The sequence below is a fragment of the Botryllus schlosseri genome, chromosome 16, assembly GCF_051294905.1.
Source record: "Botryllus schlosseri isolate E-star chromosome 16, Bs_hap1, whole genome shotgun sequence".
Lineage (NCBI taxonomy): Eukaryota > Metazoa > Chordata > Ascidiacea > Stolidobranchia > Styelidae > Botryllus > Botryllus schlosseri.
In genome coordinates this window covers 7,052,786-7,115,139 of record NC_137251.1, presented here as the reverse complement: position 1 = coordinate 7,115,139, position 62,354 = coordinate 7,052,786, and the positions used below count along the sequence as shown (strand labels likewise).

General features: G+C 41.3%; 3 protein-coding genes across 16 annotated transcripts; all 3 read left to right on the top strand.

Annotated features, from left to right (window-relative positions):
• Nucleotides 1-4,992: 4,992 nt before the first annotated feature.
• On the top strand, nucleotides 4,993-6,241 carry LOC145459108 (ubiquitin-conjugating enzyme E2 U-like). Its single transcript, XM_080337725.1, has one exon. It carries the CDS (start codon nucleotides 5,142-5,144, stop codon nucleotides 6,144-6,146), a length of 1,005 nt encoding a protein of 334 aa, XP_080193851.1. The 5' UTR covers nucleotides 4,993-5,141; the 3' UTR covers nucleotides 6,147-6,241.
• Nucleotides 6,242-17,091: 10,850 nt separating this feature from the next.
• Nucleotides 17,092-29,579, top strand: LOC145459107 (uncharacterized). 7 transcript variants are annotated; one of them, XM_080337721.1, is made up of 13 exons: nucleotides 17,092-19,461; nucleotides 19,971-20,192; nucleotides 20,337-20,407; nucleotides 22,571-22,742; nucleotides 22,811-22,929; nucleotides 23,992-24,085; nucleotides 24,380-24,456; nucleotides 25,895-26,000; nucleotides 26,068-26,321; nucleotides 26,385-26,495; nucleotides 26,556-26,643; nucleotides 26,713-26,799; nucleotides 27,555-29,579. In XM_080337721.1, the coding sequence occupies exons 1-13, from the start codon at nucleotides 19,334-19,336 to the stop codon at nucleotides 28,312-28,314; spliced, it is 2,289 nt and encodes a 762-aa protein (XP_080193847.1). In that variant the 5' UTR covers nucleotides 17,092-19,333; the 3' UTR covers nucleotides 28,315-29,579. The 7 variants fall into 7 exon arrangements, with proteins under 7 accessions (XP_080193847.1, XP_080193843.1, XP_080193849.1 ...); XM_080337717.1 differs by having other exon boundaries at nucleotides 22,811-22,995; XM_080337719.1 differs by lacking the exon at nucleotides 24,380-24,456 and adding an exon at nucleotides 25,271-25,341 and having other exon boundaries at nucleotides 17,093-19,461; nucleotides 22,811-22,995.
• A 1,122-nt stretch (nucleotides 29,580-30,701) lies between these two features.
• LOC145459106 (vinexin-like) lies at nucleotides 30,702-60,633 on the top strand. Of its 8 annotated transcripts, none has more exons than XM_080337716.1 (22): nucleotides 30,702-30,901; nucleotides 31,006-31,108; nucleotides 31,171-31,220; nucleotides 37,899-37,999; nucleotides 38,310-38,373; nucleotides 38,681-38,802; nucleotides 39,197-39,451; nucleotides 41,309-41,393; nucleotides 41,746-41,963; nucleotides 45,854-45,920; nucleotides 46,064-46,112; nucleotides 46,536-46,632; nucleotides 47,310-47,417; nucleotides 48,623-48,697; nucleotides 48,887-48,919; nucleotides 48,990-49,021; nucleotides 49,890-49,966; nucleotides 50,965-51,050; nucleotides 51,804-51,995; nucleotides 53,897-54,036; nucleotides 55,210-55,406; nucleotides 59,583-60,633. In XM_080337716.1, the coding sequence occupies exons 1-22, from the start codon at nucleotides 30,895-30,897 to the stop codon at nucleotides 60,095-60,097; spliced, it is 2,673 nt and encodes an 890-aa protein (XP_080193842.1). In that variant the 5' UTR covers nucleotides 30,702-30,894; the 3' UTR covers nucleotides 60,098-60,633. The 8 variants fall into 8 exon arrangements, with proteins under 8 accessions (XP_080193842.1, XP_080193839.1, XP_080193835.1 ...); XM_080337713.1 differs by lacking the exons at nucleotides 30,702-30,901; nucleotides 31,006-31,108; nucleotides 31,171-31,220 and adding exons at nucleotides 31,257-34,690; nucleotides 36,260-36,490; nucleotides 56,383-56,422 and having other exon boundaries at nucleotides 59,583-59,682; XM_080337715.1 differs by lacking the exons at nucleotides 30,702-30,901; nucleotides 31,006-31,108; nucleotides 31,171-31,220 and adding exons at nucleotides 36,520-37,029; nucleotides 37,155-37,221; nucleotides 37,293-37,754.
• Nucleotides 60,634-62,354: the final 1,721 nt, after the last annotated feature.

Genomic DNA, 62,354 nt, shown 5'->3' with positions numbered 1-62,354 from the left:
TTGAATGAATTGAACTTGACGCTTCAAGGTAAAACCAAATTATTACACAGATGTATGATCATGTGAAATCGTTCAAAGTCAAACTACGTTTATGGATGAAGCAGTTGGGTGAGGGGAATTTGGTTCATTTCTCAGCTCTGAAGTCATTGGGAAAAGTTCAAGCCGAATGCATGAAAGAATATACAGATTTGTTGTCTGATTTACTTCAGCAATTTGAAGTGCGCTTTGCTGAATTTGAAAGCGTTGGCCCCGCAATTTAGATTTTTTTTCAACACCATTTGCTGTGGAAATTGATAGCGTGACTGAAGAATTGCAGATGAGTTAGTGGAACTGCAATGTGATACTATCCTGAAGCAATAGTATGCTGAGGTAGGGATTCCAGAATTCTACATGTTTATTTCACGAGAAAGATTTCCGAAGTTAGTATCTGCTTCAGCAAAAATTATTGCAATGTTTGGAAGCACATATGTATGTGAGCAATTTTTTTCATCCATGAATATCAACAAGACTCTGCGACGGTCGCGCATCACAGATGAACATCTACAAGCAGTCCTGAGATTGATTTCTGCTGACAAGTTCAAGCCCAATATCGCGGCCCTGGTCAAGCAAAAGCGCTGCCAATTGAGTAGCCAAAAATGACTGCAGCTATAGATATCACTATATCATTAGCCTACTTCTGTTTATCGTGTATTTAGTTCTTATTTGTGTTTTTGTACGTTTGCATTTCATTCTGAATCGCCGCCTCTGGGCAGTACAGGTCCTCTTTTTCCCGTATTGCTCCAAACATGTACAACAACAATTTCATTCAAACACTTCTAAATTTGATTTTTTTTTCAGACCTGAATTGCTAAAATAGTAAATCACATTTTGTGACGGTGTGTGTGGAATTTTCGTCTGCAAGGTTGGCTCAACTTCAATCGGACATCACATATGTTTTACCTGAAAATACATTGAATACCCCTATCGGGGCTGCGGCCCGCGGCATCATCAAAAACTAGAATTTGGCCCGCGAACACATTTGAGTTTGAGACCTCTGCAATAGACTAATACGATGTAGGCTACTATTATATCGTAGCAATGCCGCATTTTTTTCATGCAGTGCTGCACTGCAGATTGAAACTCATTATGAAACGGCGGGCCGTATTCTTTGTGATAACCAAGTATTATGTCGCGGGCCGGACGATTTCGCTTGGCGGGCCGGATCCGGCCCGCGGGCCGTAGTTTGCCGACCCTTGACGTAGAATAATACAAAGACGATGAATTCACCGCGATAAAATATTCCTGGTAGCTCCATTCTCCATCAGCTGACGTGATGCAAGAGGCATATGTAGTTTTATAGTATATATTGGCATTGGTGTCGTTTCCTGACATATATTGTTTACGCGTGTTTGACTAAGCATTGGAGCGTGATATTTGCTAACCCGCCGAACTATATAATAGCTTATGACGCAGTTAATAAATATATTCGCAGCACAACAATCACAATCACAGCCATGACTGAAGTTCAAAGTTGGTACACGCGAAGAGCTTTTGTTTGTTTTTGGGGTATTCATGGTGTTTGTCGACTACTATGGTCATTTACACCAGGCCGATATTCTTCTTAATATCCGTAACTGCCGACTTATAGCACGGCCCACCTCTAGGCTTTTGTAAGACACCGCTGACGCGGATGAGGTGGCGAGGAGGAGCCTAGGTAAACCTCCAACACTTAGGTATCGGAATTCGGAAGTCGACCTCGGTCGGACTCGAACCCGCACCCATTGGTGTTGCAGCCGCGGATTATACCACTGCGCTATCTCGCCACCACGCGAAGAGCTGTATAGGCTAGGCTATTCCATACTGTAGTGTTATGGGAAGGAGTCTGCCATCAAGTCACCAGACATATCGAGACCTTGCACAATGCACATTGTTACTCAGGTGAAGTTTTAAGACACTCAAAATTTGAAGGTCCAGTCAAGTGAAGTCAACCCTACATTTAGAGGTGACTCTATTCAAGCTAGGGTTGCCATACGTCCGGAATTTTCCGGACATGTCCTGAATTTCACTGTAAAAACTGCGTCCGGGAGGAATTTCTAAATTATGCCTAAATGTCCGGAATTTTGAAGGCTTGAAGTAGGCACAAAAGTTTTTCGTAAATCAACATAAACAATATTATTTTCATGCAGATTTATGCAATTCAAAATTTTTGTTCGCGCTACGCGCGAGTTAATGTAACGTATGATAATGTTATTATGGGGACCAGGCACCGCCCTCGCGAAAAATGCAATCAAAAATAAATATATATACACATCATTTACTGAAATAAGTCTAATTGTAATCGCAATTATAAGTTAACGGCATATTCCGAGAGTTAGTTAAGACCGATTGGATGCCTCAGTCACAGACAGTGGTTCTAAATCTTGGGGTCGTTTGCCTTTATTTGGGTATCGCGAAGATGTTGGATATAATCAGCTTTTAAAATAAGCCCTAAGTATATGGGCAAGCTGAATTTTTTTAGTAATCAGCTTATCAAATTGTGAGCTGGGACACGGAAGATTTTCAAATTGGAAATGAGGTGGCGACCATAAAAGGTTGGAAATCAACGGATGTGCAATCTGCTGGTGCATTTTATAATAGCCTAATATATGGAAGAATCAATATTATTTACAGAATTCATTCTTTAAATTTGACAACCAGATGCATAGGAAGTGCCCAAGAAACTACACCGATTACCCTATGTTGGGCCCAAGATCAGTGCTTTTTTGGGCGGAAGGGGGCTGCAAAAAGTTGTTTCTGACACAAAACCAGATAGCCGCGCCGACCTAACAGTAGGCCTATAGCAGGCCTGTCAAACACAATCCCGACAGGCCAGACACGGCCCGACAGACGATTTCATCCAGCCGTGAAGAAATCTATTGCAGACCCTACCAAGTAGCAGCGACCAGAGATCGCATTCTAGATGGCCCAATTTATGACCTATGTTCCACTCCATTCCTGTACGTACACAGTCGATGCACAATGCTTTGTTAGTGTGACATCATATTGACAGACAATGTGTTCATACCTCGATCATTATAAAGCCCGCTAGTAGGCGCTAAAGAGTGTGCGGAAATTGGACCACAAAAATACGGTAGCCCAAGACTATGGTCGATAGGCAAAGCTTTCTCAGTGTGACGTCATAATGACGGTCAATTTCTAATAACTCATTTTAAAATCCGCTAGTGGGCGCTAAAGAGTGTCCGGAATTTGCTTCACGAAATTATGGTAACCCTAATTCAAGCCAAGTCGAATCATTGAAGTACCGGGCATAATATAATCGCCGATTACTTGCTACTACTATTACTTCTACTACTAGCTCTATTTAAGCTCAAGCATTTGTGGTCAATCTATTTTTGACAACAGTGGTGGCTCAGTATAGCCAGGCTTCGCGATCGCTGAATGTCTAATCCAGGGGAGTCACACATACGGCCCGCCAGACCATTTCATCCAGCCCGCGAGGCCACTCTGAGCAAATGGCAAATTTATTGCATAATCCAGCACATTCTAATGGAAGTTGAGATGTTAGTAATAAATGCTTTGACGTAAATATTAAATAATCTCTCAAGACAGCAAATGTCGAACATTTTCATGTCCATGTCTATAAAGGTCACACTATTACCATGCGTTGGCAGAGCTCCAACTCATGTAAACATCGGGGAAAAGTCGGTCACATAGACAGTTATTCACTGAGGCGGAAACAACAATCCGAAACCGTTGCAAACCGCTGTAATATTCATGGAGCTACATATATACACGCCCGCATTTACAATCTCTCAATAAATTCCTAACCACTAATATTCTATGTAGTGTAGGGCCAACGAAGTATCATGATTAAAACAAGGGAGGTATAGAAACATTCCAACTTATATCGTCGTTACTCGTTATATCCATTGTTTTAGTGGTTTATGAGTGTGTTCAATAGACCAATTATTACCGTATGTTGTCCAATTCCGTTGCTTGGGAATAACGGTGTTGCTCGAATAGAGCCCACATAATCCTTGACATAACACTATTTTCTATAGCGTTGATAATAAAGAATTCCAATGAAAAACACAGGTATGGATTTGTAGGTGACATATTGGAATCATTAGACTGGTCGGTCCGACCCGCTAGCGATCAAATCTTTTGAATCCGACCCGCGACCCAAGTTGAATTTGACACCCCTGGTCTAATCATTAATACTGCTCTCATAGGTCACGCCAGCGTGTTGATTGAGAACATGTGTACAATCGTACAAGTACATGCACGCTTTGTACAACACCAATCGATGTCGACAAAATTGCTGTATAATTTGTATATGTACTGTACAGCGATTTAGTCGACGAAATTTTTAGTCGAAGATTTCACTTCGAGTCACGAGTCAATCCACAATCCACATTGCTTATACGCCGAGTCAAGTGCAGACATGTCGTTTTTGCAAAGTGACACGAGTCAAGTCAGGTCACGTGAACAAGTTGACGCGAGTCTGATTCTGATCAAGTCAATACTCGAGTCATAGCCAACACTGAACCGAAGACGAATCTGTTGTTGGTGCCGTTGCTTTCACGGATAAGTGCATTTTTCATAAATCACCACGAGGCTTTGACCGAATCAGGGACAATTCCTTACCTATATGTACTTTGCACTTGCAGTCGTTTATGCTTACTGTGGTTTTACACATCGATTTCGCCTATGGACACATGCCTCTTCGTTTTCATTGCTTCTGCTAATTTTCACTCAGAATCCAAGCGTACCATACCTATTTTCTTTTAATGTTATCTGCAGGTAAACGTGCTGTTTGATTGAAAGAATTTATGAAGCCCTTACTACTCATTCCTATATTTACTACGTATCGCAATGTTATGGTGATGATGGTGTTTTGAATCGATGGAATTTGTAATAAACTAAACTGAACTGAATCTTTTCGATAACGAACGGTGAGCCATTATACGCTTCACTTACTTTCAAGGTTCGCGTTGCGTAGTAGCAAGATGCCCTCTCTTTGTTGACATTCGTTGGCCGGTGCTAGTGTTCATGTGATTACTGGAGTTCGGTTTTCTGTGGCTAAGAAATGCCTTTGCACAGACTATACTGGTACTAAAAGTAGGTCCATTGGTGAAAGTCAGCATTCAATCAGACCAAGCATGCACTGCCGAGCTTTTTCGTTGCTGGAACGTGAGTATAGCAAGATATTGAAGAGTTCAGAATGGGGGATTAAAGTAACGCCCTCAGAAAGCAATATATTCTGTTGGTATGCGACTATATGTGGCCTCAATGGAAGCATATGGGAAAACGGACAATTTCATCTGACATTGCGCTTTAATGAAAATTACGATGACGAGAATCCAGAAGTTAAGTTCAATACCATTCCTTTTCATCCGAATATAAATCCGTTGACCGGAGAGCCATGCATTGATCTCTTTCAACAAACGAATGATACGTTTCCGAGAAATATATCCATTGTCGAACTCTTGGTAAATTTACAAGTTCTCCTATCAAATCCTGTACTCGAAAATGCAGTAAACAGCGAGGCCGCAAGATTGTTATATTCAGCGCCTCACATCTATACGCAATTAGTGAAAAATTGCGTTTTGGAAAGCCGGAAGTTAATCGAGATTTTGAAAGGTCAAGATTTGGAGAAGGCAAGTAAAGAGCGACTTCAATACTTTTTACCGAAAAAGGTCACGTCAAGTACCGATAACTACAGCAGAAAAGCAAAGCAAGTGTCTTTTGACGAGTATCACAAAAGTTGGGTGCGAATCGCCTCAAGCCAGCCGTTGGCCAGCATTCAACAATTTTACTCTTCAAAAGCGGGAACGGACAACTTACAATATTTGCCTGACAATTCCAGTCAACCATACGGCAGCACTGAACAATCGGACAAGCGTGCGATAAGTCCGGTGCATTCTTCAGTCAGCAAAAGTCTCACGTCGGACAACGAAAACAAGCTGAATAAAATGCGAGAGAAAAAACTAAAGCGAATCACAGCAATGAAGCAGCTTTACCTGAACAAGACAAATGAAGAAAGTCCAGGCAGCACGGCGCCTGTGAGCTCGCGTATAGATCTGGAAAAGGGTAATGAGTCTTGGGATAAGGAGGCTGATGAACTGGTGGCCTGGACAACGACATTGCAAGAGGATTTTGTATAATCGATGAGTCACGACAACTTCGCAATATCTATCACAGCCTTTCCCCGACTTGAGGAAGGCATTTTCAGATAATAAATATAAATCATGTTAGACCATCAATGTGTTAAGGCCACTTTTTATTACCCTTCAAGATCTACAGTTGTCTTTGAAATTGAGGTTTATAAAATAATGCCAATATCTGCAGGATATCAAGGAAACATACTATAGGTAATGCAGGCGAGCAGAGAATGTCTTCAAACTGTAAATACGATGGTCCTTGAGTGGATGCTTCTTGATGATTCTACTGTAGAACTTGCTATATGTATGGTACACCTATGGCATTCATCTAAAGCTTGAGGGATGCTAGTGCGAACCCCTGAAAGATTTGGATTCGTTTGAGCAGCAACTTCTATATATGGTGCGCCTTGAAAACGAATGTCACATTGCTAGTTCTAAGCACCATATTTCTGCCAAGTAGAAATGTATATAATCTTGAGGGACAGAGTAGTTTTCTAATGCGCAAAAAGATCACCCATCCATTGTGACGTTCAACTATGGAGGAGGACTCTTGAGCTTTTTTTTAACTCTCTATGCCTGCCTCTATTATTGGTAAAATTTTACGAACACCTTAATATGTTCATATACCGAGCCAGTTTCCGGGTCAAGCACAGTATAGCTACGGAAACGAGTCGTTCTATTATTCAGAACCCGACGTATGCATGGAGCTCAACGTACCGCTCACATTGACTAATTGAATTACTCTTCAGCAATTACTTATTCGAGTCGTCGAGTTAATCATTTTGTGTGACAAGCAGGCTTAAAAGTCGATTTAATTTCTTATCAGCACTGCACTATAGTATAGAAAGCAAATACCAGAGAAAAAAACATTGTTGACGGTGCCGCACCAGACCGGAGACCACTCAAAACCCCACAATAAATATTAATAGTAATAATATTCTCCAGAACCGGAATATAGTGAGCTTTTTCCATCAAATTTCTCGAGGATCAGTGTCATTTTTGAGTATGCAAGGCTTATCTAAGTTTTGTGTTCCCTTTACTCTCTTTCTACCGCCGCGCCGCAGTGATGGGAACTTGCAGCTCCAGGAATTCCTGTCAAAGACTTTAAGATTACTGTAAAATTATACAATTTCAAACTCAAAATGTTCACGATGGGGAACGTTCCCCGATTCTCTTGGGAACATGAACTATTGAAGTTCGCATACCGAACGCGAAACGGTTCTCACAATCCTTAACACAAATGCTTTTGAGCATAACGACAGCGGTAGTTTGAATAAAGAAATAAGGTAATTTTATATTGGTCATTTTCACATGGCCAAGATATAGCATAGTGCTATGGTAGGGTTCCGTATTATTGGCCAGAAAGTTGTCGTATTGAGACCCAACCGGGTCCCGCCGAACACTTATACTTGCTTGTAAAATTGATACTCTGCTACCCAGCCGGGCACTCCGGGATAGCGTGAAGAATGAAATTGTTGGTGATGTGACGATAAACTTGCAGGTACTCCGCATCACCATGCCGCCAATGCACCTCCACTGTACAGAGGAAACAAACAACATTGCTTCCACAATCCACATCCTTCCGTTGTCCGTTACCAATAATAATAGTTTCGTGTCACCCCTTATCGGAAATCCGAAGGAGAGCTAAGTGGTTGTAACCAGTCGCCTGAAACATAAAAACCGGCATGATAGGAAATTATTGAATGGATTGTCTTTACAATAAAACCCAGAGAAAGAACCGATGAAGGATTTATACATGGTATCGATCGAATAGAGCCAGGAATAGCGATTACCATTTGAAATGCATGGATCGCTACTAATACGTTGACCGTTATAGTAGCAACACTGCGATTCGCATAAAAATGTCATCTTAATTTCTAATCACGTAAAGAGCTACATTTAGCAGCATGCGTGCGGTCTAAAGCAGGGGTGGCTAACCTTTTTGCCATTCGCGGCCGCATTTCAACCACTCGTGCAGCCCACAGCCGCATTTCAGGGCATAGTCGTAATGAACGAGCTCGACGCCAAATACCCAAGTTAAGTGTCTATGTCCATTTTCGCTGAACTCCGGACTAATATATTCAAAGATATAGGCTTATACTGTACGCTCCGAAATCGCAAGTGGTAGTGGCAGTGGTGGCTTCTGTGGTGGGCGAGGTGGGCGGTCACCCGGGCCCCCCTGGTCGAAGCCTCCCCCCTAATCCGTGTACCAAGCAAGAATATGATTCCGTACAGATGTGTAAACCATCATCAAATCTCTGCATTTGTTAGAAAAGTCCCGTATCCCTATAATCATCACGTCTCTGCATGCGGTAAAATTAATTAGTTTTGATGTAGTCTATCCTTGCACACATGCAATAATAGATATGATCGAACCCAGCATCTGGCCAAACCATGACGCGGTGAAAGATAGATAATAATAACAGATACGAAAAGGGGGTCTGGGGTTACGATTAGATACTTATAGGGCCCCCCGGTAAGTCTTGCCCGGGGCCCCCCTCGTTCATAGGGCTACCACTGGTCAGTGGTAATGTTAAGGGACTGCTTATAGTCGCGCTAAGCGCGAAAAATTTTTCAGATTTACAAATGAATTTCGTCATTGATATTATTAGTAGTTTTACATATTGCTATCAAACATTTATCCTTTCTATGCCCATGTGATCAGATTCAACTGTACAGAATTGATGCAGGGGGGTTTTCGAAAATTTAGGGCAAGTTATATATTATGATGCGTCTGCGGGTGTACAGTACAATTGTTATTAGTCACTTTGTTGTATACTTTTATTTCTTGACCTCCCATCAGGATTGACGGTATAGTGAGGAGCACACGATTCCGACAGGGATATATAGAAGTTCTGTATATCCCTGGATCCCGAGTTGGTATTTCCATATGAGGCGCATCAGTTTCCTCTGCTGTTCGAATCTGCATTGTGGGGCTCTGATTGCAAAGGGCGCTACTAAATTAAAGTCAAAAAATGAAGTCACATTGAATGAATCGCGCGCAGCGCGAAGAAAATTCCAACATTAATTAAATTCTTTCAAGAAATCGGGAGTAAATTCGTAAATTGCATGTCGACGGCCGCCAACACATACTACTTGAATTACGTATCCACGGCCGCAGGTTGGCCACCCCTGGTCTAAAGAGTCACGTGGGGATATATTACAAACGCAAAATCCCAAATCTAAATGACATTGTTGCGCAATATCGTGGGAAATCTCAGGGACTGCAACATTATGTAACTCGCATCAGATAAAATTAGGACGGCCAACAGTGCAAGTCTGTGAATTGTGGTTGAGAATATGAAAACTGAATGGGTTGCGAAATTACGTGTTTTTAAATAACGCATCGGACGACGCGGGAAGTATTTGAGAAAAGTTGAATTGGACAATATTAGCCTACATTCGCTGTAAGTTCAGTCATGGTTGTTCCTGTAGACAATCGGAAACTGAAAGGCACAGGGGGCAATGTAATTCTCAATGGCAATACGTTTTTGTGTATGTCACTGACAAATTCTGACTTGTGCGGGCAGCGAGTACCTTCACGTGCGTACAGGAAACAAAATTTCGTGCTTCATTTGGTCATTGGGGAGAAAAAACACATTGTCTCAAAATGAGATAATGCAAATGTTTTATGCTTTCGAACGCCTTTTGCATTCTCCATACTAGAAATCAGCTTATGTACAATGCACATTCGAAAACAAAAATAATAATCAAACACTAGAATCTAGTTTGATCGAATATTCCGAAGTAGCCTGGTGATATGTTTACGTTAACATTGATGCATAGACACACTTCAAAAGAAATAGGGTTTCGTTTTCGTCTTGGACTTCGAGCATTATCGTACTCATTCAATATTATTATTAATATTAGTAAAAAGAAGAGCAATTCAAAATATTTAGTTTGTTGTTTATACCAAAATTGCGTCAGAGACTTCTATTGGCAACAAATCATCCGTAAAAGCTAGGATAATATAGATTTCATCAATAGTCAGGGGATTTTTGATGTTGCAGTATACTGATTTATGTCATTTTACGTCAATTTTATATAAATACTTATCACACCTGTAAATGACTCATTGAAGTGTATTATTGGTAGGTCTGGTCAAAATCGAGTACCTAAGTGATTCGATTCTGAATCACGTATTACCGTACGCTTCGTCATTACGACGTCACAACAGACTGTACTATGTCAAAGTTCAAATATGTACCTTTTATGTTACTGTTGTCCTCTATAATGCCTCCTCAAAGAATATAATGCCTGTTATCTGTCACATTAAAGATACTTTGGTATTTTTTCTACAATTCCGATTTCATTGCACTTCTCGACAATGTTGTGAGATGATCATGACTTCAGAAATGTGTTATTTCCAGTAACGTTCGTAGTTTTCTACTACGTCTCGTATGCTGCGACACGGCCAATCAAGGTTCAAGGCTTCCTCTGATGAAAATAGTATCAAAACTATATTAGTCGTTAGTAAATTAATTAACTTTCAGTAGCGAGGAGCGTATAATTTCAATACTCGAAAAATTCGTCTTTCGCTACTCGACTCGAATCATTAAAATTAATACTTGATTCATATTCGAGTACTCGAATCATTGTGCCCAGCCCTAATTATTGGTTTATAAATATGGATACCAGCAGTGTTCAAAAATATTGATACGCGAGAGCAACTATTTCGCAATGGTAGCTTGCATCTACCGATACAAAATATACTCAAAAATGTTTAAATATTGAACGAGATCCAAAGATTAACAGTTGAGATGATTTGAGAGCCGGAACAGATCCGTCCATCGTGATCATGATAATTGTCATAAATCAAATGTCAGTATGCAGTTTCGGGTGTGTCTATCCTATATACATCGCACCAGACGATTTTCGAGCCGAAAAATATACATCACGTAAAAATACCATAGTGTACCTGTTCAAAGCGCAATAATTGCGATTCCATATTACAAAACCATGTTGTAAAAAAAATTTGTAAGGATATTATTCCCAGCTTTCAACACTGATTGCAATTCTGACTGATTCCAAATTGCACCTTATTGATTGGATACATGCGAGGCGAGCCATTACATTTCCCGTTAAAGTCACATATTTCTACAGTTCCTTTTACGGACTTCCACTTTTTCCCAGTCCATTTATTCGTCCAAATATTTCAAACCAGCTCAAATTGATAAAGTGGTGATGGAGAGTGCACCCAACGAGATTCCAAAACCATGCCTCATTGATGACGAAATAATTTCGTAACGCCAATTGGGAGATGAAAATATCACATTGATCGTTTGGAGTGACTAAGAAGCAGTGTCGAAATTGCGGCAAAGAATGTAGGTCTATATAACGACACGCAACATGACTGAGTGATGAGTTACCTTCCATTCACGACGCAATATGAGTCAATTAGGTATATACGATTTAGACAATACTCGTCCCATTTTATTCTAATTTGACGTCACTAATATATTTACCGAAGAAATTCGGGTCGTTAAAAATAATCTTGTCTCGTCTAGGCAATATGCTGATTTGTATTGGGCGTCTACTGTTTTGCGTTAGTGTATTTTGACTCATAACCGTCATAGAACATTGAATTGGTTATATTTTATAACGGACACGCCCCCAGTAGCATGATATAGTATTATCACTCAACGAATATTCTTTTCTTGTGTCAATGGCCAACGACCATAATAATATCTCATGACTGAAGTGCCACTGCCCACTAATAACAAAAGCGTCACATGAGTCCGTCAGCAATCAGCATATTCTAAATTTTGAAACGATGACATTTGATGAGGAAAATTGACCCGGTATACCACTATTTTAAAGAAACATTCAACCGTACGTACATTTGGATACCGTGAATCCACTATACAATTAGGGGTATGAGGCTTAATATCACATGGAGCCTTCTAAAAAACCTCATCATGTCTATATTCCGGATGTACAAGAATTATATAGAAGCCAATATAGAGCGGCTATTTAGAAAGAGTTAAATCTGAGGTCGAGATTTCGAATGGCAAATAGCCAGCGTATCCTAACTTGACATAACTTTTAAATATGAAAATATACCTTTTACGAACTATGAAAATTCGGTGCTTGTTTGTTTTTTTGACATTGTATTCATACCACATGATCCAGTAATTTGCCATATCATATCTTCGAAATCCAAACGTCGAGTTATAGCATGCCCTCCCACCAGTAACCTCATAAAGAAATCAATCGAATATGCCGGTCCTGATATTTGGAACACTATACCTACATCGATAAGAGACCTTCCTTATCAATTATTCAAAAAAGAATTATTCAGACACATTATCTCCTATTACTAGCACCACTTGTCTCGCCCATTTTTCCATGTCATTGTTATTGTTATTATTTATGTTATGCTGTGCTGAATTAGATAATTCCAACCAACTGCAACCAAATTTATAAAGAATATCTGTAATTGTTAATGCAGGGTGTGATCAGAATAGTTGACCCTACCCAGAGTCATATCGATTACACCCTGCCCTAGACCGTTAAGTATCTTGTTATAATTTCATGCGTCAATGTTATTTTCGTTTCGGTTGGACGAATCAATAGATATTTTTTTCTCTCTCTCTCTCCTCTCCCGGAAACATTAGATGAAAATCACGCGATGACGAAATATATAAATTAAACCAGTGAATCTTCCAAGTGAAGCGTAGTAAAAAGTGACGAATGACAGTAGCTTATGGTTAATGGTTATTCATACCGACTTCATACTTGCCTCTTCAACTTTCTGCATCAAAGGTCAAATTACAAGGAAGTTGGTTAATTCATCGAAATATATCCTCGGATGTAATTCACCGACATAACGGGTCGCATAGGCTCGAACCAGGTACAACCTCTGTATCGCGGCTGCGAAAGCGAAGGACATGGTTCAGTTGAAAGTTTATCTATTTTAGGCCCTTTTCAGTCAAAACATCAGTTAGGTCACAACCTCGCAACTCTCAGAATTCCTTGAACTACATTCACGGCTCGATACGTCGATTGTTTTTATGTATTTTATTCATCACGTCAATATAGTCCTTACAAAACGTTTTCGGGACCGTAGTCCTAAAATATCGGTGAATAGGATTTTCGGTGCGCGGTTTCGTGCTTCAGGGGCGCCTGGTCAGGGCTTATGGGAGGCCCAGTCCACTCAACAACTATCAATATAAAAATGTTAAATTATTCATGATTCAACATAAATTTGATTTTAGGATTTTTCAGGCCTGCAAAATATGTTCTCAAATCTTTCAGATAATCTATAAAACGACTGCTACACTGATGTTCTGCACTGCATTCCAGGAAGAAAAATGGAAATACCCAACATAAATTTTGAACAGCATTTCTGAATTGCAGCCCAGAAGCCTAATCCAAGATGGCTATTAAAAAGTAAGGATTATTTAATGCATTTGAGTACACATATCTGATAAGTCAAACGGGTAGTTCTGTAACAATAAATTGAGCTGTACTTGATCGTATAACCAATTGCATATTATTACTACTATACAGTCATGCTCCAAAGGTGTACTCGACCGTCAGTGTTCGAAGGCGTTGTTAGAATGTGTCTATATGGAGATATGTAACCGAAGTTGGCTTTCCAAGCATCACAATAAAACCGCAGGAGTGCCACTTTTCGGAAATACACATCACGTCGGTTGTGAAATGATTTCCAATTCGGGCGCAGCTGCGGAGTGCGGTTTGAAGTGGCTTGATAAGCTTTACACATCCCGCTGTCACGCGACGATGACGTAAGGTAGAAAAGACAAAACTAGTTGTAATAACACTCGAATGATTTTGCACGCCCCCAATATAAATGTTAAGGTGTTGTAAAATATCGATGATGGGCTGCGAACACCAACCCTCTTCAACTCCTCGTTCTTCCGATCGACAACTATTGATATTGGTATGTTCACAGCGGTTCAGTAAGAAGTTAACAAAGCATGGTAAAGAGGGCAGTATTCGAATTTCATCTAACTAAAGAGAAGATGCAGATCAGATCACTGACACACATATCTCTCTGCTGAGATGATATAACTACGTCATGCACTAAAGTGAAGGATAGATTTGTGCGTGAATATAATAGCAACGGTAATACAGCTCAGCTCATGCCATCATATTTTACCCTTCTGCCCGTGATTATATTCGATAGGTCATGCTGGATATTGGTTACAGAAAATCACTATTTCCACTGGGGTATCCATAATCAATAAGTATAATCAGATGTCTGCGTTAATCATCGGGATTGTCAAGGCAATATCTCCCGATAAGGGACAAATCGAAAGTGAGTATTTGGTGGCAACAGCAGTGTGGAGCTGGTTAGGTGTGCACATGTAGATGGCAGTTTCGAAAATGTTGCATAAATTTTCAAACAAATACTCAATAATTTATGTTAATTCACGAAATAATTTTGGGCTCTCTTCGAGCTCGCCCCCTCACAATTTGGGGGTTTGGGGTACGGCAGTTACGGTTCTGGCCATACATAAATAACGTCGTGATCCCACGAGCCGCGCAGAGGCTTTCATTTATTGGAAAGGCCCACCATTCCATAAGTCGTGGAAAACGATGGTGTGATCTCACTAAAATTAACCATAACAAGGCAAATCGTGCATACCGCGAATAATACCGCGAATAAATCTTCAGGTTTCCGAATAAATTCTAACAAAATATTCATGTGTCAAGCCAGCATTGACGAGTGTGGAATCTGCGTTGATTACATGGAATATAGTTTGGCTACTTTACACGAATTTAGTCACTTTGTCGCACTTTTAAATAAGTTAAATCTTTAATTCGAAGAAGGACATGTTTGACACATACTGAAGTAAATAGCTTGAAGAGTCTTAGATTCCTCCATGAGAAGCTAGCTTATATATTTAGTCACTCTCCGACAAGATTCATGATTGCATGATGCATCTCTGTGACTTCCCGAATGGCCGATGGCGATGTAAAAAGCTAGAATCTGTGAAGTAGTCCTACCCCGTAATCGCGATGTATAGCTGCTTCATATTATGTGTGACGATTTATATCAAGGGTCATAAACATGGGGCCCGTATCGAAAACAAGTTACAACAATTTTATTCTTATATTTAAAAATGTTTTTTTCGTGCCAGTCGTAAATTGCCAAATAGTAAATCACATATTCGCGATGGGTGTGGAATGTCATTCTGCAAGGCTCCGTCGAATAAGAGCTCATGCATACTCGGAAAGACATTGAATGCCCCTATTATTGATTCCGAGGCACGCGAACTAGGAAATTGACCGCGAACAAATTTCAGTCTGAGACTCCTGATTGATATGATAAAAATGAAACAAAGAAACGCAATATTTCGTTTTCGGCCCAATCAAGTAATATGGCTTAGAATAATTGTACTAATTCAATAGCGTAATATCAAACCACTCGAGAGTAAGTAGTTCAAGTACCGAAAAGCTTCCTCCGCACTCAGTATAGTAACGACCCCTGCATACGTAACAGATGGGTATGGTTCTAATTACAAACGCAATTCATATAACCAAGAAATAGTTCAGAAAGGTGACCGTGACTCGGGTAGCGGCACAAAAATGTAACTACACACCAGGGCTGTGAAAAAATTAACAATTTTTCCGGAATCCAGCCATTCACTGATTAAATTGTCAGGTTACCCTAAAAAACGCTGCACACCAAATTTGGTTCAATTCTAACAAGTAAAAGCCTCCGCATATCCAATTAAAATTTTCAATTTATTAGGGAAAATTAAAAAATAAATTCAAATTTTCTGTCAACCTCGTGAAATTGTTGGGTTGTCTTCAAAGACAATGCAAAATAAATTTGATTCAATTCTAACTAGTAGAAGCGGAGTTATGTGAGTTTTCCGTTGATAATTCTCGAATTATCCTTGATTGGTGAATTTTTGGTGAATTTGAAATATATTTTTTAAAATTTTCCCTAATAAATTAAAAATTTTAATTGGATTGGATTTAATACTTGTTAGAATTGAACCAAAGTTGGTATGCGGAGTTTCTCAGGGTAACCTGACAATTTAATCAGTGAAGGACTGGAATCAGGAAAAAGGTATTTTAGAACAGCCCTACTACACACCCACAAATATTTAAAATGAGCCAAACGGCCATCTTCATTAGTCGGTGCAGTTGGAAGAATTCCGTAGATTGTGTTATTCGGTTGGGAGAATCAATTTCGCCGGTCGGAAGTAATGTATTTGAGCTTGGATGACAAAATACCGCTACCAAGGCGACTGGGAGAAAAGCTTCCTCAAATGAACGCTTCATTTGTAGGTGTCAATGGCCCACGTGCATGGTTATTCCTATATGGACGACCTCTATATACTCACATATTCCACAAATTGCATAGGCTTGATCGTTGATTCGTGATCGGTTAAGGGTGCATTGTTTCTTCATTATAGTGGCACACCAAAGTTGGATAAACCAGGGCGAATGATCATCTTTATTTGAACAGAAATTTCTCTACACTATACTATCGCACTTTGTGACTTGGAGTCAAGTCATTGACTGTCTACGAGTTTATTGACTTGGTTGCTGGACAGCTTGTATATTTGCTAAATTGTCGATACAGTATGTATAGGAATAGTTCTCGAACATTTTAGTTTCCGGTTAATGATATGTATTTGTCAATTCGACGAGAAAGGTCTTTAATTATACGCGGGAAAATATTAATCCCATCTCAGTTACTGGGAGGTATCGTATTTGAGTATTTCTAGGATTTTCTCAAATTCATAGGTGCGACTGAAGGTGTTCATTACTGTTTTATAATTAAAACATATTTTTTGACGAATCTAAGAATCGCTGGTTTTAATATCGTAGCTATTTGAAGGAAATATCCCTTTGTGTGTAACGCGCAAAGATAAAAATATGCCGGAGACACACCTTACGTACGTTACGTAAGCAGCAAATTTGTTTCGTTCATTGTACGTCGTACGTAACGAAATACTGATGCCATGCTTTGCATAACCACTTCGCGCGTTGCTTATAGTATGAGATAGGACCTTAAGATTACGTAATAAAAGAATGCTATTGAACTATGTCATGTTAATGATGTGCTTGCGAGGAAGAGGCGCTTGGCAGTTGGTGGAGATGATGTTGGTGGAAACTTTCAACATGTAGAAGTTCGCTTCTTCATATCTGTTCACTATATCGGAATCTTGTTGTGTTTTGAAATTTTGAAAATATAAATATACCGATCTGAACATTGAAACCGAAAAATATTTTCCGTCCTCTCAAGTCCACGAAGAGGTATTTTCTATATATTGGATGTCACCAAGACATGGGCCTTATGGTATGGATGTGGAGAGAGGAAATGAGTTCCTACGGATTTTGGATCATCGCAATGCAAAGAAATGGAACACCTTAACGAGCATGCTTTTCGGAAACGGTTGATTTCAAGCATTCGGTTCAAGACAACCTCGACCATTCAAGTTGATGAAATATAGGCGATACGAATAACAGGCATCTGTCTCATTCCGTGCTCACGTGCTCGGCGCACAGCGTCTCTGAAATGATGCCACTGAAATATCGCGCAAATGGCGGAGTACACCATCGGGTTTCGCGACTGGAAATCTGCAATCTACGGTATTTTTTGGCATAATATGAATGATAATTGATACTAAGAGTATGTACATGTACAATTCAATCTTTCCATGCTTCATCGCGTGTGTCAATTAAGGATGAGCGTAAGCCAGAATACTGTAATATTTTTAGTGTGGTGATACCAAAATTGTAGAATTATTGCTACGCAAATTATCCACAGCTTGCCTGTCTATTTTGTATGAAACGTTCAGTCCCTCGTTAACCCAGTTCTGTTCCAGGGTATTTTATACCAAGGAGAAAAGCAAGATATATATATCATTCAGGACCCATCCATAGGTGATAAGCTAGTCTGAAACATACAATGCGTTAAATGACTGAACCACCATCACAATTTTCAGCAGAGAGGATGACGATCGATATATTTTGTTATTCCGAAATTAGAGAATCGCGCAATCTCGTCACAATACACAAATAACCAGATCCCAAGTACAATGCCTAGGCCCCAATTTATCGCTCTATACCAGTTTCAGTTATTAATTCTGAATGAATACACCGATGCAGAAATTCCGTCACATAACTAATACATAAAATCTCGAACATGCGACCTAATTTAGCCACCATTCCTAATATCCGAGTGTCTTTAAATCGACGTACAACTGTACATGGCTCCAATGGCACAGCATACGGGTGAAGTGATGAACCTAAATGCCTTCCATCGCTTCGTAGTGGACGCTTTTTTCTTTTCCATCCTATAGTATTTTTAGAAACGTCTGTCGAATAAATACTCTTCTGCCGCACGTTGCCAAAGCAGACGGCTTCGCCTATGCGCACCGTGGCCAGTTTCTGCGTCAGAGCTGGATTGGTTGTCGTATCGAAGCGCTGAGATTGTGTCAATCATAAACAAAGTTTTGCCGATGAAGAAAGCAGTACAGTATATTCTAGGGATTTGCAGTACAAATGATCTGACACGCCCGTAATGCCATACCTTATCAGCTGTATAGCTACATAGAAAACGGCCAGTAAATTGAACATCTCGTAGATTTCGTCGGTGTGTTCGAAATTCCCGAATAAATAAGCATGGTTGCGACGAAACGCAGCTTGGATCGGGGATGTACGTTTTTCGAAAGAAGACACCGGCTCTGGATATGAGCCACAGGCGTCGCTCGCAGCTGCCGGCGACAGCGAGGTTTGCGCTCGCATTTCACCAGACTTTCGCAACGCCAGACAGCTCGAGAGTGCGACGGCAAAATCGTAGGTTATTGTGTTTACACGCTTCACATGATATCAATCGGTTCCATTCTTCCCCCGAGCGCTTTTCGTAGTAGAGCACAGCTGTAGCGACCGTTCAGTGAGTAGGCGAGGACAAATTTATCTGCGAAAACTTATAGGTGCAGGCTGGAAGGAAACGCTTTTTGGTAACTTGCCAACTGCAGCAACTCTTATTAGCGGGCAGTGTATATCACCTCGAATTAGTAGTATGCTATCATTTTGCATATTATTATATTTTTAGGTGTGTGTCTACGATTTATTAATTTTAAATCTGAGTACGGCGAAAACGGAAACGACCCACTACGCAATACCTGCAGATTTTGCCTGCACGAGGACTATAGAGAGATTTATGCATTCGAAAATATACTACTGTGAAAACAAGAATGGCTGCCCGCAATAGTAGACTTACTGCGTTTATCATTTTATCCGCCTGTATTATATTCAAATACGCGAGTTGTCAGAAATGTATAGAAGGGGTCGAAAAGGTGGATATTGCTGAGCGAGGTTTCAGGTGGGTTTATTTGGTAATTATTTGGCTATAACATTTGTCTAGCAGCAGATTGTCGATGACTGCTAAATAGTAAACCTGCGTAGTCAATGGCCTTCCTAATCACAGAGAAATTGTCGTCATTTTGCTGTCAGAGTCAACATGATAATATAACAAACTTGGTAACAGCTCAGTATGACGCATCACATTTTTCTGTCGTTGTTGGATCGGTGATAGCTTAATGTAGCAAACTGATATTTTATCCTGGGTCATGCTGTTTCAAGTTTAAATTGTAGAATATTCAATAAGATGCCACACAATCATAATGTCAATGAACTGTTCTCAAATCTGTTGTTCGAAATAATATGGTAAACATTGTATTTCGAATATAAGTTGTCCCATTGGGAGGAATTCTCCCTGTGTCACGGATTTAATATGCCCATTCGTACGTACTGGATATGAAAGATATTTTGTTTTGTTAAAGATTTCAGTTTGACTTTCCAGTGTTTCAAGTATCACAAATTTTCTCCAAGGTCTCCGGTAGTACTACGTGCCAAAGTCACCCGGACTACAAGGGAGAATCAAACTGCTGAAGTCTCATTTCTATTCCCTACAAAATCGGCAGGGCTGGCAGTAGGGGACATGATAATATTCGGTCCTGTAAAGAAAGCAAAAGGTTGTCCGAGAATGAAGAAGGGCAGGGAATACATCCTGTTTTTAGAAGACAGACGACAGCCTGAAACAAATTACTTCAGGTGAAAAATGGCATGATGCATGTTTGCAGAGATGTTTTACTGTGAGACATATTCGTTTCAATAGCTCGCACTTGACTGTTACACAGGACATGGTATACACTGTATATACTATACAGTTAACCAAAACATTTTTCTCTAATGTAGGATAAAATATGATCCCGAGACGAAAATGAAGTTGGCCAAGAAGTTGAAGAAAGTATTGTGCAAAGGTTGTGGTAAGTTCTCACGCCGTGCGATTTCTTGTAGGCCCTAGAGCATGACTATCGATCTGGTGCTTGATACTCCTTCTGCTTTAATGTCTAAACATATTGTTTGGAAAGTAACCCGCTGTGCGACCCTGTGTTAGAGCAATATCTTTGTTTGTCGCGTTTGCTGCTTATGGTGACCTTACGCCTATTTGAATGTAACGCGAAACATAATATTTTCGAGGCAGCTAGTACGTTCACGTTTTGTGCGGATGCCGAGATGAAAATTACGAGAATCCTTTGAGGTTTCGTGACGTCGAGCGAAATATTCCCTTCAGATAGAGTTTCACATATTTGGAGATATGATTCACGCGTATGCCTACAGCAGGTGGACTTCCCCGCACATTCTACAGTTATCCGAATACGTAGCCGCGATCGTAAACGGACCTATGCGGTTTCGTGTATTTCGACGTTTAGAAAGACGCAAAGTTCGCAAAGTTCACACTTTAGCTCCTTTGGTCGATGTCCAATTCCTGAAATAATGAGAAAAACGAGGTCTCGTAATAACGTCATCTTATTCGGAGTGCGGGCGCGCGTGTGTTTTCGCGAAACGCGTCACTGGAAGGACCTGAATGATGAAATACGATCCCATGTCACACTTTCCTATTGCTTCCTTTCCAAACCCAATATTGATATCAAGAGCCGATATCCCCTTCCCAAATCCAAGTAAACTTGTCTCGTACGGAAACCTTTTAGGGTTTTCAAACTTGCCAATTGCTGCGCGTCATCCTACTACGTTACGATGTTCCTGGGTAATCGCCGGATATCGGGCGAGCGCCTTTTCGCTGTCATTATTCAGTTTGGTTGATCTTGAATATGGGTCGTGCCGTTCAGACAGCGGCTAATCCTTTCCGTACCGTGCGGCCGCAATCTATTGATGGTCGAACTGGTGTCTATTCATGACAGCGTCGCTTCCAAAGCTCTCCTATACATAGCTTCACGTAGGCATGACGCAACTGTGGTCTACTTGATATCCGCCGTTAGAGGGGTAAGGTGATCTTTGCTGAAAATGCGGGAATTGTGACACTGCAATTTTTGTTCGACCACAAGGCCGCACAGACGCGTTGCCTTATTTGGTTGTAATTTTCTAGTCGTCGGTATTCTAGTGACATAGCCGAGCTACCCTCGGTTGGCTCGAAATATGTTTTGTGACATGAGATAGCTGTTAATACCTTAGCAACGAAACGGGTGTGTAGGTTAAAGAACAAGGCGGGCGTTGTCGTGTGACATTAATATCTAGCCATTTCAAAGGCGCTCGCATCACATGGTTCTAGCTGTAATGAATGCAGGCCTCACGCCCACCCGCCAACGTCGCCGTACGTTATTTGGACACCCACGCATTTCGGCGTTGTGATATCTCGACGTTTGAAGGCGTTAACCCTTAATATATGCCGGCCCTCCGTCAGTTAGCACACACTCAAACGATATTCTCGCATAGTTGTCATACCGACATTCCGTCAACAGGCTCCTTTTGATTTAGCGCTATTCACTTGAACAATTTCAGGCTTCCGCTCGGGACAATAAGTCCCCGCAGTATTGATCTTTTATGATGGACGCAATCGTTACCCGAAACTCGATGGCGTAATGGTAAATCGGACATCAGCAGCATGGTATTGTCGCCGGAGAAATTGCTTCGGAATGAGAATCGCGCCGACAATGCGTGTATTGTAATAGCCCCGACATTATCTGTCCTTAAAAACGTTGCGACGGCTATTGATGGTAATGTTAAGTCTTCGCGCAACTAAAATCCGAGGAATGTATGCGCCGATAACACACGCCGCCGTATAAACAAAAGGCGCATCGCACGCACCTCTAAACGAAGCGTATGTATATTCCGTGTTCAAATCGCCTTTCAATGGTGAAGGGCTATTACGGGCGGAGTTCAAACAAATACCGTTACGGAGCCCTGTCTATAATTATCAAGGTTACATCATGTGTACGGTATTGCGCGGGGTTAGGCCGCTTTTAAAGCCATGGTAACTGGGGTGTTTGTTTCTTCAAGTCAAGTGATTTTCTGCGCCTGGAAAAAGACGCGTTTGAAACTATCGATTTCCCGCGAGTCGAGTGCCGATTTATTTACGCTTCTGTTCTAACGATACCTCTTCAGCTCAAATTAAAATTTGCGTTCCTTAGTGAAAGCGCCAAAATTCAAACAATCCGATAAAACGGTGGAAGTCGAAGAGGACCAGTCGTTCACTTTCAATTGCAAAGTGGCTGGCAACCCAAAGCCAGTGGCAGAATTCCTAAAAGATTCCAAGGTCATTTCAAAGAAAGCAAAAGGGATAAAAATGAAAATTAAGAAAAAGTAAATTTCACTATCACCACGGGCAAGGGTCAGGCAGATGATTACCCAGGTTTTCGTATTACCTACAGGGGTGGCGGGGGAAGGCTGAAAATACGGAAAGTACAGTCTTCGCACGCGGGAGTGTACACATGTCGGGCTCGGAATTTTGCTGGGAATGCCTCTTTATCATACACACTAACTGTAAAAGGTGATAATAACACAACTACTACTACTACTACTACTACCACCACCACTGCTTCTACAACAACACTGGGTAATTGTAATGCATACTCACATTCAATCTAGCGCAATCAGTGGTCAACATTTCAAAATATATTTTAGAACAGTGGTTCTCAACCTTTTCAGATTTCCCACTAGTAAAATTTGAAAACAAATTTTGCGAAACGGTGAAATTTCGAACAGCAAAATCAACTTAGAATGTAATTATGGCAAAACTATGCGACTCAAAACTATAAATTTACACATGCCAATGCCATGCATGGTTCTGTTGATGTTTCTGCGAGCAAACTCCTCTTCGAATTTATACTATCAAATATTGCTAAACTGTACCGGTTCCTGCGATACTAATATATCGTATAGCCCCCGATGGAAATGTCGAATTTCGTCAAATTTCGTTTCCAAATCGAGCTGTATATGCTACTTGTAAAAAAGTTTGGTACATCAGTCTGAATGTCTAGAGAAGTTAAATAAAGGTTGATTTATCTCTCTAATGTACTGGCCTCTTGCATTTTGTAATTGAGAATAACATTGAAACGCATTTGGCGGACCTGTCGGAAATTTGACAAAGACCTGCGCTTGGGAACCACTGTTTTAATGCATATCCGTTTATTAGAACAGGTATTTTACGATGTTGCTCACTGACTTCGACCTTTTAGAGTGATAGATAAGACGTGCGTGTGATGTGCGTCAACACACATTTCGACTTGGCAAGCATGAGGCTTGAATCCAAATTATGTTTTGCTCTCAATTTCCTTGGTTTGCATTCGTGGGCTGTGTGTGGATCATCCATACGCTGAGCGGTTGGCGCCAAGATATAATGCATGCTTTCGCCAACGGTGTATGTCTAATATGCAATCAGTGGATGGAATTTCTAATGAAATTCAGAATTTTTGAACGTGAATGATCGATATAGATTTGGTGATACCGGCGGCACTTTTTCATGTTAAAACTTATGGTCGGAGCATATAGACTACCAATGACAGCTATCAATAACTACACTTTTAGTGATTAAATTTTCCGTTTGGTTCAGATGCATGTATTCCATGCAAAGATACCGCAAGAAATTACTGCCTTAACGGCGGTCGTTGCTGTTATCATCCAGAACAGGATGAGATGTACTGTCGGTAAGTATATTTAATGGAACTAAGTGGATTGCTTCGGGCATTACTACAATTTGCTTCTGTTAAACTATCGCCTGACTGTCTGGTACTATTTGGAGTTGTGCACTGACTACCACCTGTGTTTCTTCGCAGAGACACCTCGACACTGTGACAATTTCTCTAATCGACGTTCTATGTTTGTTAAAATGCGTATGCTTGCGTTTATGCATGCCGTCGGAAGCTGACATTATTAACCGTGAAAAAAGTCTAGATTTCGTTGGTCGATTTGAAGCATTTTTATCGCTTTCCAATCATAAGGTGCCGGAAAGACTATACAGGAAAGAGGTGTCATGAGCTGCAAGTAATCCCGCTGGAAGTGACCGACCTCGGACTTGGTAAATGTTTAGTAGATTTTCCGATTAGACTTCAGAAATTGGAGGGGGGTAGCGTATTGGTGAATTGGCGATCATTCAAGTCGTTGCAGTGCTAAAGGGGTATCAATTTTTCATGGTCGTATCCAGAAGGCCTGTTTACATTGTCAGCACGACAATAGCTTCTCATCGACCAAGGAGTGTACATCTGTACACGTCATGTTTATAATGGTATCAAATGCTACTTTCAAATGGTTCTGCTTTCCCACTGATGGGTTTTACATAACTTACCGATGACTGTGAAATTGGCACTTGCTGGCGTTGCAGTCCGATATCTCTTGAAGTCTTCATTAACAAACTGCGGATTAACGATCACTAAACAGCCACATATATACTTGTGCTGGCACTATAAACTGGCTCTATAATATGTGAGGGTAATCGCTACAATTTAGAACTCGATCGGATAATGCCTGTGTTAATTGAATCGCACATTGAATCAATATTTCACGTGATTTGAATTGATGCATGACACGAGATCATTTGTGTTTGGTCCATCTTTTTGTGAATTCGTTGGTCCGTCCGTTACAATGCATGGGTGCTGCTTGCGCAAAAATGTACCAAAGGCTTGTTTGTGTTTATGCGGTGAAACACGCTCAAAAGCAACCAATCGCGTTTGACACTGCATTTCGTTTTCTTGCCTCTTTGCTGAAGAGAAACTTTTTCAAATTATACCAGACAGTCAGTATAGTGTGTGTACTCGGCAGTTTTCTGAATATTCCTCAACTGCTTTGCATTTGCAGTGCGTTAAAAGTCTGAACTGAATTGTTTTGAAATGCAGATGCCAACGTTTGTTTGAGGGTAGAAGATGTGGGCAGAAGTCGTTTCCAGATATTAGTCCACGCGCACGAAGTACGTTTCCTTTCTCATGTTGCAGAGGTTTAGTATAAGCTGCATTGTGCTGATCTAGCCAATGGGCTGATTTTCACAAGCCTATGGTACATTTTTGCTTAGGCAATTAGTATAGACTACATGGTGTTTTGAATTTGAGTGAACATTCTTAATTTTCATTATTCGATTGCTCATACTGCAATACGCAGTCCAACCATATAGAATTCACAAATGATTCTATATTGACTTGAACGATATGTTTACTGTTGGGTTTTCCAAAATTCCGCTAGCCTTTTATCTGCTTGTCGACCAGATTTTGAAAAGAATATGTTAATTGTGATTAGTTGTGTAAATTGCGCTTGCAAGGTAGTCAACACATGATTTCCCAACAGTGTGACGTAGTTTATCCTAGTATGATGATTTTCCATCGACATCTCGGCTTAATAATTAGCATTGAATCAAAAGTATAGTCTCCAATGTGAAAACATAAAATTTTGATGTACACTGGGTGTTGCATAATCGATGCACTCGTGACTTAGAAAGATGTTTTATCTCTGCCTTTATTGAATTGTAGATGCCGTTGAGGCACGGTACCATCGCCAAACCGTTGCCATCATGGGCGTATGCATCGCCCTATTGCTCGTGATCTTGGTTTGCTACATTGTATACTGCAAATTCAAGTAAGTCAACTTGAGACTCGGTAAATCTTGTTCGATTTTCATGCAACACTTATTCTGGATTACATAGGAAAAGCCGGAGTCACATACTCAAAGATATCCAAAAGCAGTATTGTCCTGTGAAGGGTAGAATGCCGGACAATGAAGACGAGAGACCCATCACAACCGCCAGCCCCATAGGAATAGTCGCGGACGACCCACAAGACAACGGGGCGCAGCTTACTGCGTATCACTCCACAAATTTGATGGAATCACCATCACACGCGCCGTTGGCATTCTCCCAAAGGCCTCAAACTTACGACGATGTAATCCCGATGCAATCAGGTAGTGAAATCAACGATGCCGTTCATAGACTCGGAAGATATATTAACCGCATTCTCGTGGTAGAATCGAATGCTCTTTTACCGCGTCAACAAGCTGCGTACGCGCAACGCGAGGAGGCGAAGCAGCCCAATTCCGGGAGGTCGCGAATAAACGGAATAGCGGTCGATCATAAAGGTATCGTTACTGTAAATAGCGTATTTGACCTTTAACGTAACGCGTCGGCGTGCTCTCAAGGTCTGCGGAAGCCAAGCAACGCGGGTAGCGACGGCGAAAACTCTGGCAAACATCCGAGAAGGATAGATGAACTGAAACGCAACAGGGAGTGAGTCTCGGCGTCCCGTTTCGAAGAAAAGCAGTTTTCTGTAATTTGTTCCAATTTGTTTCTACTCAGCTCGATGATATCGACAACGTCATCAGTCGGCTCACATCCGGAATTGAGAAGGCCGGCTATTCCAATCGACGAAAGGTCAGTTAAGCGGTTAATATCAGACGTATTCAAAATAGTAATCGTCGGTATACTCGAGTATACTATAGATGTGGAAATTACGTTGTAAATTTCTGCTGACGTATAAGTGTAAGTATAGCGATTTCCGAGCAAGTATAAATGTAAGTATTGTAGACCTAGTTTTGCCCAAATAAATGGAAACTGTTGAGTTGAGGTAGAGATAGCGTACAATCATAACCACTTGAGTAAGTAGTGCAAGTAGCCCAAACCTACTTGAGTAGTAAAAATATGTAGAAGCGATTCGTTACTGAAGATCTAAAACACATCCCACACTGCTGGAGCCCATCTCAACACTACGATAGTGCATTGAAAAGCCCAGATTGAAAGTGACCCGTGCTACAAGTCGGCAGCTGACACCAACATGGGGCGCATGTTAGTGAGAGAGACTGAAGATTGACTGGGAGAAGAGAATGGAAGCCGTCCTCAAGATTACGAAAAAGCAAAGACACTATGAACTTGAACATTATCACAATTCGTGTCGTGGCAGCACATAGCTTGAAAAAAGCTGTGTTGCGCCACTGTGTTGTACCAATAATCATCATCATAATAATAATCTGCATATCGTTCGCATCGTAGTGCGAGATCACGCAAATGCACAAATACTTGTAACTGGCAAGTAGGTAAAATATACTAGAATTGCTTTGAAAAGTAGAAGTACTTTGTTACCGACCATCTGTGGCGGATATTTCCGTTTTCTTCGCGATGTTATAATGTGCTTCGCATTTCAGATTGGCGGCGATGAGTGGCGTCCATATACCGCCTGCTTACGGGGACATTCCCGATTCCGGTCCCGGGCATGCCCAACCATCTTTCGGCGCACGGTCCGACGCGGAAGCGCCGCATGGCTCACAGTATCCGGTCAGTGACGACCCCCAAAACTCGCCCCAAACGCACCGAAATCAGGACCGGGCGCCATCATCCCCGAGCTCTACTAGTCGATTGACGGAAGGGGACAGCGAGGCGCGGGGTCCAGGATCTTGGGGTGACGTGAGACCGTCCGCGCGATCTAGCTCTGTGACGTCATCATCTGATTACTTGCCCAAAAACGATCTAAGACAGACAGACAGCGGCGACGCCAGTCCTAGAAGCAAATTGAGTTACAACGAACCGACGCAGTCTCCGCCCTATCCGTACTACGAACAAGGTCCGCACAGCCCCAATGCGTACCACCGTAATGTATCAAATTCACCGGTCCGCTCTGAAGCCACCGGTACACCACAGTCATTTTATGACGCTCAAAGACGCAGCCAACCGTCAAGCCCCAGACAGTATCACCCCAACAGTCCCGGTATGGGTATGCCGTATCATCAAGCGCCCGTGACAGTCGCGTCCGCGCGTACGCATCACCTTCCGTTGTTGACCAACGAGAGAACGGACCCCGGAGCTGGCTTGGAGAAAAAATCTTTCTTGGGGTCACCAGTGTCGTCTTCGAGTGACGTGTCCAGCGAGGCTGCGCCCAATAGGAATTCACACAAAATCGAAGTATGAACGTGAACCACGGAAGGCGGTCCACAGTGATCGACACTCGACACGAAGGCATTCGGTGTGGTTACCGATCGTGTACTGCGACCGAGTTAAATGCGGTCTTGCATCAGAAAAAAATGACGAAGGACGGGACTGCATTACCCCAGGATACTTCAACTGGGGTCATCGACAGGCCAACTTTGAAACTACGACAAAACTAAATTGTCCTTATTTATAAGACCTGTCTTATTTTTTTATTTAATTGACCGCGATAAGGTTTGGGCGGAAGTGTTGACCTTTTTATTCGTCGTCAGGTAGCTCAAAGTTATCAACTTTCCAGATTTTTATTCAGATTCTTGTGTAAGCACGAAGCCGCCATAAAAAATAGGGGTTCGCCATAGAAATAGTTTAAGAATCCTTGTGTTTCCGTAAAGACGAATAGATAATGGCTGGCGTTAGCCGGATAACGTACGGTTTCCGACTGGGCGGATGACTTGCGGTAGTTTGGCGTACTGTTTTAGTGTGATCCTGTGCACCTTATGACCTCTATGACATTTTTGCTATTCCTTAGTATTATACTACCGGACTATTTATTTTCTTAGGATATTTTTTTCTATTTTAATGAAGTATGAAATTTGCCTCGTTATTGGACTGATCAATGTTTTATGGCTATTTCGTTGTCGATGTATCATCGATGTTTTTGTACTTGACAAGAGCTTTGGATAATTTTCTCTCTCTCTCTCTCTTCAAAAGGAGACTGAAAAAAAAACCAAGAACGTTGTCGTTGTGCATGAACGCTTTATTATACATATATAATTATATATAGATAGATTTATTCGCATGTTAATGTGTACAAGCTTGCTCTGTCGTCCAGATTTTGGGAATTTCACACTATTTATTGGGCTCATGTATATAAGCTCTTTGTTCACCGACCCGTTTGTCTGAGTTTGACTCGTAAACTTGTATTTTATTGACATATTTGGCAAAATCCGTAAAACATGTACTGGACGCAAAAAAATGATTTTCATCAAATAGATATAGTTGTTGTAGGCTATATGTGTAACTAATTAACTTGTGTACGCCAACGTGTTGAAAGTCCTATTATTAAAACGAATGATGTAGAAGTGCCTTTGTAACCTTTCCATTCCTCCACAGTGCTTATGAAATTTCGAATTAAAATGCCAACTAAATGAAATTTCGTAAATGCTGTTCTTCAGTACATCAAGCTCAAAATAATTGAGTGGCTCGTTTTCGTCACTGCACCTTTTTAATACATTTCCATGAATGGACATTGTTGTGTTTGTGTTTCAGCAATCTTTAGTTGTGATCAGGTTAACAAGATTGACTGTGCATTAGTGGTGAGGAATTATAGATAAAGCTACATGTTTCTGCGATGATGCCAACGGAACCACTTCCAGTGGACTGATAATTGGTTTATCGGTTTCGAAGTATCAGGAATCCAGCGGACATACACGATGTTATTGGATCCTGCTTGCAAGTAGCAACGATCCACGGTGTGTTGTGTATTCATCAGTAACGAAACAGTGAACGAGGCAACATCACAGACAAACTCGCTATGTCCTTATTTAAAACTTGACGTTGGCGTACTAAGAAAAATCTGAAAGCTATAGGCCTATGTTTCATAGTGGACCTGTCGCCGAAACCATGATTTCATAGTGTGGTTTTAGTCTAGATTTCCAAACCTATACTATTATAGATGGAGAGTATGTATTATCAACACTGATTAATAATAAGACTGCAACACGGTTGAAAAGTATAAAAGACGACTGTATAACTGGAACATCGCAACTACTACAGGTGTACCTACTGACCGAACGATAGGCTTGCCATATCTTCTCTTCGCGGGTAGGGCTGGGCACAATGATTCGAGTACTCGAATCTGAATCGAGTATTAATTTTAATGATTCGAGCCGAGTAGTAAAAGACGATTTTTTCGAGTATTGAAATTATACGGTCCTCGCAACTGAAAGTTAATTTGCTAACGAGAATTAGTGTTTTGATACTATTTTCCACTGTTGAAGCCTCGAAACCTTGATTGGCCGTGTCGCAGCATAAGAGACATAGTACAAAGCTACGAACGTTACTGGAAATAACATATTTCCGAAGTCATGATCATCCCACATCATTGTCAAGAAGTGCAATGAAATCGGTATCAACGAAAAAATACCGAAGTATCGTTAATGTGACGGATAACAGGCATTATGTTCTTCGTGGTGGCATAAAAGGGTCATATTTTAACTTTGACATAGTACATTCTGTTGTGACGTCATAATGAGTGATACTCGAATACTCGACTCGACTCGAAGCATTTTACGTGATTCAGAATCGAATCACTCAGGTACTCGATTTTGCCCAGCCCTATTCGCGGGTAAACAAATTATAGGCCATTGAGCCGATATTTGCAGATCGAGTACCGGATGGCGGATACTCGCAGACAAAGTACACAGCTTTGAGCGAAGAAATTTTGTGCGCTATCGCGTTCCGCGAACACCTCGAGATTATAGAAGCGTGGATTGTGCGTCGGAATCTCCTGAAGCCGGCGAGCCTTCGCAATCAGACCGTGAGAAAGTCTACCCTGGAGCTATGACCGGTACCGTTTGGATTTGAACAAAAATCAATTTCCCAGCATTAAGATGCTGAATTAGTTGCGAATTTCGTATCAACTGTTTTAGTAATGTTTTGTTTCATGAACAGATCCAATCGATTTTATTAGCAACCTCAATCAAAACTCCATCATTTTATTACACATTCATTGTGAATGTTGGTTCAATTTCTCGCTCTGCTGCTTCACAAAGAGGTAAGTGTTTCAATAATATTCAATAATGTGTGAGCGTAATTATACAATATAGATTGTTTTAGATCGTTGACGATGGCAGATGATAAGATGCCTCCTGCTCCCGTATTAGTTGGTAAGCGAATTAATTCTTTCTATGCATGTTTATGAAAGGAGATTGCACATTTTATGATGCATGCTACACAGAAATATTTGGAATGTGTTATGTGCATAAAATAATTAATAATTTAAGTTATTGTGCAATTGCTGTCTGACTCAGAAGTGTAGTTTGAGTATTATTTGCTATCCTTGTTTGCTTAGTAAATGGACTATGCATAACTGGTGACTGGACAACCCTTTGTATATTCATTGGTTGTTAGCAAGGACTATGTCACCGTTTATCCCTCTCTAGTATTTGCTGAGAGCATGTATTTCATGAAATTTGTTTGGGCGCATGGGCTTGAGTGGGGACTGATGTTTCAATGATATTTTGCTGATTATTATTCTGGGACAGTTAGTATGAGATTAGCCTGTAATCAATTGCATTTCTGGAATACTGTACTGAGCTGAACTTATTTTCATAGATGAGGCTATACTATAGTTTGCATATTTCTATTCATTTTCAGGAGTATGTGAGGTATTAGAGTAAGGTATTGTAGACAGGACTATCAGTGTATTTATCTGTTTATGATTACACTTTCAGGTATCGTACCTATAGCCTAGTCAAGTGCTGCAATGAGACTGTTTTCTGCTATTCATTCTCCTTTGTATGTCTATGTTTTTTATCCATTTGGTTATTGGAATGATAGGTTAAACATACACACTGCGGTAAAGTTACTGGGTATGTCACTAAACAATTAGTTTGTACGGCTACTCTAATTGTGATGTATGTTGGAGGGTTAACTTCAATTACATGTTGGATGACCCTGGATAATACAATAATTGGAACTCTCTATCAGTTCTACGTGTAGTAGGCCTACAGTTCCATTCGTGGCTGTTGAAAGTCAACAATTTCTACTTTAATCTAAGAATGAGGACATGCAGGTACTTCTTCACCTAATAGGAATGCTATCACAACTATACTTGTATTTGGAAGTTTCAATTGAGTTTTCATCTATTTATGTGTAGGCCTATTTGGGCAGTGACCAATGAGCAGTAGGCCTATCTAAGTGTGTGAAATTATGAAGCGCTGTGTGAAATTCGCTAAATTTATTCTGAGCGTCGGCTGTTGCTCATTTAGGCTGGACGAACATTTCTTTACCTTAGTTGGCAGAAACTTGCTCACTGGACATAGTGGACGTTATGTGATATCCTTGTAGTGTTTCTGGCACCTTCACTTGAAATTATTTCCCGAAATCTTTTGATCGCACAAGCATGAGAATATCACTAATTCACGAGTTTAACAGAGGTTCTAGTTAGATTGTTCGAGTGACTCTTGAGATGAGAAGAATTATAATTAATTTTTTACCATAATAAACGAGACAGGAGTGAAGAGTATATGAAACGCCAATGTAAACATGGATTTTATAACGCATCTATCCTTGTATTTATGGAAATCTGACTTTGCCTTTATTATATTTGGTGACTGTTGATGACTGACACTTGCGATTGGTGACAGTCATTCGTTGGTCAATAGAATTTGTGACTTATCTATCAAGGTTTGCTTCTAACATAGCCCAAAAATGAATGAATCTCATTATGCTACTTCCGTAAATGATGAGCATGCCCATATTGCTGCGCATTGCATTGCACTGGCTACATCCGGCATGTTGGGGAAGAAGCCAACTATTACTAGACATGGAACACGTGTCGCAATGTCATCAGACAAGACAAAGGAAATAGGTAGGCCTCAAGGCAACATGAACTTTTCATTGCAAGAAATGCAGTACGATCCATTCTCTCATACCGTTGATGACATATTAAGTATTGAGGAACAATCAATGCTGTCTTCTAAATTCGAGCAGAGGAAATCAGCCAATGCATTCTCTGATGAAGATGTACCAGCCTTCAATAGCTCCTTCGATTATGAATTGAATTCGCTATCGAATATTATTGAAATGTTGGAAGGTGATGCGTTCCGAAGTGGGAAGGGAGCATTAAATGATCCTTCTAATGCCACCAGTGAATCAGGAGAGTGCTATTTCCAATCAACAATTTCGCGTAAAACCAGCTCGAAGGCTCAATGGAAGATGTCTCAGATTATCCCAATGGATTACTGTATTATGGAAAATTTCCGATGCCTGGATGAACACATTGGTATCAAAGAAATGGCGGCCTGTATAAATAAATCATGTGATGAAGAAATTATGTCCGAGCATATTGCGATACGTGATCTGGCACGAGGATTGTGTACAACTGTGCAAAGTGATGCCAATCCTCTGCAGCAAATGAATAATGTTTCATATGCAACTCATATTGCTATGGAGGATAAGAATGCTGGATGTTGTGTAATGCAGGACAATAATAGCAACGAGGTGTTGACTGAAGTTGATAGAGAATCTTATTATTTTGACTCGCTTGATGATGTTAGGCTGAGTTTCAATGAACGAGGACCAATTCAAATCCAACATCCTGTAAGCCCTGGATGCATTGACGAATCTGACGTATCTCCTACAGAAGCATCCACGCAAATTAACTTGCATGAATCTAAGGCAACATCATTAGATCATACCTTCCGCGGTGATAGAAAAGCAAAGGCCTCTGTTGGTCTTGTAGAAAATAATTTATCGCATGAACGCCATGATACTATTGTATCTGCCGGCACTTCTGATATTCGTGTTGAGAATACTGTTAATGCACATCAAAAGCAATTTAAAACTACTGATACCCATTGCAACCCTGTAACATCCCAATCACAAACATTTCAATCTTCAATTTGCACTAGAGGGAACAAGAGAGTTGCTTCAACTGATTCGAATCGTGATCCCGTTTTAGAGAGAGGGATGTCACCACATTTCCGAAACTGTCCCACTCCTCACAATCCTGATCAATTGAATCCCTTTGAAGTGCCAATCGAGACCACTCGTGTTGCTATTGACGGACGCGAAGCTGGCAACTTTACGGGTGATTTAAATAGAAAACTGAAACGCACTGGCAGTACAACTGATGCCAGTGTCATGATTGAAATGCATGGCTCTGGTGATGATAGCTTTTCCTGTACGAGGCAGGAAAAAATTGTGCAAAGTTCTCGAAGAACCGTACAGCCGAGCATGGACTTTGAAATGACGGAGCCTTCTTTTGTTGCTCCGGAAAAAGTGGTTGAAGAGGGCTGGAAGCCTTTTCAGCAGAAATTAGCTTTATTCCAAAATCTTCACGATGGCTCCCACGGGGATAAATCATACTCAGTTTGTTCTAATGTGGAGAAATCTGAAATGACGTCATTCTCTTGTGTCGTCGAACCCTCTCTGGTCCTCAATCGGTGTTCTGTGCAAGATATCACAGAGTCCAGACGTGAAGATATTTTTGCATCATCATCATCCCATGTCCAACATATAAAGTCTGCAGCAAGTCTTTCTGGAAATGTTCATCAACGTGTCGTAGCATCCGTTAGTGTTTCAGTTTCTTCGAATCCCATGGTGGGTGAATGCACCGAGATTTGCAAACCAGGTCAGTTGTATTTAAAAGTTACCTAGCATTATCGACGTCTCGATTATCTGCTAAGCAAGCTAGGTGCCTTTCAAAAATATTGCCTAGCTGCGGTTTCATCGATATTGTTGTGAAGATCCATCTTAAGCTGTCTGAGTTCGTGTTTGCAGCAAAAGGGTTCAGAGAATTCAACTGAATTCAAGCAATTGGTGGTACACACTTGGATCCGATTGTCTCTGATCCATTCTTTCACGTTCGTTTAATATGCAAATAGCATAAGGGTCATTTTGGGAATGCAATTCCAAATCTCTCTCTCAATGTTGCTTGCTTTACAGACATTACGACGTGATGTTATAGATAGGGCAGATTCTGAGCTTTCTCAAAGAATGCTTATTTTGCTACCCCTACAGTATTGAAATCCCTGACCAAATGTCTATGCTGGCCAGGGCCTTTTCATAAAAATGTGAGTTAATATAGTTACATCTGTCTCTAAAATTTACTTCCGTTCAACATCACATGAATAGTGCAAACAGACAACATACACAATTACACAGTCGTAACCGGATTATAATGATGAAGTTATAATAAGGAAATCGTTGAGTCAACTGGTGCCTGTGTTGCAAATAGCTTGGTAATTGTCAGAACTAATTTAAAATGGATTAAGGTAACATGTTGCAAGTGTGCTGCAATGCAGTAGCAGTGCTATTGTATATTGCAGTGATTCTTGACCTTTATAGACTAATGTTCAATTGGTGGTTTTCTGATGAATATTATATAATAGTGGTAGTGGGATTTAGAGGCAACCGGGGTTTCTTTGTAGGCATATAAATCTGAGTTTGGCTTTTCATTCATGCTGCCTCAGAAATATCTCGTTGAAATATGGGTTTAGCCGGCCCAATAATTAGCCAAGCGACCTTATCCATGATTGCAACGAGCCCATTCAATTCTTGAGCTTGAAAACCACTGGAGTTTTGTATAAATTTAATGTACAGTAGGTTAATTGATGAGCTTGAGGACTTATCTAACACCTCCCTCAGACGCGAATGAGTTCGGAGACTCCGGTTGAAAACCACTGTTCTATTACAATCCGTTTCATCCATTAGAATATTCACATGATAATTGTATGGCATTGACTTAACTATAGACTAGATGTTTCTTTCCGTTTTGAATAACTTCTAGCCTATCCAAGGTATGTCTATCGGCCTTGTGCACAACCACTTGGCTGCTATCCTGTGCTATATTCCTGTGTTATTATGATACCAGTAACTTGGTTTTCAACAATATATATATACCACTTCAATAAATATGTGTTCAGGGAGTGGTGCATTCTGAAAACACTGAATACACCCTCTGTTTTTATTACTGATGAACTTCCTGATGTTTGTAATAGTCATGGAAGGTATGTTGATATTGGCGTAGCTTTATAAAATTTCTATTGTAATACCGGCACCACATTAAGCTTGGACACAGATATTTTAATTTGGATATCCGTTTCTCTTGGCAGTGGTTGCATCCTATCTTGTACTATCATTGATTTGGCTCTGAAATACGGCTAGCCAGTTTACATAACAGCAGTCTTTGGTGTGTTAGGGAAATTGACTTCGGCAAAGTCTATATCTTCGGATGTTATGGACACGAAAAAGACAACATTTGAACAACGCCGTGAAAAAGAGCTGGATGATATTTTGCATGTGTTGCAAGCCACTGTTCAGAGTATGGAGGAAGATTGCCGTGTCGACGAGTCCAAGCAGTCATGGAAATCTTTCTCCCACTCTACCAGTTTATTGGATTCACATGGTCATTGTTTTTCGCTGTCTTCCGGTAATTGTGAGAATTTCTGCTTGTTTGTGTTGAGTTGGCATTGTAGTGTAGATCTATATTAGAAGCCTACCGTAGTGCTTTGGATTCATGTCAGTGATATTGTGGCTGTTTGCCTGAACGTGATTTTTTCACAGTGCATATTGTAATTATGATTTTGAATTCGCTTCACTTTAGTGTTCAATAATGATCTGAAGACTTCTACAGAGAGAAAAGCGGTTTGCATGATCAAGTTTGATTTGAGTATCCAATGATGTAATTACGGTAACTAACATTTTGATCATTAATCTAATCATCAAGATATCACACGCACCACGTAAAGATTGGTTGTAATACTTCCTGGATATCCGATAGGTCTCTTAACATCCTGGTAAATGTTAATTCAGAGCTGAAGCTGCTAACATGCAAGGCTTTTAAATATACAATTGCTAATTCGATGATGAGGCTTTGATGATCAAAGGTTATTAGCACCAGTTTGCCTTCATGAGAGGAAGTCGTGAGCATTGCGAATACGATCATGCACGGAATGTATCCTGTTTGAGGTAAATGGATTGCCTTCATCAGTCTACTCTATACCATATGCACTGCATACAAAGCAATTCATGCTGATGGTGTATCAGCTTCAATAGTAGCATTGCACAAGCAAAAAGGCAGTGTTTTTTTTTAGTTAGAGAGATGTACTGTATGCAGATGCAGAATGAGTAAACAGAGAAGGTCATCAAGAACGTTTGCAGGTAAGGCATTGACCGTATCTTATACACTGGTAATTTGAACATTGCCTGTTATAATGTTTTTACCATGAAAGCTCTTCATTCTCCGAAACCATTCTTCTTGAGCTCGACGGGGACTAGCAAGAGTACTAATTGCGGCACTTCAGCAAATACTACCGTCCCCGGAGTATTACGGGAAGCTAAAATTATCAGCACATCCAAGAAAGATGTTCCCTACAACACGACTAGGAAAGAAAGTCCCAAATCCGCGAAAACTGACAAGAAACGAGACAATGTGGGTTTGCATTCCACAGAGCAAAATCGAGAAAAGAATCTTGAGGTTGGCGTGTTGGAAGGTGGTGAGAATGCGTTAGCTGTCTCTGACCCAGATGAGCGACCTTACACAGATGATGATATTGATGAGATCGACAGGCTTTTTGAGGGAATTGATGACTTTTTGAAAAAGAAAAATGGGGTTGGTGCAATTACAGAGTCTATAATCTCGCAATCGGATTGTGTCAGAAAAAATCGTAACTCCTTCTCGATTCAAACCAATGGTGAGCAATTCGACATGGTGTGTGCAATGTGCATGTTGGCTAGCAGGGTATTGCATCACTTGCATGAATTGTGTGCATGCTACACTGACCATAGTAGAGCTGTATTTCATGAAATCAATTGACTGAGGTGACCTTACTCGGCAGATGAAACATCAGGAGAGGATTTTGTCTCTCCGCCTTTGCCACCACCTCCTTCAGTGGAAGATCTTGCCTCATTCGGTGGTAGCTTATCGGGATCTCAAAAGGTATTTGAGTCATGTTTTGGAATGCAGTGTCAATATTGAAATTGATACCGCGTAGCTGGCGAAATCGAGTATGAAAAAATTTATCAGAAATGAAGTGAAGTGGTTGAGATTGATTATAGCATGGTTTATTATTTTTATGTGCCAAGATGTGATGTAGAAATAGGTGATAAGAGGGATGAAGCGACATTCGTGGTAATTGGACAATGAATATACTGATGTTGTGCATTAAACATCTGATCCTAAACGTTGTAGATTGCATTATGGATATGTGATATGGATACCTACTAGAACGATATATATATATATTCAGACTGAATCGCCACCACCGATTCCAACTGTTGTGTCGCCAACCTACAAAGCTTCGGCAAATTTCAGTAAGTTGCTTTAAAGTTTATATCGACCTTCTCTTTCACGCATCGAAGCATTCCAAATTTTGCATTGTTGCACGGAATGTGTCATGTGTGCCTGCACAGTGTCAAATTTACGTTTCAATGATAGCAGTCACGATAACGGACTGTGGGAACTTGATTCCCCATCTCCACAACAATCCACCCTTTGAATATGTGATAGCAGTTGAACGGTAGAAGAAATTTGTTGATGTTATTCCTAATGCTATGTATCTCGAGTTCAGACAGCTTTGTAATCATTTTGCTCTCAGTGCGGATTAATATTTATCTACAGGCGTGTGGAGTCCAGGGGGAAATAGAAAAAGTTCACAAGATGGAGGGCAGGTTGAAGTTGGCTCTAAATCGACAGCAAATACGGGGCCTACGGGTTTTAGAAGTGTGAGACCCATGTTAAAGGTGAATTATACTATGTAATTGTCACTGTGTTGCGTTGTTTCGATAATATTCAGTGCATTGTGGGATGACATATCGAAAATATGAGATGACATGGCTTGAGATTTAATATGGAGAGTGAATTTCTGGTTATTAATAAGTAATAGGGTGCAGATTGAACTGCTGATTTTTTTGCGGGTTGTGCCTGGTATTCTGTACAGCTCTTGGGAATCGTAATTTTGGATATGCCATTCGATATCCTCTTGCCTGTGTCAGTGGACTCACTAAACAACTACAATTTGAACGGTTTTGGATCATTATTATCATAGCCTTTCATTTTTGTAGCTATAAGTATCCTTTGCTATTCTTTGTGTATCTAAACTCTGAATCTTCTGTTTGCTTCGTCTTCTTCTTGAAGAGCTACTCTTCTCAAGAAGGCTGCCACAAAGTACCTTCACATCACTACAACATCCACATTCCTTCGGTGGGTCTCAAAACCAAATCCATGCTTGAGAATTATCCACCAGCCTCTGGTATAATACTGTCCAATGCAAGACCCAGTGCGCATTTTGCCAATGCTGCCGAATCGACGTTCAGACATTGTCAAGTACCGGAAATGGATCGGAATCTCCAGCTAGTTACATTGCTGAGAGATACACGAAAGATACTCATCGTAAATATCCTTTTTTTATTCTCTTCTGTCCTTCACTCTCTATCATGTTAATTCTTATTGGTCATCTTATACCAGCCCTGGGCCCTGTCTGGCACTACTCATCTGTACAAGGATTTGTGTTTTCAAATTATTTCATTGCTATTAGTATAGTGAAATATATAAATTTGTTCCCTGGTCTGTTCGCATCATTAAAATATGGTATGGCCCCACTGTTCTGGTGAAATATCAAGATGCTATGCTTCATTGCCGAGTTGTCCCATCAATTCCTAAATGTACCGTACAGCAGTGTTGGGATCAAGTCACTACCTTCGATTCACGAGTCATCTCGAGTCATTGCACATTTTGACTCGAGTCAAGTCAAATCAATCGATTTTCAAAGGTGACTCGAGTCAAGTCAAGTCACTCGTTTTTTGGCGGTGACTCGAGTCAAGTCAAGTCAAGTCAAGTCACGAGTCAAGTCACAATTCAAGTCAAATTGAATTTTCGAAGTATGAGTGATCATTTAAATTCATTATATTTTACTAGCTGTGTTAAAGAGATCAATTGGTCATTTATCTTGAATCAAATAACTAATTCAAGTAAATATATATGCAAAAATGCGTTGTATCGCTCACGCACACGTAGAACTGCTAATAAAACACGTAAGTAACTGTATAGCTACATCAGGGATGTCAAACATACGACCCACCAAATGATTTCATTCGGCCCGCGAAGAAATTCTGAGTATATGTTAAAATTGCGTGATTTTATCCAACACATTTCTCGAATTTGTAGTAAGAAATACTACTCATAAATATTCCTTCAAGATAGCAAATTTTGAGTACGTTCATAGGCCACATTATAGCAACCCGACAGCGGAGTTGTGATTGTAGTTATCGCCAGGAGAAAATCGCTGACATTAACACCCAATTCCGAGAATGCGAAAAAGTGCATATATTGATTTAAGTCTGTTAAAAGTTAGTAATATTTTGGAATCATTTGACTGGTGCGGCCCGCAAGTGATCTGTATATTTGAATTCGATCCGCGACGTCAGTTGAGTTTGACAGCTCTGAGCTACATGCTACATTCTCTTATTATCAGCCAAAATAGAGGATCGAATACGAAGCCTCGAGAAGATGAAAGAAATTGATATCGTACAATACACTAGCCTTATATATACATCCGTGAGGATATAAATGCATAAAATATATTTGTTAGATTTAAATCATACAAGAGGGTTGGTAAAGATGAGCGCCGTGCAATGTAAGGACAGATCCGTCCAATAAACAGCGATACGTTGCTATTAAATTAATCTGCTACTACGACAACGCAAGCTGTGATCATTTCGGATGCGGTCAGTGTATTTGTGATGTAATAATGTAGGATCAGTGAAACGTACGATCAGTGAATGACTGCGTTGCTCTCACAAGTTACAACGGCGTATCGTGAATAATCCGAACATGCACAATGATTTAGTCGACACCGTTTACTTGATGACTTGAAATTGACTCGTAAATTTTGCTCCGAGTCACGAGTCAATCTACATTTTTGAAGCGCCGAGTCAAGTCAAGTCAAGTCATTTTTGCAAAGTGACTCGAGTCAAGTCAAGTCATTCGAAAAAGTTGACTCGAGTCCGACTCGAGTCAAGTCATGACTCGAGTCATCCCAACACTGCCGTACAGTATACACTTTTTCGCGATGTCTTGTTACTTATCTTTTTCTTAATGTGACCTACGGATCTGTAGCTCTAATATGACCCTTTTCTATGAGCTGGTATTTGACTTTCGATTGAAAAATACCCCCTGCGCAAATTGCTTTAAATTTGCTCTTGAGCAAAGTTCTGTAAGTAATGCAAGAACTGCCATTTTTTTTTACAGAAATCAGACAAATCCCCTGCACCAAGTACGGTTACCACAAGCTACAACTTTCCTGAGAGTAGGACTACCCTCCCTGAGCAATCAGGTTTGTCGTTTTTGATTTATTTTCCTGAGTCCGGAAATAATCAACTTGACCTAAACATGCTGTTTGTGTGTGATCTTCTGACGTGTTTTTAAAACCCGCGACACTCATTCAAACATTTTGAATTTTAGTCATAATTATTCTGTGGTTTATCAATAACATTGTCAAAGAACAAATGAACATTAAAATTTAATGAACTTCGGTACATAACTTATTCTTTGTGGGCATTTGAACAATATTACGGTCTCACCAATTTCGTCTTATGGACAAAGGACAGTCAATGTTTTCTCCACTCAACCATCACCGGATCGCAGTATTCAGATTGTGAACTTGTCTGGCGTTTCTGTTCTGACAGCGAATGTCAAAATCACTCCGAAAAATCAATTGCCCAACGGTGCGGTGTATGAAACAAAAACAGTGGACGGTGACATGGTTCATACTGACACTTACTACCCGGCGGCTGATGGCGGTACAGTTCTCGAAAGAACGAAGAAGACAACTGTCGTCAAGGCAGAGCATCATCGAGGAATGGGTCCCACGGATAATCAAGGCGTACCTATTGCTTTGAGAAGTGTGAGCAGTAGAAATTTTGTTGTCATCTTGAATAATATAATATAATGTTTTTGATTGTGATTTCTCATTATGAACTAGACAGATTCTTTTTACAGTATTATTGTCTTGCTCATCATCGCTATCTACGCAATCTTCACTGGCAGGGCTGACTTTTTGTTTCTTAATTGGATATTATATGTAAGTTATAAGCAGTGGCGGCTCGTCCTATAGGGCAACTGGGGCATTGCCCCACCTAAAATTCTGTTCAATAACAATTCTTTACCATTTATAGACGCACACCTATCTATATAAACCGAAATCACAGCGAAAATCGTATACTTCTTGTCCTTTCGCTTGTAAATGCCCATATATAGCGAAGTCTATGCGAAAATCAAATTCTCTTCTGTGTTTTCGCTTTGCGAATGCCTAGCCGGGGCTTGCCCCGGTAGCGCTCATAACAAGCTTTCACTGTCTATTCTCTCAAAACCGCGCATAATAAAGAAACGGTGATTTACTCTCTCCTATTCATAAAATTACCGAGCAACCGGGGCACGATAGCTCTATGCCCTTAAGGTGTGATGTAACAATCGTATCTATAGCTGAACTCTGTTACCGTCATATGCGTTTAGTCGACCTTTGTTGGTATAGGTCGATTTTAATGGGGTTTCACACCATGAAAACTCTTGAAACTTGTTATGTCATGTCGTGATGGTGGTATTTAACACTGCCCCAAGTTTCAGGGTTTCTACTTAAAGTTTAGGGTAGTAATTCCGTTTCCGAAGTTGAGTGTGTGCTGATCCGTCATGTATCGCAAACAGATTTTACTCAAAAGCCGGTATTGGTATCCATTGGTTTTGACGGTGTTCAATACTGAGATCGGTTATGACATTTGGCACTGTAAGTCTTAATGTTAGTATCGAACGCTGTACCAAGTTTTAAGTTTGTCACTGAACTGTGTTAGTGGTAATTTCGTTTCCTAATTCGAGTGAGAGCTGACTCGTCATTTATCGCTAACAGATTATACGCAAAGCCGGTATTGGTCTCTATTGATTTTAACGATGCTCCTTACCTAGATCCGTCATAAGCTTTTGCACGGTATGTCTTGATTTTAGTATCGAACGCTGTGCCAAGTCTCAAGGTTGACACTCAATGATTAGGGCAGTAATTTCGTTATCAAGGTCGAGTATGGTAAAGATGTGCTCCGATCTGACACTTTAGCCTACAACACATTGCGGATTTCACGCAAAAGCCGGTGTATCTGCGGTAACGTTAAGTGAGATGATGATATCATTCTCAGTTTGCATTCAAATATTTACTTTGATCGTATATTCTCCAATGTCAATTTCACCGTGAAATTGTGGCCTTCAAGCCATTTGCGTACAACCCTCGTCACTTGATCAGCCTATTCCTCAGTAAATTTTACGCAAAATTCGGTGTTGGTCTGTTCGCATTAATTTTGACAGTGTACCATACCGAAAAGGGCCATGAGGCCACTTCTCGATAATGTCATGTAACAGTACACCAAGTTTAAGGCTTTCATCCACGTATTTATTCGGTAATATATTTTTCAAAGGCGATTTCGCAGCAGACCTATAAGACAGTAATAAAAACGTATGTGTCGTGTTACAGTCTCCAGTTTCAAGGCCAAAATCTCTTATGCTGTACCGAGACCAAATTTCCGAGGCTGCTATTCTTAGTCCTTTACAATGATGTTTTGGACTCAATAGGACAGGCCCAATCTATGAGATAACAATTGCGTATCTGTCCGAATTCGTTGACCTTTCCAATTAGGCTTACGCTATCTCTCGAGTTATAGTCATTTCCATTTCTGCAGATAATTAGTCAGGTCTAATGCGAACATGAACCGTGTTGAATCTTTGTTCCGTACGCCGTTTACGCAGTTACCACACTTCCAGTCACAGCTCACCAGCGGACCTCTCGTGGCACATACGTTAAAATCACTGTTGCCGGGAAATTCATGTTACCGTACCATCATTAAGTTACTTGTTTACGTTGGAAAACGCCATTGTGACGTCATCTTGATAAAAAGTCGCCTGCAGCCCTTGCCCCACCACCCGATATTGTCACGAGCCGCCACTGGTTATAAGTAGGGATGGACGCGATGATTCAAGTACGTGAATCCAAGTCGAGTGTCCATTGTAACGATTCGACTCGAGTAGAGACAAGTCGATATTTTGAGGAGCGAAAATATTCTTTCAATACTTTATTCCACTTTTGGAGCCTCGAAACTTCGACTAGCTGTAGTTCAGCATCGAAAACGTTGCACGAGGCTACGGATATTTACGGCAGTAACCAGGTCACAAGGTTCCGAGGCACAAGTCAATCTCACTTTTTTTAGTTTTGACTCGACCAGCCGAGCCACAAGTCAATCTCACTTTTTTAGTTTTGACTCGAGTCAAGTCGAGTTATTTTCAATTCATCAACGAGTCGAGTCCGAGTCCACGTCAGCTAATAGAGGGTCATTATGTTCAGTTTTCAGGTCAATCTGGTTCAACCCACTTTTTTACCTCTGCTCAGTGATGTACAATGACTCGAATTGATAATGTAGTAATTTTCCTCAAGTCTTGGCCGTTTCTGACCCTATTTTCCAAGTATCAGTACTGATAGACGAAATACCAATAATGTGGTGACTTTACTATTCTTCCAAGTTACCATGAAATGTCTGTCTTGGCCGTCCAAGTCTTGAGTCATATGACTTGGCTCGAGTCGTGCACAATAACTCGAGTACAAGTTGAGTCAATACAAAAATTAACTCGAGTCGAGTCATTTTTCGCATTTGGAAGAATGACTCAAGCCAAGTCACCAAGTCAAGACTCGACTCGTTACAACCGGCAATTCGGTGTCCTAAACATAGAAGATATGCGGAAACTAGAAATCGCCAAGTTTATGTATCAGTTCCACTGCGGCCATCCCTCCATCAAATATACCGGACCTGATGTGTGTTGTTCACATTCAAGTCGAAATACAAGCAATTACTACTAAATGAATACTAGTCCGTCCTCAAGATTACGGGACCATGACCTGACCTATCGATCTCGTCTTCCATTACATGCCACCACATTTTTTGTTGCTTGCTTTTTTCTATACTTCCATTTTTACTTTTCATTCAGTGTGCATGCCTCCCCTTTACATCGCCTAGGCCAAAGTGGGTGTCTGATTCCTAAGACTACTCCGAGTCGTTTCGACACCTTCCTATCTTTTCATTGTATCGCATCTTTTATGCTGTATTGAACTGATAAAAATTGCTAATAAACTGAACTGAACCCTGGGCAGTAGTGACTGCCATTATGGACTCCTAGCATTGTGAAATAGTCGTGGTTCAGAAATACAAAATTTTTTGGATGGTGTATCACTGCTATCATTTTCCTTGTGGCGTCATCAAATAGATAGATATTTGAACCTGTCAAGGTATTATTATTGTTATGACGAGATAATATGTGATACTCGGAATCGCCCAGATCATGATTTTTCCCAACCGTACTTATGAGGAATTGATTGGTCTGATAATGTTATTGTAATTATAGTCTCGTCTTCACCATCACGACTGTTCATGATCCAGTTAAGGGTTATCCAACATGACCTATGCCAATGTGGGCTTATGGTGATGTTAATTGGATTTGCAAGGCCTCTCAATTCTTTCCTTCCTCATTGTTTCATTCCAATTGCAGTTGGTTTGAGGGCCCTCTGTTGCTAAGTATTTCAAGCAGTGTTATGTGACCTACTTGGTTCATGACGGTTCAATAGCACAAATTATACAGTATGTGAAAATTGGCTCGTTGGTTAGCTTAAGATTAATCATAATCACTTATATTTGATACGTCATGTAACCAGTGAAAGTTAATCCGGTCATAATTCGCAGCTTTATTACTTCTCACCATTAAATTTTACAGACTGTCGACAATCCAAAAGCCTGGTACAAGAATATGTTCAGGCAAATCCATAAGGTCGATCAAGAAGGTCAGTGGGAAATTGTATTATGCTGCAGATTCTGATAGACGTGACCATTAGCAATTTAGCAGAGTAATAGCCAGAACTTTTTCACTTTGTCTTGATATCTTTGCTGGTCACACCTATGGTTCTGAATGCTTACTTATTCACAGAGGAAAAAGATTTCACACAAAATGATCACCCACCAGAGGAAAATCATAAGTAAGCTTGATTGAATCTTTTCAATGAAATGTACCAGAGATGGTGTTTACATTGTATGTGAGCGTTACGTGGATAGTGTGTTTGCCGGTATTTACATATTCGCGCCCTGTACATATTCAACACAGTACTGGCCTTGTTTTATTAAGTCGTCACTCGTAGGCAAAGGCTACATTGAGACTTGCATGGTGCTCTGGGACCTGAATGTCTAAACATTTTGTGATATTTCCTATACAATTTCCTTTGTGGATATTGATATTGTGGACATACGATGCTCTTTTGGATTCTCTACTCGTTGCTGACGATTACCCCTTACGATTGTGAACCGAAAATATTCGGATTCATTTCAATATGAATGAATATACTATTTAATTGTATATTGAAGTTCTGTACCTCCAAGAAGCTGTACAATATTTTTTTGTTCAGACCAATCGTATCAAACGCTCCCACGTACAGGCCAAAGAGACTAGGAAGAATTACAGACTACACCCCGTCTGAACCTTATGTGGTGGAAAGCAAACCTGTAAGTTGCACTCTACCTATTTTGGTAGTTTATTTCACTTGAAGGATGCTTAGCTACAATGGTATTATCCAGTGTAAAAGAGTATTTTCGAAATTCTTCCTTGACCAAGATATGAAACAAATATATTAAATCTTTGTTGTTGTTCATACAAACACTGTAATGTCCGCTTGATGGAGTCAACAATCCAAACCAATCACCTTGCCGTTTTTAAGATCTGGGGCAAAGGGATGGCATCGGCTGAGTGAAGTTCAATGTTTTGTAAACTTTGATCTGCAATGTTTGCAATGTGCATAGCGCATTCTCTAAAGAGCTATCCGGTACTGCACTACACATGCAAATTTGTGGTAACTGTTTGGAAATCTGGTCAGGTCACCCGTGGCTATGTGCTTGCAGATTTGCAGTCATGTTCTTTTACTACGTCTGTCCTGTAAATTCATGAAATGAATAAAAAATCGAATTTAGAGGTACCACAAAATTGGGTATCCAAATTTTTCAATGTTGTACTTATTTTGACTGGCGAGTAAGTATGTTCCAATATTTTTGTTGTTGTAGAGGATTTATTTGGATCAGCTCTTCTGTATCACAGATATCACTTGTAGTTTGGTATCAACTAATGTTCTTTAGCAAAAAAAAATTCGTAACTTAGTAGTCTTGACAGAATTGAAATTGCTACTTAGAAAAAAAGTCAAGCCGATTATTCCTCCTGGAGTAGTAAGGAGATCCAAGGTAATATTGATGCCGATCGAAAACCAGGGTCGAACAATGCTGCGCCAGTAAAACCTGTCGTAAGTTGTATGGCTGTGTGTGGCAACAAATCAGAAATCTGGCATGCAGCATGAGTCAATAGCCTTGTTTCATATTTCTGTTGAAGGTATGTCCTTACTTGTGGTGTGCTCCTGTCACTGGGGCCTACGATGACTTGAGTAGGCCCCGGCTCCAGTTTTAAACTGAGTTTGTCGATGACATGTAAAATGTTGTCTATCTATTAGTTCACATAGCGAATATTTTTCTTTGGAATGTGGAACATGTCGATGTAGATCACACATCTATCACCTATGCAATGTGCAGCATCAAATTTAGCAGTAGCAGGGCGGACTATGCTGAGTAGCAAGCCTTTCACCCGTCTCTGTCAAACCGAAAATAATTTTGATATATGTATAAGCCACTTCCAACTTTCATCTGTTGTGCTATATGTTTCTGTGTGGTATCGTAAATCTATATTGATTTCATGTTTGTCTATTCTATGGCAACTAAGATTTTATGTTGACTTGTGTTCATCTGATATTGCTTTTTGGTTTCGACACGCCAATATAGTAGGCCTGTTCAGTTTGTGGTGATGTATGAAGGTCACTTTATCTGTTTTTGCCGTACCTACAAATTTTCAACTGTATCAGCTTAATGGGCACCTATTCTTGTTCTTTGCTGTTCTGTTTTCACCTTCTGGTCATTCTACGGGCTTTGGGCTGCTCTGCTTCTCACATATGCCTATAATTGTCGCTTCCGCTCTGGTGTAAGCCTCTTCGATAATTTCGAAGTGTCGTGGATAGCGTTAGTTTTTGTCCGTCTTTGGGTGACACTACGCGCCTACAAAGTGAGGTGACCAAAATTACAACATATGAATTTCTTAGGATCAATTTGATGCTGTATGTATGGTATGGTATGAAAGTTGTTACTGGGAATACGTTTCAGATTGAGGACCGTACATATCATATTCAAACATTAGATTCCTCCGATTGAACGACCATGTTGAATGCAAATAATAATCAGTCGTTTCATTCAAATCGCCACCGCCATACTTTCCCGTTATGTCAAATTTCGGCAACCACGCCTACGCCAATTCACTGCATTGTTGGACCTGCGTTATTGCAACATTGTAGCATGGTATGATAGTGGCCTGGTATGACTTGAGGATAGGCATCCGACTTGGGTGGATATGGGTTTCAAAAACTCTAACCGCAAAAGCAATAACCGTCTCGCGATACACTGCCAGCGCCGCAGCTCAAGCTTGGAAGAATTCGTAAACAGGGAATGGGACAGTTATTTTGATGACGTAGAAAGGTTCGGGGTAAGCAAGCAATGAATTAGTCTCAGTATAAACGCACATCTCCTGTTTGTTACTCGTGGGTCGCGGCATACTGACATTATTACGTCTTCAATATCGAAGTAGCAAAGTGTTGCGTTGTCTTATTGGCGCCACTTGTCCTACCTTTTTCGTTTCTCTTACTCGATCTCTCTCTCTTTCCTTCCTACAAAGCCCAAGATTTCGTGGCTTCTGGAAAACCACGAGGTAAGGATAGGTGATATAATCTGCCTCGGAATCGACATTTCAGGATCTTGATTCGACTTCTTGTTTTCAGAATGGAAACCGAATTCCTCCTGCGTCCACAAGGTAAGCCCATCACAGGTCATAAAATTAGTAACTTGATTTGAGGCATTCCTACATAAACTTGTTCGAAGTTCGAACTATGCTAGATTGCGGCAATTTGACCTTTCTGGCTTTAACGCGTAAATCATAATCAGGCGCGGGTGGTCAACGTTGTCATCATCGATGCCCACGTAGAAGTAAAGTAGTAGAACCAGCGACATTCACGTATAAGAGTCAGTATTATTCCGAAACTGTAAAAGTACTTCTTTACTGATCCCTCTGGGATCAGGTTATTTTGTGTCGCTATCTTGACGAGTGGCTATCGCTCTCCAGCAAGTAACTGAGGTTTGCAGGAAATGTTCTCCGAAATTTTCGATTAGTAACAACTCGGTGCCTTTAATTGTCCTGGATCGTACTATCCTGCGCGGTTAGTACGGATGTCAGCAGCCGCCACTGTTAAATTTGTCAATGTTATTATTATTACTAATGTGTGAAGTGAGTCATGTATAGCTGGTTCTTGCCGTGTTCCCCAGCGTTTTTGTACCGAGTGCGTATCGGCGTTTCATAAAATCGGTGCCGTTTACAAGTTCAATTCCCACAATAGCAGCGTTTTAACTGTGTTTTTGATATCCACGATCGATGCTTAACTCGCAATTTTCACGAAGTACCGCGCCGATAATTCATGCGTAAGTGGACACTATGCCGCGACTGCGTTAATCATAATTCGCCTGCACAACTTCGGAAGATTCTGTTCTACGCCTTGACGCGTATCACCAAGCATAGGAAGGCTTGTCTTGCTTCAGCTGTGTGTAGTAGACGCTCTATTTCGTGTGGTGCATGGTGCTCATGCAGAGAGTTCTCGTAAATTGTACAGTCTTCCGATTGATTACAGCTATAATCCGCCGCGCAATCACGAACAGAAGGCTGCCGCTGTAAAAACAGATCGAGTTGAACCAGTCCACGGCACAGGTGAGGATATAGCGATTGTCGAGCGGCGAAAAATAACTTTAATACCGCTCCATTAGGCTAATACCGTGTGATTATCACAGATGGGATGATGCGATCGTTGTGATCGACTATTTTAGGGTAATGACGGTTAATAGGAATCGAAAGAATTCGAAAATGATGCCGTTTTGGGCGGTTGCAAAATCAGTCGTGGAACACCTCGCTATTTTTAAGCTAATTTAAGTCGCTAAATGTAAAATATGTTTGCCCACCCTATATTGGGGGAAGTGGATGTCTGGTATAGCAGCTACCTAGAATACCAGTGGTAGCTATACTTGGCCACCGAATCCAGGAAGGCACACCTAGCTTATCTCGCTGCCGCTGCGTAGCTTTTGACTCATTTTGGGGGAATCACTTACCGTTGTGCGCTCGACTGGGTATTTTTGACGCGTTTTCGCCCGACGCAGCGTTTTTTTTCGGTTGACATAATCGACATTCTGGGAAATTGCTCGGGCGTAATCATCTGGGAAGTGTCGGCGCGAAATTGGGTCGCGCGTTATATTTAGCTTGTTAAGTAGGAGTGGAATAGATGACCGCGCTGCTGACAATTGTGGGATTATACATTTTTGATTGCCGGTGGTATATCGATGCGATTTCGAACGCCCTGGAAGTGTCAATGACTTTGGCTGTTACGTGTTTCATATTGTTTGCTAAAACGATTGTTTAATACCCATAAAGTGTGGTGTCAGGCCATCATTGGTGTGATCTAATTTCAAATTGGTCAGATTATACTTATTTTGAAGACTGAAATCATATCTGTGGTCGGCTCCCACATCCTTCAATAACTCTCGAAAACCCGGTAAGAAATGTCGGCCGACGCATATCGATTACAGCTATCCGTGCAACCGCAATGTCGGTTTTTGGGCAGCCAGTCATTACCGCGTTTTTGAAGCGTCAAACGACATTTGTTTCGCCACTCTGCCGTATCTGTATTTCCGTTTACGCCGCGAACTATTTTGCAGAATACGAAGTGAAAGACCTCCCGCTGGCAGATCACGTGGTCATCGAACCGAAGCATGTCGTCGTCATGAACACGAGCAAGTCAAAGGTCGCGCATTTTTTGTGAAAGTTTTTCGACGTTTATTTCCGCTTGGGAAAATAGTTTTTTTTTTCGTTTATCAAAATGCTTCTTTTATTTTGGGAAAAACCTTATTCTTTTTTCCAAAAAGCTTCCTAATTCTGCGCGAGAAAATAGAAACTATTGTCTGTTTAGGAAAAGCTTCTAATTTGTGCTTGAGGAAAAACCTTTTTCCGTTTAGGAAAAACCGCATATTTCCGTTCATCAAAAGCTTAATATACATTTTGATTATATATTCGTTATGTAACAAGGCTGTAACGAAGTCGGAAGGTTCCCAGTCACGTGTCGATCTCACTTAAATAGCATCTACTCGAGTTACGGTGGGGAGCAAGGGTGGAGTTCAATTCATAATGTTGAGTCCGTGTCCAAGTCGTTGTGTTCAGGTTCAGGGTTCACTTTCGAGTTCAAGTCATGTTCAAACCCACTTTTTAGAACTCTTCTTGGGTGATATGAAATGCCTCGCAGTAATAATTCACTGAATCTCCTGGCTCTGAACAGTTTCTGGCGCTATTTTTCAAGTCACCTGTTCTGGTAGTCGAAATATCAATGATTTGTTAACTTTTCTAATCTTTGAAGTTCCAATGTCGTGGCCGCCGGTAACTCGAGTCATTACATCTCTGTTATGTAAATATAATAGGACCCGAAGCTTCCTATTCAAAAGCTTATTTTTGTGAGGGAGAGAAGCTTTCTTCCGTTTAGGAAAAGTTCCTGATTTCCGTTTAGGAACCGAAACGCGAAGAGGGCCGGCGGCAGAACGCGCGCGCCAGGTTCGATTTCGTGGCCCAGTCGAGCAAGCAGTTGGGATTTAAGAAGGACCAGGTCATCGTGATCACCAAGACCATCAACAAGGACTGGTATGAGGGCGAAACGCCCGATCGGAAGTCGTCGGGAATGTTCCCCGTGTCATATGTCGAGGTAGGTCGCGCGTATTCGAGAATGCGAGAATTGTTTTTGTTTTCCTCGATACGCGGGCGGCGGGATGTGCGTTGCGTTTTTATGAGGGGCGATCAAAATTTATGGCATGCCACGACTCGATCGATTGTCGGTTACGTAATGCGACGTAATCGACAAATATGATTTCACGATGTCCAAATCACTTTCTACCCTCTTACACCCATGCGAGCTACGTCAGTAAGCGTGTACAGTAGGCCTACATATGTTGCTTTGGCGCGGGGATATTACCTAATATACTAACTTTGCGAGATGATCTCGATCATCAGCTATGCACTGCGAGAGAAAGTCATTGTTTTCATCCTGACTACATAACATACGGAAAGCAGCCGTGATGATACAGAACAAATACTTGTGCTATCGATACGACCTCAACTAGTCTCTGACACTCGCACCAAACAAGTACGCTGCGTCTCTGCTGTACACGATGTGGTTGCACAAATGTGTATCAATAAATGACAATAGCAGAAAACTGGTTTGTTTTAGCGACATGTCAAATAACAAATCGTGATCTCGGTAAGGTGGACGCCACGTCGAAATTGTAGCGTAGTAGTTGCTGCCTAACGATTTCATGATCGGAAACACAAGACATGTGTTGCAATTGTCATGAATCCGTGGAATGGCGCTCTTTGATTGCTCAACAGCGACGCGTCCGGCAGTCATTTATTCCTCCAGAAAGGCCTGATATTTGCCATCAACACCTGACAACTTCGCTTCAATTCGGTATCCGCAATATCCTAAAATCGCTCGTACACACAAAACCGATAAATTGATACACTTAATTTGACCAATCGATTTACCAAATCCGTAATCTTGGTTTTCGGCGCGGTTATTAAGTTATTATTCCTAAAAAAAGTACTCGCGCTTCGACAGCGTTGCGGTGGGCGATAAAATGTTAACTAGCGGGTGTTATTAAGCGTCGCGGGAATAATTGCGCCGTAATGGCAATGGTTTGTCATGGAGGCTGTCTTCGTTACGATCATACTAAGAGTTATTTTATGGTTTCGATACTTCTTCCCGCTGCGGAAGCCTCGACATGAATCCTAATCCGTTCACACTTTCGTTTGTGTGCTTTGGAGTCGAGTTTTGCCACAATACGGCAGCCTGGTCTGTGCCGACAGAAGGTGGTTGTGAACCATCTAAATAAATATAGCCTTCGCCTCGATTATTAGAAATTTCATGCCCGTGACGTCATATTTTGTGATTCGTTTGTTGATAGACGATGTTCTTTCGACTTGTCGACTCTTTGCTGACGATTACCCCCGACGAGCCTCGGTCGAAAATATTCTGGTTTATTCTAATATGAATATATTATTCAATTGTATATCCAAGTTTTATGAGTCCCTTCAAATCCAAATCCGTAAGAGTTCGGTATCATATAAAGGTTTGAATCCTGGTATTGACTAAAATTTGTTCAAAAGACTCACGAGAATTGAAAAGGGGTAGAAATTTCAAATCCAGCTTCAAAGTAATCCTAAGTGAATTCACAAGTTCGTTTTTTTTGTCAAATCAAAATTTCATCTCGACTATGCCTAACCGTAATCGCCTTTCGGAACGAAGTGAAAACTGCCGGCGCTGGTCAATTTCGCGGCGTCGCGCGCTATCTTCGCGCCGCTAATGAAAGGATGGCGTCCCGACGACAGCTCAGCGCGCAGTGCTATTTTTAGCGCTGCCCGCCGCCCGGCAATTACGCTCCGATCTGCGGTGTGTAATCGCGCGCTTGTTCCGCGCGTAGGATGCGAGGCTCGAAAATTGTCGTTGAACTCGCGCGCCGGTCTCGTGATAGGAAATATCGGCCTGGTGTGAATCACTGTAGTAGTCAAAATGCCATGAATATTGAAACAACAACGACAACTTACACGCAGGTACTAGGCGAGGCTGAAAAGCGGGCGAAGAAAAAGGGTGCTGCCAAGGCGAAATTCGACTTTACCGGGACGAATCCGAAGCAACTGTCGATTCAAAAGGGGGATTCGTTGGAGCTGATCGAGAAAGTGGATAAGAACTGGTGAGTAATGCCCACGATTGGGCGACACGCCTCGCGAAAGACATGCCTGTACATTCGGGTCTTTAAAAATGACTTTTTTTCTCGAATTGTACTGGCTACGTGATAGAATTGTTAGGATACCGGTACCTAATTTAAGCCTACACACCAAAGCTGGTTTAATTCCAGCCAGTGGCCTCATTGCTACAGGAGAACAAAGTTTCTATTTATTATATAAAAATAAATTACCTAAAATTTCAAAATTTTCTATTCACCCCATAAAAGTGTTAGGTTGTCTATAGAAACGATGCTCACCAAATTTGGCTCAAGTCTAACCAGTGGAAGCGGAGTTATTGCCGTCGAAAAATTTGGATTATCAATAAAATAGTATATACGGGGACCAATTCTTTAATTATTTATTATAGGTGTGCCCGCCGTAAATATTATTTTATTCAAATCCAAAGTTTTCGACGGCAATAACTCCGCTTCCACTGGTTGGAATTGAGCCAAATTTGATGAACATCGTTTCTATAGACAACCTAACACTTTCATGCCCGGTGAATAGCAAATTTTGAAATTTTTGTTAATTTTTATATAATAAATAGAAACTTTGTTCTCCTGTAGCAATGCGGCTACTGGTTGGAATTGAACCAAATTTGGTGTGTTGACTTGAATTAGGTAACCTTATTATCAAGTAGCCAGTGCTATTTGAGGTAAAAGTCATTTTTGAAGACTCCTACTGCACATTTCCCCATTATTTTCGATTTTAAGTTGCTACTTCAACGATATTGCAGCCTCAGATCGTCTAAGTAGACAAACAAACATCGTCGGTGCTCGGGTAGAAGTAGAAGTAACGTAAATTTCTGTGCTCAGGTACAAGTAAAAGTAGGTATTTGAGGTCTTTTGCCCAAAAAACAAAACTGTTAGTGGAAGTAGTTAAATAATTAGTGCGACTCGTCATGATCTGTCTCTGTACGCCAAAAAAAGTAGAAGCACCTCGATACTTGATTCCTGATCTGGTAGCAGAACCAGTAGCGAATTACTTACTGCTTTTTCGGAGTAGGTACACTTCACTTCTACTACACTGTTGATGGACTTTCGGCAAAACTGAGCCTGTAGAATATTTACTTTTGTCTTAGTATGAAATCCCGTATATGTGGTCGGTGGTGGCCGTAATTATCCGGCGTTCCCACGCAGGTACAAGGCCGCCATCGGGCGGAGGACAGGAATCGTACCGTCCAATTACATCGAGGTGATATCCGAACCGGAGACGGCCGGCCCCAAGTCGACTGCCGCGCCAGTGCCCAAAGTCAAGTCGCCTGTGTCTAAGGAGGCTCCCAACAGGTTCGCGGGACAAGGTCCCGTGTCGCCGCCGCCCTCCGGGGACCCGGAAGGTGAGCGTTTAGATTTTCGAACAATGTGGTTTGATTTGAGATGGCTGGTTTGCTTATAGTCAGAGATGGTCATGGTCATGGTTATTAACGAAATATTTCGTCTGTCCCGGAGTAAATTTTCCCAGCACACAGTTAGGGTTGCATTTAAAACAACATTCAATTTAAAACAAACCTGTTTGAAGCAAGGCCCTTGTTTAAAACATATTTTACATTTATTTAAAGACATGACGTTACGGATATTCAAATGTGACGTCATAGTGGATTGACAATTGAAAATATAGGGTAAATATAGCTTCTTTGACGAAATATCTAGGTACTATTGCTGGTGAACCGACTATTTTGAGGGTTCCAAGCATCCCATTCGTATACGTCGGCTATATCGGGTGGTAATTGTCCGTAGGCCCATACAACATGTATTTACACAATTATTGCATGATTTTACAACTGGAAGAAAAAAACATGTTTTTTTTCTTCAAAAAGCCTTTGTTTTGAATGCAACCCTAACACTGCTTTACTCGAGTGGCCATTTGTACTCAAGTACAAATTTCCGACGTCGCTTCGACTTCTTTTTTTCCACCTGTGCTCATAGATTACTCGGGTTAGAACAGATTCTCACTCGGCCCACGCAGTGTCTGTTTAATATTACGGCATCCTTTGTGTCGCCACAATGTACCGGCAATGCTGCGGTCACTGCGTAAGATACGGATTTGTTGATACTTTAAAAATTCTGCCTTTTTTGCTGATAAATATAGCTATTCTAAATATAGCTACATACGTACCACGAGAGCAGCAAAGTAAGTTGTTGTGATCTCGGAATAAGTCACGTTACGGACATTTTGGTATCCTCACAGCCCGAGTGTAACAACTACTGATTTGAATATATTTACGCGGTCGTTAAGTTCCGTTTCACGATTGCTAATTAGCTAATGATGATCGCACCTAATTTCAAGTTTGCTTTTACCGAACTATTTGACAGATTGACTTCGCCAAGCCGACGGGCAACGATGTCCACTCCGGTATGACAATGAGTAGTTTTTGTGCGGTGTTATCCGTTAACAGTAGCCATTCATCTCATCATATTAATTGCCGTCAAGCACAGTCGAGTGGTTGTGCGCGTGTCTCATTTCGTATGGAAATTAGGCGATTAGCGGCTATCAGCGTTCGGTTGATGCCGGCAGCGATCGCGTATCACTTTGTAGCGCGGGCTATTAGACTTCTCGCGGCTTGCCTTTTTGATGTAGTCTGTAGTGTGTGGTTGTTTTTGGAGTTGCGTTTGAAAATGGTGGATTTAAGATTTGCTGTTTTTGTACAACTGGACTTGGAGGTGGGATTTTGGAATTTCTTAGAACGTTTTGGAACAGGGCTGGGCGAAACGATGCGACCACTCAAAATCCAAATCTAGAATCAATTGTAATGATTCGAGGCGATTATTGAGAATCGATGTTTACGAGTAACGAAAACACACGCCCTTCACACTGATATAGTTATTCTGCCCACGAAAAGTATAATTTCTGTCCATTATTCCCCTCACGGAAGCCTTCAAGACTTTTTAGCTCGTAACTCGACAATCAAAACATGACCGCATGACCGTTACAACTACATTTCCTTGAATTACTGATCCACCCGTACGATATTCACGAAGCGCTACGAAATAGTGATGTTCGAGAAGTGCAAAATTATTTTCAATGACGTGTTGTGCAATAATTGTCCGGGTCATTATTACTGTTTTAGCGTCATAAAACTCCACTTGACTCGAACCTTTATAGTACTGACTCAAATTCGAATCAACCTTGCGCTCGATTTTGTACAGCAACATTTGCTTGTGTTATTCATGGGGTTTGTCGACTACAATGGTCATTTACACAAGGCCTATTGTCTTTATTTTGATTCCGTATCTGCCGACTTGTAGCACGGCCCACTTCCAGGTTTTTTAAGACACCGCTTGCGCGTATCAGATGGCGAGGAGGAGCCTAGATAAGCCTGTAACACTTGAATAGAAATTCTGGAGCCGACCTCGGTCGGACTCGAACCCGCAACCCATTGGTGTTGCAGCTGTGGATCATACCGCTACGCTATCTCGCCACCACAGCACCATTTGTAACTTAGTACCGGACATGAACTCGTCTACGGATCATTTACGTGAGATTTTCGACAATTTCAAACATTCGAAACAACTCTTGACTGAGGATAACTGACACGTACGAATTCAACTCATGATGTGGCTTCGAAAATGCACGTTTTTTTCGTAGTCTGCGGCTATCAGCAATTCAGCATGTGACGTGCGCAACCGAATGTTTTGCGAACTCGGATCGGTCGCAATGTGAGCTCCGTCGCGCGTGGGCGACCGGCCGCGTGTCGTATGTAAATTTATGCAAAGCTCAATAACGGTATTGGGGATTTCCCTGTTTTTAGCGGTATCCGCGAGCGAAAATAGATCGCGCTTCCAAAATATCTCGCAGCGTGTCGTGTTACGTGCTTTGTGCTGGTGAACTCAATGGCTGGCGGATGCCACCTGATGTTTGATATGCTCGTAACTCGAATGTGGAATGTGTCCGTAATCGGGCGAATGTTTGTGAGGCCTGGGGGGGAATTTGATAAATCGAAAACGATACGTTTGCAAATACAATTGCGGCTACGGGTGTCGAAAGCGACGAAGCGATTGCGTGTTTTCGATCTTATGCAAATTGAGGTCGCGAAACAACATATTGCGTAATATGTGTCGCGGTAGATATGCTGCACCGTCATGGTGGAAGCGGACGCCATAATACCGTATGAGTATTACATTGTGTAGTAGTTTGTAGAAGCGTTTGCGATTAGGGAAAGTGATACTTCAACTTGATATACAAAGGAAAGTGACGCGGCATGTGGGTGTGGGTAGAAGTATATTGTGTAGTTATTGCTAAATCCGGCTTAAAATCCGCTTGTTTTCCGCTCTTTCGAACTTTGATCGTAAGGTGCCTCGTTACTCGCATATCCACTCATCTCCCTGGGTTGTAAGTACTCACCTTCCGCTATTACGTCAGTTCGATTGATAAGGTTTGAGCTGTGAACTGGCCGAGATATTGCAGTGCGTATTTGCTTTGCACTTCCGTGTAGAATTACTGGTCGAGCGTCGTGTCAAATATGAACTCTTTGTTACCGTCTCAAATCCTCAATGCGAAATTCCCAAACGGGGGCGTACTATTATTGGTTACTACGCCGCAATTATGAGCGAAATTGAAACCTGGATCAGTTGTCAAATCCCACGCAACCAAGGCAGTCTTTGTACCGCGTGCCAACTCTAATGTCAAGGGACTCGACCTCGCTCGCGTCAAGGGTTGAGAGAAAATATCTTTAGATTCAGTAATGAAACTTACGCCGGTGCTAACCTTTCTCATATCCAAGCTTACTAGAATGCGTTACTTGCTAGCTAAACCGACCAAGGACCACCATCGCTTGATAAATGCGGCCGTCAATGAAAACCAAACTGATTATGACGTCACATATGTTTCGTTCCTGCAACACTGCGATTGCCGCTACCGGAAATGCGACTTATATCCATGTGCGCAGCCGGAAATGAATCGGGATGAAATCGGTAGTGATGTGTGACGTCACAAACGTGGATGTGAATCCGAAATCTCTCGCTCTACACGTCGGGAGAGCTTTCAGCTAGGAATAGTTTCGACGCTGATTGCTTTCTTGAATATCGTATGTTTGGGTGGTTCGGTCCAACCCAAATCTTTTATGACGGTGGTCGGCAGCCCACGAAGAGTTCGTCTACTTTTTCGAGTGTAGTGTAGTGTAGATTCACAATTTTAGTGGTCAACGACTCGAGGTCACTGGTAATTTTTTTAGATCGAGTTAATCTCTGTACTGGAAACATGTGTGTTACTGCCTTGTTGGTCGCCATTTGAGTGACCTCAAATGTAGGTTCGCCATCGATATCGAGGGATCAAAAAATATCCAGCGATAAACTTCAGTAGCCTAACCGCGAAACCCTAAGACATCGTCCTCCAATAGAAGGACGGTATGGCATTTGGCGACCCAGCTATAGTGTACGGGCTGAAATAAATGTTCAGTGTTTCATATCTGCCTTTTCCTTGAAGACCGGCCCGCAGAGCAAAAATAGGTTTCCGACCCCAGCTATGACAGACACCGCCCCTAGCAGCTCTTATCAAAACCTCGCTTCTCGTTCAGACAAAGCGAAAATCACGCGCGCCGCCTTCCTGGCGAACGAAGTAGTGAACAGCGGCGCCAAGCTCTCGAAACCGCGCCCCAGCCAAGGAGAATACGACATACCCGAGCTGACCGACGCGGCCTTGGGATTCCAAAGCGAAACGGACGGCAAGCGCACTTCCCAGGTGTCAACCGTGTCTTCATCCGGCTCTAGCAATCAGGCCGAAGACCCAGCCAAACTCACAGCCTACGGCACACCTGCCGCTACAAGCGTAGACGCCAGAGTTAACGCGAGCGTCGCAAATGCAGACGCGAGCGTTAGCGCGAGCGTTGACGTTAGCGACGACTTCCCCGTGCTACGAGAGAAGTTCGTGGCTATCTACCGGTACGATCCGCAGAACGAGGATGAATTGGAGCTTGCGCCGGGCGACGCAGTGCAGGTGGTTGAGAAATGCGACGATGGCTGGTTCGTAGGCACCTGCGAGCGCACCGGTGCCTTCGGCACGTTTCCCGGCAACTATGTCACGATCGCTTAATCCGGCTACACGCGCGGACTTATTATTTGCAATAAACCTCACTTTTTCAAACTGCCGCCGGGCGCGATCCTGTGTCCAGACTTGATAGAGGGTATCATATTCTTTCCTTTCCAATATCGCTCTTATTCGGTGTTCTAATCATTGTCGGGTGAGCGGGTATTTACTTATATACTTTTGTACGTGCTTTGAGTTGTGTTTTATCACCGCAAGTTCACCGCGTGGCTGAATATAGTGTTTGCTTACGCGTGTCTGTGTGATGAGTACGATGAGATAAGTCTCTTGGAAACACTGGGATTTGACCGTGTTTGGTTCCAATGCTCGTTTCGAGTCGTGGAAGGTCACTATTTTCGTGCATGACGCGACAGGATCGTTTTCGTTCGCATTGTGCTTCTCTGTCTGCTGGTTCCGCGTACGTTTGTTTTAAAACCCTGCACTTGCCTCCGTCGTGATTTCATCGATCTCTACTTTTCTGCGAATGAACGTATATTGTGATTATCGAATTCATTAAATTATCGGCCTAATTGCATGCAATACTACGTACGGTGTGTTGTTTTTCGGGAAGCGGGGAGGATTACTGTGTTAAGGCGTTGGCGCCATCGTACGGACGGTTCCGGTGGTTAGTGCGGCGCATATTTGATGTGAAATTAGTAACAGAAGATGTTGTCGTGAAACAAATCTGGTTTCGCCGTTTTTCGCGAACGACAGGGCTTACATTGTCAGTAGCAGGGATGTTCGGAAACTATTTATCGGGAATGAAGTAGTCGATGGATGGGATGTGTTTTAAACATGTTGTTTCGAATTGACTTATAAATGCAACCCCCTGTAACCTACAATGGTGAAGTGAATCAATGCCAAACATTTTATACACACTTTTGTTATGGGGCCACGGGTAAAAGCATAGTCTCGTATTGGTGGTTTATAATATGTTTGTACTACTTCATCGCGCGCAAATGGGAAAGAAGTCAATGGCCGGACGAAGCGATGAAGCTCGCGTCCGACACCAGTCGGCAGCCATTTTCCTCACAAAGCCACCCTATTCGAGCTGCAGATTGACTATTCTCACGATAAGGTAGCATTCCACCAGTGGCGGCTCGTCCTATAGGGCAACTGGGGCATTGCCCCACCTAAAATTCTGTTCAATACCGAACGTTTACCATTTATAGACGCACAGCAATCTATATATACCGAAATCACAGCGAAAGTCGTATTCTTCTTGTCCTTTCGCTGGTAAATGCCGTTTTATAGCGAAGTCTCTGTGAAAATCGAATCCTTTTCTGTGTTTACGCTTTGCGAATGCCTAGCCGGGACATGCCCCGGTAGCGCTCATAACAAGCGTTCTCTGTCTATTCTCTCAAAGCCGCACATAATAAAGAAACGGTGATTTAGTCTCTCCTATTCATAAAATTACCGACCAAGCGGGGCAAAATAGGTCTGTGCCCTTAAGGTGTGATGTAACAATCGTAGGCCTATTTATATCTGAACCCGGTTACCGTCATATGCGTTTAGTCGACCTTTGTTGGTATAGGTCGATTTTAATGGGGTTTCACACCATGAAAACTCTTGAAACTTGTTATGTCATGTCGTGATGGTGGTATTTAACACTGCCCCAAGTTTCAGGGTTTCTACTTGAAGTTTAGGGCAGCAATTCCGTTTCCGAAGTTGAGTGTGTGCTGATCCGTCGTGTATCGCTAACAGATTTTACTCAAAAGCCGGTATTGGTATCCATTGATTTTTACGATGTTCCATGCGGAGATCGGTCATGACATTTGGTACGGTAAGTCTTAATGTTGGCATCGAACGCTGTACCAAGTTTTAAGTTTGTCACTGAACTATGTTAGTAGCAATTTCGTTTCCTAAGTCGAATGAGAGCTGACTCGTCATTTATCGCTAACAGATTTTACACAAAGCCGGTATTGGTCTCTATTGATTTTAACGATGCTTCTTACCTAGATCCGTCATAAGCTTTTGCACGTATGTCCTGATTTTAGTATCGAACGCTCTGCCAAGTATTGAGGTTGACACTCCATGATTAGGGCAGTAATTTCGTTATCAAGATCGAGTATGGTAGAGATGTGCGCTTATCTGACACTTTAGCCTACAACGCATTGCGGATTTCACGCAAAAGCCGGTGTATCTGTGCTAACGTTAACTGTGTTCCATACTGAGATAGGTGATGAGATGAGGATATCATGGATATCATGAAACAGTTTACTAACATCCTCGGTTTGCATTCAAATATTCACTATTATTCTCCAAT

Bases quoted from the DNA above. Each gene is read 5' to 3' on its own strand.
- LOC145459106 (XM_080337709.1), top strand. From the start codon at position 32,767: ATGAATGAATCTCATTATGCTACTTCCGTAAATGATGAGCATGCCCAT. The intron at 46,113-46,535 runs GTAAGCTTGATT...TTTTTTGTTCAG, and splicing joins CCACCAGAGGAAAATCATAA to ACCAATCGTATCAAACGCTC. The intron at 49,967-50,964 runs GTGAGGATATAG...ACTATTTTGCAG, and splicing joins TGAACCAGTCCACGGCACAG to AATACGAAGTGAAAGACCTC.
- LOC145459108 (XM_080337725.1), top strand. From the start codon at position 5,142: ATGCACTGCCGAGCTTTTTCGTTGCTGGAACGTGAGTATAGCAAGATA.
- LOC145459107 (XM_080337717.1), top strand. From the start codon at position 19,334: ATGGCTGCCCGCAATAGTAGACTTACTGCGTTTATCATTTTATCCGCC. The intron at 24,457-25,894 runs GTAAATGTTTAG...ATTGAATTGTAG, and splicing joins AGTGACCGACCTCGGACTTG to ATGCCGTTGAGGCACGGTAC. The intron at 26,322-26,384 runs GTAGTGAAATCA...TTCTCGTGGTAG, and splicing joins TGTAATCCCGATGCAATCAG to AATCGAATGCTCTTTTACCG.